Here is a 72089-nt window from a genome sequence, read left to right as displayed (position 1 = left end):
ATTTTTAAATTACAATATTTTAGGGCGTTTCTATAGAATACCTTTATGTAGAAAAATCGTGTTAGAAACCATGCGTTTATTTAGTAAAACTTGTAATTAAGTAGCTATGAAATATGAAATGTTTTTATAGTTCTAGAGAAGTTAGTGTCTCTGGTGAAAATGAGCCGGCAAAAGTCACTCATACGCCCCGTCGATACGGAATACCTCAGATGTTTTATTTCTTTTACTCCAGGAGCTAGGGGTCGATTTTGGACTGCGTTTTTATACCGTCAAATTCTTGACTATACTTGTGATTTAGCTTTCATGAATAACGAAAGTGAACGTCAGCTGGCGCACCCGCGGTGGGTGTGATTGTGGGAGGGTACGGAACGTGTCGTGTTAAAAAATTTCAATCGGCATAAAGTAGTTTTACTATTTAATTTATTTTACAAGTTCGCCTGTTCAGCTGACGTATTTTCCCCCCTCTACCGCGCAGCTGACTATTTTTTTTTATTCTACTAAATGTCAACAATACACAAAAAAAATTTCAGCCGGTATTAAATTGTTGTTAAAAGTTTTTTTCGACACGTTTCGCAGCACCCCACGCACGTACCCACCGCAACTGGACCAGCTGACGGTTGACTTTGTCATCCATTGGATGGCGTCTGCCTTCAGTATTAAAATCAGTCGGCATGAAATCATGAAGTCAAAATGACCTCTGGCTTCCGGACTATTTGCAATGTTCAAATAATAAATTAGCATCGGCATCGACATGACCTCCCTCTAATATGGGCATTGGCCTTTTAAAACCAATTACACTGGTTTACAAATTTTTAAATAATTTTGAGCACTCGCTAATTTTGAAAATCGAGTTAATGTTTCTTCAAGTTTTTGAGATATTAGCCATTTAAAGAAATATTCCGTGGCACTTAATTACCTTTCCATTTACGAACCAGTTGGAGAATTTTTTTATATTTTTTTTTTTCATAAAAAAAGTTAAGTCGAGAAAATATTTGAGCTACTTTTTCAGAAACTATTTCAGCTATCGAAAAGTTATGTACCATATACACGGTCTATGAGAAATTTTATTATCTTTCATTGGTTATAATTTGTGCCAGTGGCTTTGAAACTGTTTATCTATTTCTAATTTATTTTTTTTCTTAAAGTTTTTTATATGCCTGTAGCAAATTCGATTATTCTCAGGTTTTTTAAGAAAAATTAAATACGTACACAGAATGTCTCTTAGAATTACTTATTAAAACCTGAGGGGGTACGAGCCCCCCTAAAAATCTCATAACGATACATTTTGGGAACCTCAAAACTCTGAAATGATATTACGAGAGATTCAATTAAAAGAAAACATATCATAGTCTCATTCTAATCAGGCAATTTATTTCCGCTGATGGTAGCATTTTGGAATTTCGGCACTAGAGTTTGCGGTTATTAAAAAAATTTTTTAAAGTAACTTTCTGCCCCTGTCTCAAGCGTTGCAATTGAACTACTTTTGGGGGATGCTGCATTACGAAATATGTGCCTACTTACTTTAAGAAAGTTATTGGTCTGCAATGTGATACAAAATTATATGATTAGGAGTAGTAATTAAAAACAAACACAACTTTTAACTGTTTGCTCAAAAATATAATGTATATAAAAGTACATTTTCAATATCAAAAACCAAAATGAATGCCTTTCTAGTAATTAATTGTGAGTTAGGCAAATATGCTGGCTATGCCTCTAATTTTTTCTTTTCAGGTTCATTTGAAAAATATCCCAATAATTAATTTGAATGCTGCTGGCCTTAGCCAAAAATTGAAAATCGGTTAAGGAGAGTCTAAGATGTACTCTGTTTATGTGAAGCCAACGTTTTTCCGAACCGTATTTTATTTTAGTCACCTTCTAAGGAGTTCTCTTAGCATTTGTTTGGAAATTTCAGCACAATTAAATTAATCCACAACATAACGAGGAGTTACTTACATGGGCAAAGACATGCTTTACCAAAATAATACGACCTACTCATTTTCTTTAGGGACAAACGTACGAATGCCAGGCAATCAGTAAGTAAGTGAAATGTTGCTTCTACGCTTTTTTTCACACTGAGAAAAATGAGCACTACTTTTTATTTTGCAAACTCAGACGTGGCCAAAAAATCGCAAAAAATATCGTCAAAAATCAGAACTAACGATTTAATTTACAAGAGAAAACTCAGTAATTATTGAAGATGTGGATGAGTTCTGTTGCCTCGTTAGTTAAATAAGAAAAGATGGTGGCGCAGTGTTTGATGTGGCTGCACGCACTTATAAAGCAGGTACTGTGGTGCTCTCGTATCCTCTCGCTAAGAACAAAATATAGAATTTTCAATACCACCATAAAATCAGTCCTCCTATTCTCTCAGTTCCATGGCCTGGCTCTTCTTTCAGCTCACAAGCTGACGCCTTCAAATGTTTATTAATAAATGTCCTAGGACTATATGCCCCATTTCTTGGCCATGAACAGTCTGCAATGCTGATATTCTTTCGCTCGCTGCCAATCGATTCTGAAATTAAAAGTGGAAAATGGAACTGGATTGGATATACTCGCCATAGAGAAGACGACAGCATAACTTTTCAATAGAACCCACATGGAAGGCAGTGCAGAAGACGCCCCCGACAAAGTTGGATGCGCAAAAGCTCTTTCTCCGCCACCTGGGTCTAAATTATATATATAGGCTCTCAGAAATCGTTGGAGAGCGTTTGTTTCCGCCCTACGCTCCGACTAGGAATGATAATATGTGCTCTCTGCATGATGTTTTTTTATAGTAGTTCTTCTTCAAAATGCCATCTAACAGTATATATATTAGGTTGGGAAAAAATAAATCTATTATTTTCATGAAGAAAATATTTAACATATAATTTAGTTCTAGCGTTTTTGTAGTTCTTTTAAAAGCGTATTTGTTTTATGATCCATCTTACATATATGTGCATTTTTGGCGGCCGCCGTAGCCGAATGGATTGGTGCGTGACTACCAATCGGGAGTGCGCAGATTCAAATCTCGGTCCATGAACATCAAATAGAAAAAGTTGTTTCTAATAGCGAACTCCCTCGGCAGGCAATGGCAAACCTCCGAATGTATTTCTGCCATGAAAAAGCTCCTCATAAAAAATATTTGCCGTTAGGAGTCGGCTTAAAACTGTAGGTCCCTCCATTTGAGGTACAACATCAAGACGCACATCGCAAGAAGGAGACGGAGCTCGGCCAAACACCTAATACAAGTGTATGCGCCAATTATATTTTTTTTATGTATGTATATATGCATGGCTCTATTATTTTGAAACCTTGGCTCTATTATATTGAACCTTTCCAATTTCGTTCTGTGTTTCCTTTTGAGATTTTTGGGGATCTCAATTGTCAATAAAACTGAAAATGCATGCAAGTAATATCCTCATTGTGCTCTTATTGAGCCATAAATTGATTAGATATGTGTGATTGGAAAAGTATTTGTCTGTGTGCACATGTACATATGTATGTGCGTGTACAATCGCGATTGCTTTATGGTGTTAACAAAGTTACAATATGTTCGCATGCGTCTACTGCCAGCAATTGCATTGTTAATTTTATTATAGGGTGTCGGCAATAAATCCCAGCCAATCTTTACTGCTGTCACTATCGCGCCATAAAAATCTTCCCCCCAAGAAACCAAAATGCTCATCTTTAAGGGTCTCAAAAAAATCGGAGCCGCAAATGTTTATGTTTATATCTATGTGTTAAGTGTTTGTCATATCAAAAGTATTTAAGTCAGTAAAGACAGACGCGTTTATTTATATGTATGTATTTACGTGGGACGTAGGTGGTATATGTATGTGCGTACATGTATTATAATATGGCATGCCATATTCTATGAGCGCAAATAAGTACGTATGGAGCACATTAGTGTGGTACAAAATAATCGAAGTTTGTTTAAGTTTTCCATTTTGACGAGAATAAGTTTAGCGAGCAAAGAGCTTTTTTAAGAACATACATACATGCATATTTGAAATAAGTGTCCGGGAAATAATGGTTTTTTAGATCCTTTTATTTGGAATTAGGTTTGCCACTCTGACTTATAGCCTATACGGACGATGGTGTTAATCGAAATTACCGGCGCAGTTAAATCTGATGAAAATTGTAGTGTGATAGATAGTTGTTATGCGGGTTAGTGAACAGCTGATTTGCTCATTGAATATTTTTGTCAGTAAAAGATGAACCCAAGGCAACAAATACGGATGTTAGCTGTCCTGATACTAAAAAATATTTATTTTTTTTTAAATATTTTAAATTTCTATTTTTTTCTTTCCGATATCAAATATCAAAACAATTAATATCATCATCAATACGGATGTTAGCTGTCCTGATACTAAAAAATATTTATTTATTTAAAAAAAATTTTAAATTTCTATTTTTATCTTTCCGAAATATCAAAACAATTAATATCATTTCGAACGTGTTAGTGCAAACTGGCATTTTATCCAGGCTTTCTTTATAACTTCTTTAAAAATTTCATTACTTTTCATGTTGCCATTGAAAACTCCCCTAATCCGCTTTAATTACGAGAATTAAGTCCAGTTGTCAATTCGCATTAGTTGCACTTGATTCCTGAGATAATTTCGAATTAAGTGTCAATCTCGATGAACACCACCGTACCGTCTGTTTGGGCTATTATGCTATTTTCTTTTCTTGAAAAAAAAAAAATGTCGTCTCCTTATGCAGGAACATGCCCTGCGAAGATGTTGCATATTTCATATAAGAAATGAATGCCACAAATTCAACACTTTTACTAGTAACACAATAAATTGAATAAATTTTTTACTAAAAAAGAATAAATCATTTTGAGTAATAGTAATTTTTATATTGCCCTTTACGCGTTTCATTGCTTGTCTGTGTGCTTACTGCAGCTATTTAGTTCACAGCTGTCAAATATAATTGACGTATGACGCAAAGGGACGAGAAAAAGCTACACTAGTCATCACGCTTGTCACTACTTCATTAGGCCCATTTATTTGTTATTTGCAGCCACTGAAAAAAAATTTGAAAAATTTGTTTTAGCATAGCTAAGATAAAAAAAAATTTTTAGTTGAAATAAATTTTTTTTTTAATTTTTTTGATTCATGATTGGAATCTATCAGATAATTTATAGAGACTTTGATTGAATTGAACCTTACAAAAACCTGTAGCACCTACTGAAAACATTGAGTAAAAATGGCTAAGTTAGATCGGCTTCCGTGTTTTTATGGTGTTTTTTATATAATATCAAAGTATTGTATATAACGAAATTAACTTAAAAACTAGTTTTTATAGAAGGGCTAAGAGCCAGAAAAATAAAAAAAATATATGTTCCAAAAAGGTGATAAAAATTTAAAGCACTTGGGGAACCCTAAGAACTTCAAAAGAATCAGAATTAAAATAAAAGAATGGGACTGGGAAATGGAAATTTCAAAATTTTTTTCAATGCTTTCATCTTGCAACCAGATACTGCTAAAGTGGGCATGCAAAAGTACTTCGAAAAACTCTACTTATTTTTTATATCCGCTCAAAATCGGAATGCATTTTATTTGCATACAAAGAATACTCTGGGTAATGTCGAAAATGTCGATAAAATCACAGAAATAATCGAAGTTGACCGGCATGTGAGTAGTAGCCGCATCGCCTAAAAGCAAAAGATCAATCATAAGACAGTTTTAAACAATTAGCGCAAAAATTTTCGAAAAAAATGGATTTATTTTTCCGCCAACTCATATACGGTGGCTCAATAAAGAACTCGGACATACATAGCATGCAGCTTCAAATTCAAAATTTTTAGTAAAAAATGCAAGTTAAATATTTTTATTTTTATATTTTTTATTGAGTATTCAAATAGGATTATAAAAATGGTAATAATAATTTAGAACTCCATTACCTGCTTGTTATAAAAAATTTATCACGCAACATTCGTAAAAATTGGTGTCAAAAAAGAAGTCGGACATCTGGCATTATTGCGATTGTTTGGCTCTTTAAAACGAGGAATCCCACAATTAATTTGCTCTCAGTAGAACAGTGTACAGAAGGAACCAAACGTAATAAATTAAAATAAAAATTCAATCGTGTTTTATGGAATAAAAGTTCAAATTATAAACATGGGTAGACAGCGTAGACAAATCTTAATTAAAGGCAGAAATTTAATTATTTGTCATCAGGAAAGGGGTAAAACAGTTCGGGAAATCGCAGAAATAGTGAAAGACCCTATTCGGCTGCATACGACGTAACAAAACGTTTCAAAGCAACAAAATCCATGAAAAATAAAAAGAAATCGGGACGACCAAAACCTTTTCCGAATGAGCAGATGAAACAGATGAACGGTGGATAGTGCAACAAATTGAGAAAAATCCAAAATTGAGCGCTCTTAAGCTTGCAACAGAAGTCGCCCAACACATTAGTATTAACTGAAACCCCGAAAGTATACGTAAAGTGTTGCGAAAGAATAATTATAATAGAAGATTTGCACGAAAAAAATCTTTCATCAACGATATTAACCGACGCAAGAGAATGAAATTCGCATAGCGTCATGGGGATAAGGATTTCGAGTTCTGGAAGCACGTTTTATTTGCAGATGAAAGCAAGGTTAACATGCATATTTAGGTCAGATGGGCAATCATATGTGTGGGACGACCCAATGAAGAGTTGCTGGAAAAAACTTACGTCCGACAGTTAAACATGAGGGTGGGTTGGCAATGGCATGGGGTTGTATTTCCGCTGCTGGTACTAGAAATTTGTGATTCATTAACGGCAATATTGGCCACACACAATACCTAACAATTATGAAAGAAAATTAGGTCCACAAGCTGAAAAGTTGGGAATTAAGGATAATTTCCAGTACTATCAAGACAACAATCCCAAGCATAAGGCACTTGATGTCCGTCTTTGGCTTATGTATTGGTTTGCAACTAAGTAATTTCGGATTTTTTTTAGAAAATCAAATACAATTTTTTCATGGAACTAAATAACTTTATTCTGTAATGTATTACCCATTTTGATCAGTGACCTTTTGCCATCTTTCAGGCAGAATCATAATCCCACGTGTATAAAACTTCTGGTTCTTATTAGCAAAAAACTGAATCAGGTACGATTTGACATCATCATCATTCTTGAAATTTTACCAATCAAGGAGTTTTGTAAAGATCAGGACTATATGGTGGATGTGGCAAAACATCTCAACCAGGCTCCAATAATTTTTGCCGAGTGGCCAAAGACGCGTGTGGCCTTGCATTGTCGTGATGGAATACAATACGATTGTCAATTCGAGCCACTCAATGTAGACATCAAAATTGAGCGTTCGGTTGGGTGGTAAGAGTTCAATTCAGACAATTCCTTTGTCATCCCACCAAACTGATAACAAAACCTTCTTTTGATGAATATCAGCTTTTGATGTTGTTTGAGTTGGTTCACCTGGCCTGCCTCACGATCTTTTCCGCTTGATATTGTTGTAAACCCATTTTTCATTGCCAGTTATCAGTCGTTTTAAAAATGGAACATTTTCATTACGTTTCTTTAGTAAATCGCAGCTGTTAATGCGTTGCGTTAAATGCATTTATTTCAGTTCGTGAGGAACCCATCGTATCGAGTTTTCGAACATAGCCAAGTTGTTTTAAGTGATTTTCAATGCATGTATGTGATACATGAAGCTTCCCTGCAATCTCACATGTTGTACTGTGACGATCCGAATCGATTATAGCTTTGCTTAGGGCGTCATCAACTTCAACTGGACAATAAGAGCGTTTTCCATCTTTGAGTGAAAAATCACCAGAACGAAATTTGGCAAACCAATTTTGACACTGCCGTTCTTTTAAGGCTTCGTCACCATAAACAGCACATAACTTTTTATGAGCTTGCGATGCGATTTTCCCTTTGTGAAAATAAAAAGTTACTTACTTTCCCTGTTTCTAAACAAAAACATCTCATTCCTCAAACCCAAAAACTTATCCTTTCCATCCTTTACATCCTTACTCCCGGACATTATTTGCACTGTAGCTGCTAAAAACAAGCAAAAACAAAAAAAAGCCCACAGTTACACATTGCACCAAGTGGCGCCAGCCAGAGATAATAGCGCAGACACACCACTTTAGCGAAGTTCTCAACCATTTGTGCAATCCTCGTGCCAGAAAAATGTGATACACAGATGGCCCTCCAAGCAGTAAGAAGGCGTTGATACTAAGCAACAACAGGTAGGCATTCCTGGGACTACTTAGGACTGATAGCGGCAGAATAATCACTTACCCTGTCAGAAATCAAATAGATTAACGAAACCAATGCAAGACAAGTCTTGGCGAGACCCCATGCTCCCGAGAGGAGTGAACAGGGGGAAAAAAATTCTATGAACGAATGAGTTGAAGCTTGTTTATGTGGTTTTGAAAAATACGCTTGAAGAGCGAAAGTAATGTGGCACATAAACGCATTTGATTTACAGTTTAATATATTTTTTCGATTTAAAACCATATCACTGGCCGAGTTCTTTATTGAGCCGCTGTATACCGGTGACAACTTCAATAAATGACTTTAGATACAACTCAAGACAAAGTGGAACTATTTCGCTAATTAAAGGATACAAAACAGCTTGAATAGCAATAATCGTTCGAATTTCAATAGACATTATTGCTGTCCAATCATTAAAGTGGTTACTTAAAATCCAAATTAGAATGCTCATATGTCAGTGTTAAATGACCTAAGTATAACCAATAACTAACTTTATGAAAAAACTTTAGGCTTTATAGGAAACAATAACCCAACTGGATTTACTGTTGATGAACAAAAAGATTTGCATATTTAATGCATTGAAGTCAGCTTCTTAGTGGGATTTTCAGTGCACTTTAACCAACATATCTTTTTTCAATTTCTTAAAACTCTACGCACCCTAATGCAGGCGCTACTCTATAAATATGTATTCAGTAATCTTGATGCGGTTTTCAGCTTTGTTTATTTCAACTCCAGTGCCAATTAACGATTACTGGCCGAGATAGAGTATCCAAAAATCAGGATAATTACTATACATATAATTCATGGGGCAAAGAATAGGAAATAATAGTGATTAAGCGTTGCTAGACGCATGTAAATACTTGTGCATGTATATGTGTACATAGATATATGTGCGTATGAATAAGTCAGCGAAAGTGATACCCTCGATAGTTTTCAGGCTACTGTTGAGCCACATAAGCAGTAGATGTGTGCAGAATTTATTACTTTTCTGCTAATAGAGTCTTGAATAGGCAAAGCCAGCCCTCAAATATGTCTATCAGTAAACAGATTTAAAGCGACTTACATTCGGATATTTCTCCGCTTCGCCTCTTTCATATTGTTTGCGTACTCTTGGGTTCCTAATTGATGCATATGGACCATATGAAAGGCATCAGTGGTTTTATTTGTAACGAGAAGATTACTTAAGGTACAACTATTAGTTGAATGGAATAAAAAATAAAAATAAACAAATTTAAAAGTTAGTCTAAGTATTTCGGCGGAAACATGCCGACAGTGACACTAATTATTAAGGGCAATTTACTTATTCGATGAGTAAATATGAGTGAATTTTTTAAAAATTTGTATCACAATTTGCTTTTTTACTATAAAAATAGAGCAAAGCTGTAGACAAAAATAAGTTGCATATGTAATTATGTAAAAGGGATTGCATAAGACAAATAATGTGTGAAAAAGTTCGTGGGTGTTGATAGCTGAAAATAAGCAAATGGCCTGGTTGTAGTACAAAATGAGCAGCTACCGCTTAACGTTAATAAATAATGAGATTGAGATGAGCAAGAACTTCCCCGAAAGTCGCAGAATGGCAACGTAAGGCCGAACACATATTTGCTGCAAAATTCTCCTAATGGAATAAAATTAAATTCAATAGAGGCCTGCAAAATGCGCCAGAATCTTTTCTTCACTCAGTAAACTTAGAAGCGCCACAGTAGCCGAATAATGGTTCTGCAAAGCATCATCATCACAAATATTGCATTAATTTAAATTTTTCAGAAATTATAAATAAATTTCTTTGCGTGCGAAATTCATCTCCCAGAAAAATTTTAGCCCTTTGAATCTTAAGTCACAATTATATGCTAAGCATTTAAATATGGCGTTCAAACAACTTCTTTTCAGACGTCCGTTTCCACCGCCACCTACCGGTCAACAGAAACCAGAGCTTTCTCTAAGTGCCCCCACCAGTGTTCACCTTCTCACAATAACGAATGGGTGTAATTGGTGAAATTGCAAATTGTAGCGGTCTTTCCACTACAGGAAACATTTTTTAAACTCATCCGCCGGAATCACGTTCAATTCGGCTGTTCAGCTTTCTTTTCAGGCGCGGGAACAAAAAGAAGGGGCTGTAGGGTTAATGTTCAAAAATTTACGAGCCCGGTTCACATCTTCGTCCGTTTGCGTCGTCGAAGCCCTTCCAGATCGCTGATCGTCTTCGACGTCCTCCCGGCCTTCCTTGACGACTTGTGCCACCGTTTTACCTGTGCACTGGACAGAGATTGGTCCCCGTTAGCCTCCTTCAGTAACCCAATGGTTTCGGTACTCGTTTTGTTTAGCTTTACGCAAAATTTGATCGGGTAACGTTGCTCCAACGATCGCTGCATTTTCGCCATTGCAAAATCCTAACACACTTTAAAACAGCTTTCACGCGCGGAGCGATGTTGTCTGCACCGCTGTTACCAGCGAACTGGGACGGATTTCTAATGGAAAGGGAAGGTCCAACGATCATTTTCCCCCATCAGCCGATTCGGTTGATCGCTTGGCAGACGCTCCGCACGGGAAGGCTCATTATTTTTCAATCAAACCCTGTATAACCCCTGAAGGCCGCCAATACCTGGATTATATGGCCCCGAAATAAAGCGGTATATACAGTAGGTTCTGTTTTTATGCGGTAGATACGTTCCGCAAGAAACAGCATAAAAAAACAGCATAAAAAAAGCTACTAGTTCTATAGTAAAACTATAGATACGTTTCAAATGCTAAAACCGCATAAATCCGAAATAATGTAATAAAATCGCATAAAAAAGGGCACTAGTCCCATATTATAACTATAGATACGTTCCATAGACCGCATGAATCTGTGATGAGTTTTTGCTTAGCTGGTTTAGAATCTTGTTTATGTGTAAAATTCCCGATAGGGATAATTTAAAAAAAACCGCACTATTTCAAAACCGCATAAAAAAAGCCGCATAAAAACAGAACCTACTGTACTGATGGGTAATTTCCCAGTATTTTCCAGGCTTCATTGTATGTCATCTGTCTAAGTGCAGAGATCAACTTAGATAGAAACCTCCGGAATGAGCAAATTGCCATTCTGAGCGACAGACTCGTGGCACTTAAGGAATTGTCATCCTTTGAGGTGAAGTCTTCTTTAATTCTTGAGTGCATCGAGAAATTGAATTTGTTAGGAATACAATTTCGCATCCGGCTCATGTGAGTCCCAAGATGTGGCCTCTTAACTAATAATATCCCATCTCTTCCTTGCTTGTGCTGTCCCCAGAAGAAGCTTAGGAACGAATAGCTAAGGTTAGGAGAGGGCACAAATGATCTTTTAAGTCGAAGGCCATTGGTCACACTGCAGATATTAAAATTATTAAGGTTACGAGACGTAAGTTTTCACCTAAATATGGAGTATAGTCAAAAAAGACTGAGGTAATTCATACACTTCCCTAAGGGCAAACTGAGAATGCTCACGGGCATTAACACAGAGCACTGCAGCTTGTGCGACGAACTTCAAAGGCTTGGGATGTGGTCCACTGACTCCTGCCGTTTCTACGACCAATTTCCCGAAACTTCAACACATCCGCTTCTCGAATGTGGTTATATTGCGAGGAGAAGGTTTCGATATCTCGCCCGACAGGCCGTGGGGTTGAAGTGCATACCTCATTTTCGTTCATTTATTTATGTACTTATGTATAAATATAACTTATATAACTATTTCTGTATATAGATACATATAAACCAATTTGAACACTACTTTTCAGACACTTTGTTAATAAAAAAGAGCTTTCCAGATCCTTCACTATACTACGTACGCTTGGTGTTACCTCTTTGGATTCATAACCTAGTAATTAAGTGCTCGAAGGAATCAACTTAATTCGTTCATTACCATACATACGCCAACGTAATAAGATTAGCTGCTCATCAGACCAACGAACAATGGCCATTAATGTCACCATTTCTACTTCCCAATAATTCGTTATTCGGAAAAGTTGCATAGCACTCCGACAAACAGCGGGTGATATTCACAAGAACTTATATTTAAGCGCCCACATACAGCTAAATGCTTCCGGCCACAAGTTGGAATGCATTAGACGCACTTTGTGTGGTAATGTTGCGTGGTATTTAATTACCAAGGCGCCCTTGTAGCAACAGCAGCAGCAACGGCACCAACAAAGAGGCCACATCGCAACGGCACACGGACAGACACAGCAGATCACAGCAGCGCTGACGTAAATTTAACAACGCAAGCAGTGAAAGCAACGACCGCAGCAGTGGCAGTTGAGGGGACAACAATATTTAAGGAAGAACGAAAAACAAGCTCTATTGGGGTGGATAGGCGCGCTATCAGCATTTCGGTTGAGCCAAGAGACCGTTTCATAGGAGCGGCGACAGTGAAAGCAGCATCCCCAGCAGCAATACTACGTACACAAACAACAGCAAGCCATTACGTCAATTCGGTCAATTTACATGAAAATCGAGAGAATCATCGAAGCAGGGAGCGAAATCAATTCCAACGCTATAATCGTGAAACTTTCAGCTTCACCCTTACACTAGTCACTGCGCTGCTCCTCTACTGGTGGTGTACGTCAAACAATTTCGTCGTGGCAGGAGCATTGCCTGAGGTCTCAACTGCAAGTGGTAATGAAGTTCATGGCGATGGCGGTGCGGATAATGGCTTAGCTTTTCCCACTGTTGCCGTGAACGCCAGCAGGAGCCCCTGCACTCTCAATATACAACGAAATGTTAGCTGCCACTCAGCGCTTCCCCACAGTGACGTCTATGATACCAATGGCAACGTTTACAATGTACAACAACCCATTACCGAAACTACAGTTTCACTACAGTTTATACAACCCTCAGAAGTCTTCGACACCGCAACTACTATCAAATCTGTCGCTGCTGCCAACGAAAGCGTGGAGAGTGTCACCATTACTCCGCTTCTCATCGTCAGTGCCGCCAGTTTCACTGACAATGCGTCCACCGAGCCCGACATTGATCAAGTGCCGCAGATTCCTGGATACATATGCACCACTGCTATGTGCTTTTGCATAGCAATCATGACGCTGGGTGTTATTGGCAACATTATGGTAAGTGTACACTTACACACGTACATATGTAAGTAAAGGGTGATCAATCATGAGGTGCTTTTTTCAATGGTTAAAAAAAAAAAATGTAAATTATGTTCAAAACCTTTATTTATCATTTGAAAGGACATTCTTTGACATTTACTTTTTGAATATGACTTCATTCAAATGTTGGCCGCAACTACGCTTAAGGTGGTCCATTCTGAAGGTCCAATTTTCAATCACTCGTTCGAGCATTTCGACTGGTATGTCGTGAATAACACGCGTAATGTTGGCTTCCAGAGCTTCAATCGTAGCTGGTTTATCAGCATAGACCTTGGACTTCACGAATCCTCAAAGAAAAAAGTCCAAAGGTGTGATATCACAAGATCTTGGTGGCCAACTCACAGGTCCTAAACGTGAAATCAGCTTCTCTCCGAAATGACTTCTCAATAAAGTCATTGTTTCACGAGCTGTATGTGTCACAGAACGCTGATTTTCATAATACAGTTGAACAATTTGTAGACGTTGTTGCGGTGTGAGTCTTTCCATGATGAAATGCCAAACGCTGTTCAACAAATCCACGATGACAGTTTGCCACAACTCGCGCGCGATCTGTAAAAAAAACGCAAATGAAAAAAACTCCTCTTAATTGATCACCCTATATGATATATGTACTCTGTTGCATGCTGCTGTCGTACATTGCGTATGTGTAATCTAGTGTGGAATTTCGTTATTAGCTTTACGATTTACGTTTTATTTCTACTTCACATGAAAGGTGCCAATTGTTATTGTGAAAACCAAAGATATGCGCAACTCCACCAACATCTTCCTCACCAACCTCAGCATAGCCGATCTATTAGTGTTGCTTGTGTGCACACCTACTGTTTTGGTAGAGGTAAACACGCGACCTGAAACCTGGGTGCTGGGCCATGCAATGTGTATGTTCAAATTTGTTTGAATTAAAAAACTGTTTATATTTATCAGATGTACATTTGAATATAGTAAGGTACTTATAATTCAATTTCTCTACTGTTCTTTAGGCAAAGCAGTGCCCTTTGTTGAGCTGACAGTCGCGCATGCCAGTGTGTTGACCATTTTGGCCATCTCATTCGAGCGCTATTACGCTATCTGTGAGCCTCTGAAAGCTGGCTATGTGTGCACAAAGGCGCGCGCAATCCTTATTTGCATACTGGCGTGGGGCTTAGCTGCGATATTTACCAGGTAAGTAAGTTGAATAGGACTCACCGCCAAAGCATTGCCACAATAATTGAACTATACGGTCAAATTTAATAAAAATTAAAAATAATGACAGACTAGATCCGTCTGTATTCGGATATTTTGGCGATATTATGATATTTCACGTTGGCATCTACTTTTGTTGATGTTGTTGCTGTTGTTGTTGTAGCAGTTCATTAAGCCCTGCCAGTATGGTGTAGGCACCGGTGGTCATCGTCTAACTCATATAACAGTGGCCCCAGGAAACATGCTGTTTCGACGACGAGTTGGGTCCAAAGAGGGAGAGGAGTTAGCTGAGTGGGTCTAAAAGGGCTTATAAATAAATGGTTAGTATCGTGAAGAGTACCTTCACGGGCCGTCCAACTCTTCATACATGCGGCTCGATTTTTAAATGTATCTATTAAAAATATACCATCTTCCACAATTGCATTTAAATAGGTTTCCGATTAGATGGGGTGCTTTATAAATTTGTCACTTAGGGCAATGCAATGCCTATAAAAGAATAATTTCGCCATTTGGCAATGACTGTATCTCATTAATATTTTCTTTTTTTTCTCCACATTCCTGGCGCATCGACATCTTGATAGGACCACAGCTCAGATATATCGACATTGTGGAACTCTAGCGACAGAAAGTCGGCTAGCATTCACGTTAATAGTGTATCTTCCTCTATTTCGAAAAGAACAAAGTCCGATGATGCTATCATGGTATAAACCGCACCTAACGGTCAACTTTTGTAATCACATTCATGCTTAGTTGGACACTTGTGAATTGGGTGCACTCCAGCTACAGGAATTGAGCTTGTTGACATAGGCATTGAGCCTAAAATCTTCTAGAGCGAGAAGATACTTTTTTGACCAAAATCCTGATATCCGGCTTACATTTCTTTCCCGTTGTCTATGGTTGTCCGGCTTCAATTCTGGCGTCAGCACTCTCTACGATGTGTACATATTTTAGAGCTAAAATCAAATTTTTAATCTTTAAAATTTTAGTATCAAATCCACTTAAAAAAAAAACTCAAATTTAAATCCATTTAACTAACTTTATTGTAACAGTTGTAGGCCGAAATCCGAGTACAGCTGATTGGCTCCAAATTTTCAATTCTGGGCAGTTACATATGTTTCCTTCAATTCTGATTGGTGACTTAAAATCTAAAAGAATAAACTCTCGCTGAAATTTTTCTACAGCGCAACAAATTGTGTGCTCACGGAAACCATGTTGATGACCAACCTCATGACGAATTTCACGTAACGTATTTGCAATTAAGCCGAAATTTCTATAATACTTGGAGAATATTGGAGAACTTTGGCAGTTGCTGAGATATTGGAAAAACTACCATTGGTGGATAATAGATTACCAGGTTTACTATTTAGCTATGGTGAAAAAGAAAAATGAGGGGAACTTTGACTATCACGTCACTTGGGGATTCGGCAGCCGAATTCTACACGATCATTTCATTCACACACTCGTCCAATTAGCCGTTACTCAGCTAGCAACGAAGCAGCATGAGTGAAGGACATTTTCGTATAGCACTAACACAATCATACCGTTTACTCAAATATGAACGAGACGTTATCAATAAAACGGTCCGCGGATGACATATGGCAAAAATAAATTTTTCGTTTTTTGGTAGGACTGTTATAAGCTTACATGGCAAATTTCAAATTTCAAAATTTGCCAGCCGCAAATAGCACGATAATTTCAAACATATTCACATACTCGTCCAATCAGTCTTTGTTCAGACGGCAACAAAGTGTCATTGGTTGATTTTTTTCGTATGTCATCAACACAATTTCAGTTTCTTTGTAAACACGCCTCAAGTGACGTCAGCCCATCAGCTGATTATGTCAAATCAACTCAGAGCCGAATAACGTTTTGTTAAAGAGCTCACCTTTGAAATCTTCTCACCATGCTACAGGCGAATTATTTCAAAAAGTTATATTTACTGTTTGACTTGATTCATATTCTGCATATACATACAAAGTATAATGTTATAATAATTTACTCGCGGCACCGGTAGTATAGTCGACTTATTTCCAAAACTTTTCCATTTCTCAGCGTTGTAATGGCTTTGAACTTATGGTAAGAAACATATTCCATAATCCAGGCTCGAATTTCAAACTGGACCTTAGATCTGCCGATAAATTTCAAATGATTGTCTGTATTCAACTAAAAATGCTTGTTCTCACTACAAAATATTAAATGGTACAGTGAAGTTAGTAATTAATAGGGCTGCAAAGTGCATAAGTGTTTAGTTCCCATCGGTGATCCTAATATAGTAATGTGTCCAAGTATTTAAGCTTTCAGCATACATCTCTAATAGCGATTTGTTGTAAGAACCCGTGCATTCAGTACTCCTTGCTTTTGTGCGTGATTGCCGATCGTCCAATGACCGGTAAACACAGATACAAATTTGCAAATTGAATGGCGAGGAATCTAAACGACTTTCTGAGTCCACCGTATATTGTACTGGGCCAAAGGGTTTTCGAAATAGCACAGGAAGAAATGTAGCTCCATCTTTTCTGCGCTTTCCTGAGAAAAAAGTTGTGCAATTCCCCTTTAACAACAGTCAGGGGATGCCGATAACCAAGTAGGAGGTCTCTGAGACAAATTCAGTACCCTTCTTGGTAAGCTCATCAGCAATTTCATTTTCCTCTATGTTCCTATGTCGTGGGACGCAGATCAGGAATTGTTACCTACACACCCAAGAGAATTGATCTCCTCTTTACAGGAATTGACTAGTTTGGATCTGCACCATGCTGTCGTCGGAGCCTTGATCACAGCCTGACTATGGGAAAAAATGTTAATATCTCCCTCGCTCCTACGTTCCATAAGCATTTTTCATCTCTACAGAATCGGGAAGAACTCTGCTAGTTTTCGGCAGTTTAAAAGTAGATTGAAATGTTGATTGATCTCGACAAAACCCCCACTCAAACTCCACATTCCATATTGGATCCGTCGGGGAAAAGAGAGGTACCCATGTCCATACAGACTCTCTCCTCCGTCAAAGTCACCCTGCTTGAAAATATAGCCCTAGCACAACCCTCAAAACCCAGTTTGCGGATGGAGAGATATGTACGAAGTACAGAGATCGAAGGAGAAATCTGTCTCAAAATGCTACCATGTTCTACAGGAGATTGCTTTCAGAGGCCAACTTCCTTCAACCTTATGGCGCTCTGAGCAGCAATGGATTGAACTTCAAGATCAATGTGAAGTAAGTACAGAATGACGTTAAGGGCGGCTGTGGGCTATGTTCTACACTCTCTCTAATTTAGTGATGTTATAGCCCTTTCGAAGAGCTACTCACCAAACTAGGCAACCATATCTATGTCAAAATTGGAAGAATCACTAATTGGGCTGAAACCCCATTTTTTACCCATCATAGTTTTACAAGAGTAGAAAACTAAACTGGCCTTCTTAACTCGATTTTCGATGTGCAGCTTCCAATGGAGCTTGAAGTCAAGTATCACTCCAAGATACCTAACTTCCGATGAGAGCGTGAAAACGTGGTGAGAGTTTTGTCGATAAAAGAAAACACTACAATTCTCATCCTAGAAAATATGCGAGTAAGCATTATTTATCCTCCCTGTTACTAGTGATAATTTTGTGTTGGGTACAAAATTTTTATGGTACAATATTCTGGCTGTTAAAATGATGTATTGTAAAATTCTACTTGTAAAAATTATGCGCCGTAAAACTCTGCATTGAAAAGTAATGAAATGAAATAAAAATTTTCCCATTCTCAGAACTTTCAAAACAGAAGGTTAAATATATTAAAGTTAAGTATTATTAAATCAACTAATTGCAGAAAGAATTGATGTTGCGAAAAATTTAATTGTAACGAAAATTAATTTTTATTTAATAATTTTTAATTCCATAAGTTGAGCAGATGGTCCTCAGCATTGCCGACGGCAACAACTTACTTACTCTTTAACATATGTTATGTTATGTTCAATAAAATAGTTCAATTATTGTGGCAAATTCTTTATATAAACTCTAATTAATCGCTCATAAAACTTAGTATATGTGCAAGGTGGTACAAAATTAATCATCCAATTTTGTTTTCGAAAAACTTTTTTACTACAATTCTAATTTTGAGTGATGGATATCTTTATTTTGATCTTTGCGTGTTCCATTGTTTGTCTCTCTGTATACTACAGCTGTCGAATTCACAAATGTCAAATATGATTGACGTACGACACCATTTGCAAAAATTATAAATTTTCCGATAGGGTGATTAATTTTGCGCCACCCTGAATAAGTAGGTACATAATAAGTTTGTAATATTTTTGTACATTGGAATGTAGAAATAAGTTGTAGCAAAAATTCTAGCGCCTTAAATTCTGTACATACAACATTTTGGATTTCAGTCGTGCCAGAAAATGCCATGTACATATTTCTATGGTTGTAATTGTTAGTTTCGCATTCATAAATATTGTATGCAAATTTTTATTGTCAATTATTTTCTATTCGTTCTTGTTAATATTGCCTGTAATTTGAATATTAATTTTATGCCTTTTGTCAAGATTTGCAGTCATTGCTTATTATTTCGATTTTAGCATGCCGAACAAAAGCCATGAAATGTATGTAGAAACCCAAGCCAAGCAAATGAAATGTGTAAATTTAGTGAATGGCTATTAAAAGATATTTGAATGAGTTTTGTGCTTGCGCGCAAATGTCGGCTTTTAGCCCTTATTTTCACTATTTTCCTCGTCATCATCATCGCAATCACCGCCGGTTCTCATTGCGTGCCCATTACCAACACCACAAATACGAATATGTATGTATAAGTAGCAAATTTTTTCCTTTATCAGTTCGCTAGTGTTAATTTTATGGTTTTTTTTTTTTCTTTACTTACATATTTGACCGCGACCCTTTTTTATTTGCCCCTAAATTTTATTTGTATTATTCGCGCGACCGCTTGTCGCCTTTATGCAAAGCTTATAAGGTTACGCTCATAATAGAAATTAGGTAATCGCATACCGTTACGCGCAGTGACCTTTGTTACCACCCACAGCCACTGTCGCCACTGGCATTAGGGCAGTAGTAGGCGTTGTTGTCGTGTGGCCTTTAATTACACGCTTTCACATCTGGGTGTTCGTTCTTTGGCTTCAAAAAAATAGGCACAAATCTGTGCTCTGTTTAGTTGTGAGGAAAACTATTGTTCATAGCTTAAACATTTCAGGAAATCAATTACGAAAAGAAAAGATCTAACCCCTTGAACAGAATTGCAGGGGACAGCGAGTAACGGGTTGAAGGATAGAAGCTGTCGAAATTAGAATAAATTTTATCGCATAAAATTGCACAGATTTGCGCCGGGAACGGATTCCTTACCGTCGATAATTCTTACGGCGGCAAAATAATTAGATTCATTTATGAAAATTTGTTGCCTTACAAGCAACAGCAGGCAAATAATATATATTCGAAATATGTACAAGAAAACTCGCAAAATATCAATAATTTAGAAATAATTTTTTTTTTTCTAACAATGAGCTTCAACGAGTGGCTGCACAAATATAGCAAACGAAAAGATACGACCACAAAATTTATTTTATTCCAACCACAAAATATCAGCTGAAAACTGACATACTGACATGTCACAATAGTGTTTAACCGACCGAATTTTCAGCATATCCCCAGCTGTCAACCCGTTACCCGCTGCCCCGCTGCTAATCTGTTCTAGGTCTAAGATAGGAATGATATCCTTAAGGGGGGACCCTCATTTAGACGGTCGAAAAATGCATCATTTTTGGGAATTTTTTTCTCAGGTAAAATAACTTCAAACGTTTTGTAATTCATAAAGTACTTTAATAAATGTCTTGACTGTCTACAAAAATTTTCGGAGAAGAAAAAAAACATTTTAAGTATGGAAATATACACCTCGTCCATGGCACCTCATTCTATCTGTGTACATTCTAGCGCTCTGAATTTTTTTCTGAAATAAAAAAACCAAATTTTTTTTAAAACTTTAGGATAATACCTTCGATGTGACATTTTGATTTAAAAAAAAAATGTCGAAATTGATATTTTTTACCCAGTTTTATGTTAAAAGTGATTTTTCATGCATAAAAATTGACTTTAAAATTACAAAAAAATATGAAAATCTTTTTTTTTTAAAAAACACTTAATGTCACATTGAAAACAATTTAATTATCTTTAAAATGAGCTATTGTAAAGCCTGATTGGTTCAATACAGCGTTCTCAATTGTGTACACAAAATCGAAAAATGATGTTTCGAGAAAAACGCGTTTAAAGTTTTGGATACAGGCGATCAGGCCACCCGTCGCGTCCTGTTAAAAATTTTGTCACTCCTTCAAAAATACAGATATCGACTTGAAATTTTGAAAGTATATTCTTAAATAGTTGTAGAATAGATTAAAATTATTTCCAAAAAATCGATTTTTTTGACCCGATAAATGAGGGTCCCCCCTTAAGTCGCCTTCTGGTTGATAAGGCAAATATTGAGGAACCTTAAATGAATTCTAGACTTTTAGAACATTTTCCAAATAGAAACCCTTAATTCCTTAAACATAGCAATCATAAATACACTCTAACGTAGGATACATACATATCCGTATGAATCCCCTGCTTTTGCTTCACAATTACTAGTTTTTATGAGAATTCTTACAATTACAAAATGATCAAAAATAGAGCCTGTTAGCAAGAGTTGTTCTATGCTTTTTCAGGATGGTACAATATTATTGGTGATTATGAAGCTAGTTCCTGAGTATAGAAATCCTATCACAACAGTGGCGATAGTGTCATGTAATCCATAACCTGCGCCAATAGTTATACCCTATCCTCCTTTAATTCGACTTCACAACCATTTGTGGGTTAGACCAAGCCCAAGAAGCTTTGCAATTTGCCTCTCCCTACCTTACAAAGGTGGTTTAGTTATTCGAACTGTGGTCAGATAAGGTGCCCTGAGCTCGATTCTTTTATTGTTTTTGTCTAGGCAAACATTTACATTTCAACGTTCTAACTTTTTCAGTACATGTGCCCCTATAAAACGGTACAGATCTTAAGTGAAATAGTTTTCTCTCACACTATCTTTGCTTTTCTCATCTCTGTTGGTTATAAACCTTTCGAAGAGGTCCTTACTAGTATTAACATAACTGATCAAATTGTGTGATCTAAAGTCTCTTTAGTAAATCACCATCGGCTGTCACCAAAATCAAACTTCACCTTTTGCAATATTACGTAGTCTTAGCCTGCATAAAAACTTGATAGGTATACGCCCGGAAACACATTTGGCAGAATATTTATCGTCTTAATTCCTTTCGTAAACTTGATGCCGCACTTTGTTCTATTTTTTATTATTTTTATATTTATATTTAGTCCCATTATTTGGGTAGCCGAGTACAAATTCGTCGAGTACATTGATGGATCATCGGTGGCAGTGTGTTTAACGCAAGCAGTCAACAATTGGACGATCGGATACTTTCTGATGACAGTAATCGTTTTCTTTATTCTACCTCTGCTAATCCTAATCGTGCTTTATGCTATTATAGCAAAAAATCTAATATCCAGTAATGGCCCAATGCTACGTATTCGGCCATCAAAGCCAGAGCTAAGTCTGAAGGCACGGAAACAAGTAGTGCTCATGCTGGGCGCTGTCGTGCTATCCTTCTTTCTTTGCCTACTACCCTTTCGAATACTCACCATGTGGATTATACTTAGTTCGGAGCAGACGTTCTTTGATATCGGCATAGAACGTTACTATAGTCTTCTGTACTTTTGCCGCATCATGTTCTACCTAAACTCGGCCATCAATCCGATTCTTTACAATCTGATGTCCACAAAGTTTCGTAAAGGATTTCTACGCCTCATTTTGAATGCATGGAATGCCGCTGCCTTATCATTGACATGTGGACGCTATAGGCGCATACGCGCACGCACAGGCACAATAACTGGAGTGGCGACTAACACAAATACCAACACCTCGAACACAGCTACCAGCAATACAACATCATCCAGTATTCTTTCGCGTCAATCCAATCGCCGCTATAGCGATGACACTGCTCACATAAATACGAATACGCGCTCACTCACAAAGACTCAAATACAAATACAAATGCACATACCTTGTGGTCCCGAGAGTGAGATGTTAGCGATGTTGCATAGTAGTGCAATAGCAACGGCATCTACCGCGACGACTGAGGATGAAGTACTCCAAAAAAGAGAAATTATTGAAAGCGGAAAGCGAAAGTATTCAGTGCGGAAATGTAAAAGGCAGTCAACAATGCGCGAACTAGCAGCGTTCCAGCAGGGGCAACAAAAGCCTAAAGCAAAGTCCGGTCGGCACTCAGTGCATGTAAGTTTCGATGACGAGGGAAACTTGGAGGAGGCTGTTACTTTGACGTGATACGCGTACACTTGAAGCGAAGAGGCTAATCACGAGCGCATCTTAGATGAAGAGGTACAAGTACTTAGAATAGTAAAATAAATATATTAGCACATTTTCATAAGTAGATATCCAAGTACAAGTATTTATATATGTATTGTAGTATGTGTTAACCTATGTGCTTTTGGAAGTGTTTAAATATTTGTGTGTGTATATGAAAATATACTTACATACGTAGTTATGTCAAGCGAGGGAAGTTGGTACCTATTTCACATGTTTACTTCGATGGCTAGTTGAAAATGAAATTAAATGAAAAATAATCAAATTGTAATAAATAAACCAAATAAAGCTCAAAAACTATGTAGATTAAGTAAACGTGTAAAGTATGTATATATGTATGTATTTTCAGATTAAATGCAACTTTTTCAAAAAAAAAAAAAAAAAATAACGCCTTTATATAATCTGCAATAACCCACTTAAAATTCAATTAAATATATTTCATTTCCTATTCTTCTTCTTAATTGGCGCTATAACCGCTTACGCGATTTTGGCCGAGTTTAACAAAGCGCGCCAGTCGTTTCTTTCTCGTGCTAACCGGCGCCAATTGGACACACCAAGTGAAGCCAAGTCCTTCTCCACCTGATCTTTCCAACGCAGAGGAGGCCTTCCTCTTCCTCTACTACCACCAGCTGGTACCGCATCGAATACTTTCAGTGCCGGAGCGTTTGTATCCATTCGGACGACATGACCCAGCCAACGTAGCCGCTGGATCTTTATTCGCTGTGCTATGTCTATGTCGTCGTAAAGCTCATACAGCTCATCGTTCCATCGTCTGCGATATTCGCCGTTGCCAACGTGCAAAGGTCCAAAAATCTTGCGCAGAATCTTTCTCTCAAACACTCCAAGCGTCGCTTCATCGGATGTTGTCATCGTCCAAGCTTCTGCGCCATACGTAAGGACGGGCATGATGAGAGTCTTGTAGAGTGTTAGTTTTGTTCGACGAGAGAGGACTTTACTGCTCAGTTGCCTACTTAGTCCAAAGTAGCACTTGTTGGCAAGAGAGATTCTACGTTGGATTTCAAGGCTGACATTGTTATCGGTGTTAATGCTGGTTCCTAAATAGACGAAGTCTTTTACAACCTCGAAATTATAACTGTCTACAGTGACGTGGGTGCCGATACGCGAGTGCGCCGACTGTTTGTTTGAAGACAGGAGGTACTTCGTTTTGTCCTCGTTCACCACCAAACCCATTCGCTTTGCCTCTTTATCCAGTTTGGAGAAGGCAGAACTAACAGCGCGGTTGTTAAGGCCGATGATGTCAATATCATCGGCATACGCCAACAATTGTACGCTCTTATAAAAAATTGTGCCTGAGCGATTAAGTTCTGCGGCTCGTACGATGCTCTCCAACATCAGGTTAAAGAAGTCACACGACAGCGAGTCACCCTGTCTGAAACCTCGTTTGGTATCAAACGGCTCGGAGAGGTCCTTCCCAATTCTGACGGCGCTGCTGGTGTTGAGCAACGTCATCCTACATAGCCGTATTAGTTTTGCGGGGATACCAAATTCAGACATCGCGGCACACAGGTAACTCCTTTCCGTACTGTCGAATGCAGCTTTGAAGTCGACGAAAAGATGGTGCGTGTCGATTCTTCTTTCATGGGTCTTTTCCAAGATTTGGCGTATTGTGAATATTTGGTCGATGGTAGACTTTCCAGGTCTGAAGCCACACTGATAAGGTCCAATCAGTTGGTTGACGGTGGGCTTCAGCCTTTCACACAATACGCTCGCTAGAACCTTATAGGCGATATTTAGAAGACTAATCCCGCGGTAATTGGCACAAATTGCAGGATCGCCCTTCTTATGGATTGGGCAGAGCACACTTAAATTCCAATCGGCAGGCATGCTTTCATCCGACCATATTTTGCACAGGAGCTGATGCATGCACCTTACCAGCTCCTCGCCGCCATGTTTGAATAGCTCAGCCGGCAGTCCGTCGGCGCCCGCGGCTTTGTTGTTCTTTAGCCGCGTTATCGCTATTCTCACCTCGTCATGATCGGGTAGCGGAACGACAATTCCGTCGTCAACGATTGGGGTATCGGGATCTTCACTTTCTCGGTGACATGCGCAGCTGTCACTGTTTAATAGGTTCGAGAAGTGTTCCCTCCATAATCTAAGATTGCTCTGTACGTCAGTCACCAGTTCGCCGTCTTTGTTCTTACAGGAAAACGCCCCGGTCTTGAAACCTTCTGTAAGCCGCCGAACTTTCTGGTAGAATTTTCGGGCGTTGTTCCTGTTGGCCAGCATCTCAAGCTCTTCGCACTCACGTATTTCGGCCTCTCGTTTCTTCTTTCGGATAATACGTCTCTCTTCCTTTTTCAGCTCTCTGTAGCGATCCCACATGGCTCGCGTTACGCCCGATCGCAGCGTGGCTCTATAGGCGGCATCCTTTCTTTCTGCGGCAGCATGACATTCCTCGTCGTACCAATTGTTTTTTCGGGCTCGCCGGAATCCGATTTCTTCTTCGGCGGCGGTACGTAGGGAACGAGAAATGTTGCTCCATTGCTCGCGCATGCCGGGTTGTTGGGCAGTGCTCTCCGAGAGCAGGAGTGAGAGTCGAGTGGCGAATCTTCTGGCTGTCTGTTGTGATTGCAGCTTTTCGATGTTGAACATTCTTTGCGTAGGTAGATGTACGTTTTTTGCTGCACAGAGGCGGGTGCGCAGTTTGGCTGCAACAAGGTAATGATCCGAGTCGATGTTGGGTCCTCGGATCGTACGTACATCTAATACACTAGAAGCGTGTCTTCCATCTATCACAACATGATCGATCTGGTTTCGCGTTTTTCGATCAGGAGACAGCCAGGTGGCTTGGTGAATCTTCTTATGCTGGAATCTGGTGCTGCAGTCTACCATGTTTCGGGCCCCGGCGAAGTCGATCAGCCTCTGTCCGTTACCGGATGTTTCGTTGTGCAGGCTGAATTTTCCGACTGTGGGACCAAAATTCCCTCCTGGCCCACCCTGGCGTTGAAGTCGCCAAGCACGATTTTTATGTCGTGGCGGGGGCAGCGCTCATAGGAACGTTCCAGGCGCTCATAGAAGGAATCTTTGGTCGCATCGTCCTTCTCTTCCGTCGGGGCGTGGGCGCAAATTAGCGATATGTTGAAGAAACGGGCTTTGATGCGGATTGTTGCGAGACGCTCGTCCACCGGAGTGAACGACAGTACTTGGCGACGAAGTCTCTCTCCCACAACAAATCCGACACCGAATTTGCGCTCCTTTACATGGCAGCTGTAGTAGACGTCGCAAGGTCCCATGGTTTTCTTTCCTTGCCCCGTCCATCGCATCTCTTGGATGGCAGTGATGTCAGCCTTTACTCTCACGAGGACATCAACCAGCCGGGCAGAGGCACCTTCCCCATTAAGGGACCGGACATTCCAGGTGCATGCCCTCAAATCATAATCCTTAGTTCGTTTGCAGGGGTCGTCATCAGTATAGGGAGGTCTCATCCGAGGCTTTTTAAAACTTTTCATTGGGGGCGATTTTTAAGTGGCGGGTCCCAAACCCAACGCACAACCAGCTATCCTGGAATGTTTCGCCTTCTCACGTTAGCTCACTCCCGAACGGATGTTCGGAAGCTACCCAGAGGATACGTGGGCTAATCCCGGCCGTTGTGAGCTGCTTGAACCATATGCAGAAGAATCGTCCTGGCCATTCCCAAGTGAATGGCGATCAGTAACTTTCCCCACTTGCGTGGACTTCTACACATGGAACCATCCTCCATCCTCCTATTAGAAACTCTTTTTAATTGGGCTCGTTAGCTCCGAGTCTGACAATACTCTAGCTAACGCATGGCAATGGCTAACTTTGACTTTTCCACATTCTCGAAAATATACGGGATAGTATGTATATGCACTTATTACACTTGAATAACCTTCCAGCGCTCCTGAAGTATTCTCTCGTCCTTGGATGAATGACCTATTAATGAAATAAGAACGAAAACCTCTAACCAAGCAGCCTTTACAAATTGTAGGAATTTATATATTTCTATACTCAGTATTGAGTGAAAAATGCAATACTAAAATGCGGCCGGGATAGCCGAATGGTTTGGTATGTGATCAGTATTGGAAAGTGCGTAGATTCGAATCTCCGTACGTGAAACACTAAAATGATAGAAAACGTTTTTTTTACAGCGGTCGCTCCTCAGCTGGCAATGGCAAACCTCCCGTATATTTCTTCCATTAAAAAACTCCTCATAGAAAACCATCTGCCATTCGGAGTCAGCTTAAAACTGTAGGTCCCTCCATTTGTGGAACAACACCCAGACGCAGACCACAAATAGGAGGAGGAGCTTGGACAAGCACTCACCAAAGGGTAGGTAGGTAGGTGAAATGTTTGAAGTACCAGTCGGGCACTCCTCAAGTAGCACTAAAGCGCCATTTTGATACCATTATGAGACCTCCAACAGGCAGATACCTGCAGCTAGCCAGAGCTGTTGGTGTAATGGAAGAGATTGATTGAGATTTAGGTTGCCGCACTGCCCCAGGCTGTCGAAGAAAGAAGCACCCAGTGAATTTTTTCGTGTAGCTGCCAAACCCAGACATTTACAAAAAAAGTGCTCAACAGTCTTCCTCTTTGAAGGTCCCCGCAGCTTCTGCAATAGGGGTTAAATGGTAAACCTAGCTTTTCCGCGTGTAGCCGATCGGCTAATGACCGGTAAACACAGATACGAGTTTGGAAATTGAATGACGAGGAGTCCAAAAGACTTTCTAAGTCCACTGTGTAGCGTACTTGAGCCAAATATTTTTCGAAATAGCACATGAAGAAATGCGTTTTTCCGAGAAAAAAAGTTGTACAATTTCCTTTTAACAACAGTCCGGGGAAAGCCGATAACCATGTAGGAGATCTCTGAGACAAATTCAGTACCCTTCTTGGTAAGCTCATCAGCAATTTCATTTTCCTCTATGTTCCTATGTCGAGGAACGCAGATCAGGGAAATGTTACCTACACACCCAAGAGAATTGATCTCCTCCTTACAGTAGTTGACTAGTTTGGATCTGCACCTTGCCGTCATCGGAGCCTTGATCGTAGCTTGACTATCGGAAAAAATGTTAATATCTCACTCGCCCCCACGTTCCCTAAGCATTTCGTATCCCTGCAGAATAGCGAAGACCGCTGTTTGAAAAATACTACTAGTTTTCGGCAGTTTAAAGTAGATTGAAATGTTGGTTGATCTCGACAAAACCCTTGCTCCAACTTCAGATTCCATCTTGGATCCGTCGGTGAAAACAGAGGTACCCATGTCCGTGCAGACTCTCTCCTCCTTCAAATTCAGCCCGCTTGAAAATATAGCCGTAGTACAGCGCTTAAAACCCAGTTTGCGGATAGAGAGATCTGAGCGAAGTACAGAGATGGAAGGAGAAATCTGCCTCAAAATGCTACCAAGTTCTACAGCAGATTGCTTCCAGAGGCCAACTTCCTTCAACCTTATTGCGCTCTGATCGCCAATAGATTGAACTTGAAGATCAATGGGAAGTAAGTGCAGAATGACGTTAAGGGCGGCTGTGGGCTATGTTCTACACTCTCTCTAATTTAGTGATGTTATAGCCCTTTCGAAGAGCTACTCACCAAACTAGGCAACCATATCTATGTCAAAATTGGAAGAATCACTAATTGGCTTGAAACCCCATTTTTTACCCAACATAGTTTTACAGGAGTAGAAAGCTAAACTGGCCTTCTTAACTCGATTTTCGATGTGCAGCTTCCAAGTATTACACCAAGATACTTGACTTCCGTCGAGAGCGCAAGAGACTGCTTGTTTAATCTAAAAATTCTAAAAGGTGGAGGTTTGTATTTTCTGCTGAATAGCATCAACTCCGTTTTGTCAGAATTGACTCTAAGACCGCACGCCTGGTAGAAGCTGTCTAGTTTCACAAGTGTTAAATATGATTGACTTACGACGCCATTTACAAAAATTATCTATACATCTTCCAATAGGGTGATCAATTTCGCGCCACCTTGTATATACATATGTAGTAAAAAAAGTTGCATTTAATCACCAAATAGTTTGTAAAGCAAATATTTATTTTATATAACATGTAAATATGTACAGTAAAGGCTTCCATAAGCGAATAGCTCCCTTAGGTGGATATCCTCTGTAAACGGATTAGTACAAAACTGATTGGTTGCACTTTTCGTACAAATAACTGTACCGCAAAAGTACATCTCTTACTCTCTCAGCTGGAAAAAGGACTGAAAGCTGTTGGTTTAGCTGTGGAAGTTTTTGCTGTATGTACATATATACATATGTATGTATAACTGCGAGTACTACAAAGAGTAAATAAATGTATAAAACAGTGATAATTTAGAAAATACTTAATATAAGTAAAAAAAAGAATAATAATAATAATAATATATAATAATAATGATAAATAATAAATAATAACTAAACAGGCTTTAAACCAAAAAATTGAGGTTATGTATTCATACAACATTATGACTCATGCATTTAACTGTACACATTTGCAGATGTAAATCAGTTGTTTTTTTTTTGTTTAATACATATAAGTATGTAATTAAGTCTTTAACCTATTTTTTATATTGAAGTTCTGTACATACGAGCTTACACTTACCAAACACGAAAACCGATTTTATTACAGTAATAAGTAAGGTTAAATGAAAAGGACAACTTAATTGCTTATACACAAATTTTTAATATACAAACCGAAATTTATATTTTTTATTTTATTTAATCGCATAAAATGTGTATGTATGTAAGTAAATAAGTATAGTGGCTTGAAAAATGAGCCAATTCCTTAGAAAAGCGAAAATATTTTATGCAAAAATCAGCGATACCGATTCAGAATTCCATATTACAGCTAATGTTAAGTGTAAAATAGTATAAGTTTTTAAATAAATTTACATAAAGTATTCCGTTGAAAGTCTTCTATAAGCACGATACATAACATGTATGTATGTGTGTGAGTATAAGTGCTTAACAAACATGTAATCAACAAATAATTTAAATAAAAAAAATAAAAAAAACGGAAACACTGGCACCTACCTGTATTCAAATTTAACGCCCACTTTCTGGAAAAGTGCTATAATCCAAAAAGTTTAGGCTATTGCGATAAGTATGCAAAAATGATGACCTTCTAGTTTTTTTTTGTTTTTGTGCTGGATATAAAAGTCTCGTGGTATTGGTAGAAAAACATGTGTTTTTTTTTTCTTGAGAAGCAGCAGTAAATTGAAAACTTTATAATCAGTTCTTAGTTTTTAGATTTTTTTTTTTGAAACATGACACTTTTCCAGCATATACTCGTACTTATATGCAAACGAATAAAATTTCAGTGCAAAAAAGAAACATTGGAAAAACAAAGGAAATCGTAAGGAAATGTGTATGTCAATGAATTGGTAAAATATTGAGCGGAAATTCTTTTCTATGCTTGCGTTTTTTTTCTTCCTCTTCCGCAACATTAATTCATTCCATCTTCTTCTATACCCATCTAATTCTTCTATTTCCTTTCATTTATTACTGCTTTGATATCCTCTTCCCCTTTCTCGCTATCAATATTTGCACCCGGTAAATGATCGATCCTTTATTAATAAATAATTGTGGTTTCCCTCTGTTAATCTTTCTTCATCCTCTATTTTTTTAGTTATGTCTTGAAGGATAAACGATTTCAGAAACTTATGTATGTACATATGTATGTATTCGAAAAAAAAATTCCATCAATTGCATTGCATTTATATCCCTTCAACTTTAATCCATTGCCATTCCTTTCATAAAGTAAGTATTGTATATATATGTATGTATGTATTCCACATATGCTTGTAGCTGTATTATTATTTCCTTTTTGCTTAGCTACTTTTCTTACGCATAGTTTTATAAAAAAATATCATTACATTCCCATTATTAACGCATTAGATGTAGAAAGCCGACAAAGTTGCGCATTTTGCATGTTTCCTAACCCGTTTAGGTACAATTCTTCTGCTTGGCTGCGTCAAATTTCGTTCATTCACCAACAGTGGCACAACACACAGAAAACAATAAAATCAAATAAAAGAAATCGCATATAGCCAATTGACATGGTCTACTACATACCTATCTGCATAAGTAGGTATAACCCACAGGATATCCTATGAAAGAGCAAACATTCGTAGTTCTCTTTAGAGCGCCTAAAAGTATTTACTTGTATACTGGCGGGCAAAATATAGCAACAAAAAAAGACAAGTCATTTAGTAGTTAGTCGGTAATTAGTTAGTTCGTTAGTTACTAGTAGTTAGTAGTTAGTATGTTCAGGTTCAGTATATGAGGTGGCGCAAAATTAATCATCCAATTTTGTTTTTGAATAACTTTTTTACTAAATAAAAAAATCCTGATAGGATTGCAGTAGGAATGGCAATAGTTGCGTATTTCTGCCATAAAAAAGCTTCTCATAAAATATGTATATATCTGCTGTTCGGAGTCGACTCATGCCACAAATACAGGGTGGCTGATGAATTTTGCTACATTAAGAAACTCAAATAACTTTTTTTTTAGTGTATGGAATTCATTTATTTTTTTTTCAAGTTGAAGGTCATTAAATTTTATTAAATGTAGCTTAACTAGTTTTAAAAATAATTGAATTTAAATGCCCCCCATGCTCGTTGACACAAGTGCGGCATCTTAGTAAAAAGTTGTTCATTGCTGCTTTGAGAGTTGCGACAGGAATAGCCGCAATTGTTGCCCGAATGGATTGTTTTAGTTCATCCAAATTTGTTGGCTTTGTTTTATAAACTTCTTGTTTACATAAGCCCCACAAGAAAAAGTCAAGTGCAGTAAGGTCAGGCGACCTGGGAGGCCAACGAAATTCGGAGTTTCTTGAAATCAGTTTATTGAGAAATTTTCGTCGCAACTCTGTCATACCAGTCTGGGCTATGTGAGGCGTTGCCCCATCTTGTTGAAACCACACAGAGTTGAAAGGAATTCTCTTTCGGCGTAGTTCTGGATAGAAAAATTATTTCAGCATTTTCAAATAACGGTCTCCAGTAACCGTAACGGTGTGACCATTTTCTTCAAAAAAATAAGGCCCGACAATACAGCGTGAAGAAACCGCACACCACACTGTCACGCGAAGAGGATGCAATTCCGTCTCGTGGAGTATCTGTGGGTTAGAAGTACTCCATATTCGACAATTTTGTTTGTTCACATTGCCGTTTAAATCGAAGTGGGCCTCATCAGACATGAAAAGGCAGTTTAACGTGTTTTGGTCTTCTTCCACCATTTGCAGGATCTTCTGGCAAAATTCCAAGCGAATCGGCAAGTCTGCTGCATTCAGTTTGTTAACCATTTGAATTTTGTACGGAAATAAGTCTAAATCTTTGTGCATTATTGTTTGCAAAGACTGTCGGCTGACACCAAGTTGAGCAGATAAGCTTCTTGTTGAAACCCTTGGATTGCTTTGTATAGCTGCAGCTACAGCAGCGATCGTTTCCTCCGTCCGAACTGGTGGGTTTCGATGATAAGGCCTTCTTGCGACTGTTCCTTGCTCAGCAAAATTATTCACCAGTCTCATTATGGTCCATCTGCTCGGGGGATCGCCGCCAAACATCCGCCTGTACTCTCTCTGTACCAAAACTACGGACTCCAGTGCGTGATAGCGGCGGACTATCCAAATTCTTGTTTGTGTGTCCCAGTTATCCATTTTAATAAATTTTAAAGATCAATCTGCAAATTAAAACAAAAATGGAACAGATAACTTAAAAAGAAAAAAAGTTATTCAATTTTTTTTTTTGGTAGCGGCTTTCATCAGCCACCCTGTATAAGGAGGAGCTCGGTTAAACGGTGAATAATTTTGCGCCACCTTGTATTATAAGAATCATACTATATAGATACCGAAAATCAGTCCACATGCTTGCACCATTTGACCGAAGTCTTATTAAATGCAACCTTGGCATTTAACTGTAATAAAGGGTGGTTAAATTTCAAGGGCCGATGTTGAATGTGAACCACACCTAAACGTCAACGACACCGTCGGACTTCTTTCTTTGAGGTTATTTGAAAAAAAAGGTGTACGTCGATAAGCCCGCAATAATTCAAGAGCTAAAGGGGAAATAATTCGGCACATTAACCGCATAGAACCTCAATTATGCCTCAGCGTCATCGAAAATTTGGACCATCGGATGGAAGTGTGCCGCCGAAGCTGTGGCGGCCATTTGACCGATATTTTTTTCTATAGGTAATTGAGTCATATTAATATTATCATAATAAAGAGAAATGACAATAATTTCTTAAAAAAAATGTTATTGAAACTTAACCACCCTTTATATCACCGCCTTTTTTCTTTGGCTGATTTATACTGGTGCTTTCCATTTCAATTCAACCGGCCTATCAGGTCAGGTTCCTCGATTTCGATGTTACTCAAATATGTTGCTCTCTGGTCAAAATAATGAGACACCTTTTTATTTTGTTCCCCCGAAAAAATTTGTTTTGATGATTTATCGGCAATTTTTTTTTTTTGGCTCAAAATCGATTTTTTTTAATTATATAAGAAACAATTGTTTTTAAAGGCTGATAACTTAGTCAAAAATTAACCGATTTTAATAATTTTGGGTTCAAAATGATCGTCATTACTTGCGCGAGCGACTTCATGTAGAAACAATTGCACAAAAGTAGTTGAAAAATTTTTATTTTGCAAAAAAACAAAATTCGAGATTTTTTCGAAATTCAATATTTCAAAAAGTGCATTTTTTTTTACTTTTTCCAAATCAAGAGGACATCTCAAACTTCAATTGAGCTGAATGTCCAATAGCTAAAATGAGTTGTTTTTGAGTAATGAATTTTTGAGTGAAAAAACTGTTTCGCACTTTTTGTATTTTGCAAAATAAAAAATTTTCAACTACTTTCTTTGCAATTGTTTCTATATGAAATCGCTTGTGTAAGTAATGACGATCATTTTGAATGCAAAATTATTAAAATCGGTTCATTTTTGACTAAGTTATGAGCCTCTCATTATTTTGACCAGAGAGCAACATATTTGAGTTACATCGAAATAAGAGAACATGACCTGAATAGCCCGGCTGAATTGAAATGGAAAACATCTACTCAGGTTTGATGAATATTATTGCCTCGGTCTCGGTAGTCTAGCATAAGTGCACTAGCCTGCCATCCCAGAAGTTGGGGGGTTCGAATCCCACGTAAAGCACGATCCTCGCACTTTTCCATATTTACCTACTTTCCCTGTTTGTAAAAAAACAAAATTCCTCCAATTCCATTTCTCAACCCCAAAAATGTATCCTTTCTATCCTTACTCCCGCACCATAGGCTGCGCATTATTTGCATTGTGGTTGATAAAGCAAGCAAAAAACAGCGCCAGCAAGAGGAAGCGGGCGGCCGCGGTAAAAGCGCAGACACACGAAATTTAGCGAAGTCCTCAACCATCTGTACGATCCTTCTGCCACAAAAATGTGAGACACAGGCGTTGTTCCTAAGCAACAGCTGGGCATTCCCACTATTTACGACTGATAGCGGCAGGCTAATCACCTACCCTGTCAGAAATCAAAACAGATTAACGAAACGCAAGACTGAGTGTTATCGAAGCCCTATGCTCCCGAGAGGAGTGAACAAGGAAAAAAAATGTTATTTATAGAAGAAGAAACGCATTGCTTCACAACGTGTAAAAAGTTATTGCAGAAATATGCAAGCGAAATGCATTTTTACATGTTTTAGTAACCAGAAACATGCCAAAGCATTTATAGACACTCGTAAGCAACTACTCACCTACTTACTTACTGCTGTCCTGATCTCCGCGTGGATCCTTGAGCCTGGCACTACAGGCGGGATGTCAATAAGTTTGCATAATAATTTTTAAGGAGTCAAACTATATGAAAAGACAAACAAAGCCTCGGATGAGAACTTCCTCTACTGATGACGACCGCTACAAATGAACTATAGATTACGATTTGAGGGCATGCACCTGAAATATCCGGTCCTTTAATGAGGTAGGTGCCTCTGCCTTGATGTACTCGTGAGAGTAAAGGCTGGTATCACTGCCATTCAGGAGATGCGATGGACGGGGCATCAGACAGAGTGACTCGCTGTCGTGTGACTTCTTTAACCTGATATGCAGAGGTGTGGCTAACATCAGGCCGTTCACCGGCTTTCAGCAATTTCGAAAGAATCAAACTTGCTGACGTATGCAGCGTTAGCTCAGATCTTTGTTTACTAAAAAACTGAGATTGTGTTAATGACATACGAAAAAAATCAACGCAACCTTCGCTCATATTATTGTACTTCATTGCCACCTGAACAACTGATTGAACGAGTTTGTGAATACGTGTGAAATGTGTGGGAGAAATTCTGTTGCCGAATTAACGAGAACGTGGCAGCCGAAGTTACTCTCACAATTATGCTTCGGATGACTAAACCCATGGTGAAAAGATTTTTGTAGGAGTGGCCAATTTCTGACCGTTAACCGGCTCTCAGCGAATTTGACGGAATTAGCTGATAGGCTGACGAAACAGAACAACGACTGATTGGACGAGTGTGTGAATGCGTGTGCAACGAGCGAATATAAATCGGTTGCCTAGGGCCTTGTGACGTGGCAGCCGAAGTTCGTGTACAATTTCGTTTTTCACCATAGCTAATGGTCAAACTTGTTAAATCTATCATCCTTGGATTGGACGAGTGTGTGAATGCGTGTAAAATGAATGGGCAAAATTTTCTCGCGAATCTCCAATAGCATGGCAGCCGAAGCTACTCTTACAATTTTGATCCTGATAGGATAACCTTGATAGATTACTATCTTCCTCGATTTTGACTTACGTGGGAATTTCTCTTACAGCCTCGAAGATATATCATTTTCTCCTTACACAAATTACCGCTTTTTCTTTGAAAAATAATCAAATTCATAATCAATAATAATAGCTTTGCTAGTGTGCTGATTATACGAGTATATTCCCTGGAACAGTATCGTTAGTATTTTCTTCCTTAGAGATCCGATTGGAGCATGGAATTTATCATGTCAGCCTGTACCCCCATTTACGAGTATACACCGAGATTGTGGATTTAGAGCTTATGTTTTCTTTAACTAACTCGAAGTAAGAAAACTTTTCAACCAGTCTGATTTTGTTTGTATTTTGCACGAAAACGTGTTTGGTATCGCATTCGGCAACTTCAAGACGAGATATTTCTTCAGATACTCTGCTTAATACTTGGCTCTTTCATCTTTCACAACCAAATCAAAACTTATTAAGCAATGCTTTGATTGATTTTGATTAAGCAATGATTGATAAACATTAATTTCCACCTCTGCCATCTTCACCGATCGGGTCACAGATGGTGCATGGCCTGCGACTGCAGAATAATCAAACTAATATTGATAAGAGAAGGCTTAGCAGAGCCTAAACTTGACGTTACAAGACTCGTCATCGTTCTTACTGGCCATCGGCCTATTAATACCCACCCCAAAAGGCAGGATATAGATTACAATAATTACTGCAGAAACTGTAGCAATGAAAATAAAGAGAAAAACTGCTATGGAAGCATTTAAGCAAAATTATCTGCAAGGTTTATCCAACCATTATTTTCACCAACCCAGACATTTCACCTAAAGGTAACATGGATTCCTAGCCATTATGTCATTGAGGGTAACTGCAGAGCCGATGAACTTGAGAGACTCGGCACTAAATTGACCGATGAATACACAGACAATGATTTAGGCATACCCTTACAGATATGTAAGCTACTTACCTCTGAAGAAATTTTAAGAGCAGCGTATAATAAAAACGCATAATAAAACCAACTCTCAATGCTAAACGCACGGAATATCTGCTAAGCGGAAATAAGCAGTCTTAGCACACTGGTTTGTTATAACGGGCCACTGCCTAATAGGCACCCAGAGGATGGGTGTGCAAACACTTGACTTCGGCAGAAGTTGTCTAGGTGAGGAATTATAAGAGCTGATCTCGCATCTTCTGTGCCATTGTCCTGTTCTATCCAGATGTAGATTTACCATTTTAGGTTGACAATTCTTTAATGAATTGAAAGATCTCAGCACTGTGGAAAGCAGGGATCTTCTAAAATTTAAAAAAAAAGTACACTCTGGTTTTAGAAGAGATAAGGGCAAGTTCCCCACCAGCATCACAGACAACCACTCCAACCTCAGTATCCACAACATTCTCAAAATGAACAACGGCACTTAGTTGTTACTTGAGCCTTGAGTCTTTTCACCGCTATCTGATGTTTTCCTTTGAATATAAGGCTCAGCAGTTTTTTGACGCCTCAAAGAACTCCATGTGAAATTGAAATGAAATTTGAACAGTCGAGCCAAGAAGCACCAAGTGATTTGGTAACTCCTACTCAGGGTAAGAAACCCATTGTATTTAAAGCTCTAGAAAGTGAAAGGGTAGGTTGTCAAAGAGGAAAGGAGAGAAGTAACAGAAGGAAAAAGATAGTATAGAAATAGAGAAACAGAGGTAGCTAGACCTGTGAGAATTTTTCAGATTCTTTGGTAAATGTGAAAATATCCTCCAGTTGGGGATAAAGAATTTTACTCATTCTCATAACTGCGGAGCTCAAAATTCGCAGCTTTGCTTTAGCAAATGCAAGACACTCACAGAGAAAAAGCTTAGTGCCATCCGCCTCCTTTAAGTAAGACGGGCATATCGAGTCCTCAATGATTCCAATGGTGGTCATATACTGTCCCCATAAGTTGTGTCCTGTAAGAATACCGACCATCAACCGAACTTCTTTTCTTCCAAGTTTTAGAAGAAAGTTCGACAGTTTTCTGCTCGGGCTTGCCACAAAACCCTTTGCTGTTCCGCACCGTTCTAGACCAGCCCATAGCTCTTTATGTAAATTGTAGACATAATTGTTGAGCCACCTTAGGATTGTTGCAAAACTGATTCCGATTATTGGCTTTGGTCCCTGTGGTGTAAACGCTGATCCACAGTCGGCCAATTCATCGGCAATTTCATTCACGTGAGCACCGCAGTGTCCTGGAACCCATATAGTCCCATCTGTTTCCCTGTGCAATGTACATATGTATGTTTTCATCTTTGCTGATATTTTCCTATCGCAACTGTAGCTATTTATACATATGTATGTATGTATAGGCCCTTAAGGAGTATAATAACGCGTAATCAGAAAGTGATAAGGCGTACATATTTGCCGAAAATCATCCTCTAATATCTACACACACACATACATGCAAGTGCAAGCTATAAATTCGTTTACACATGAGCAACAACAACGACATCTAAACACCCTTTTACAATTTCCTTAAGAAAACAATCAATTTTTCAGGCTATTAAACTGAAATGTGTGCATGAGTGTTGTGCCGATAGACAAGCAACAACAAATACAAGAATATTTATTTGGCGATACCAAACAAACACCAGAAAGCTTACAGCACACACGGGCATGTACTTACATATACATATACTGTGCAGTGTAAATAACTGCAATAACAGAAACAACAGCAAACAGTAATCTTAGCATTCCTACATCAAATACACCGAAGTTGTAGAAGAAATTGAAACCGAAATATCGCAGTTAAGAAATCGGAAATTTACATGCAAAAATTTTAAGCTGATTGGGGCGTCGAATCTCAATGTCAGTGCTTTGGCAGGATTGGCCATAATGGTGCCATCAGCTAAACATGATTTAGGTGGCTGATCCAGTGGGCCTACGAATATATTTACGTATACATATCTATGTACATATGTATGCATGTATGTATGCTTGCTGCTCGTGCTACTTGCTGATTGTTTTATTATTGTTTTTTTTTTTTTTGGTTTTGTTGTAGTAGTTGTAGTTGCCGTTGCCGTGGCTGCTACTATAGTCATCAAACATTCGAAATGGAATTTTATGATACGAATATCGTTGCTGTTAATTTCGCCGCACGGAGCAATAGTTGTTGCCAGCGACAACATGCTTTCGCCTTATGGTTGTTGTGTTTATTATAAAGCTGGGCACAGACGGAAAAGAAATCCCAGCAATCGGTTGAAATTTGAACAGATTGATGCGTGTGTGGCGCAGTTGGCAAACCGATCGAAAATTGACAAAAATTTTTATCAACTTGCAATCGGTTGCGTGGATGTGGCGAAGTTGAGAATTTTCCCCTTCGGCGTTTGCATTCGGTTGCGTGTGTGTGACCCGAAGTTGAGGATTTTTCTCATTTCATTTGAAATTTTGCAGTGTGCACATGAGCGGACAAATGACAACATTAACCCTTTAACTACATTCGTCGTATCAGAACGTAATGCAATAATTAGACCAAAGTCGCACATGACGTTCTGATACGTCGCTGAAAATGAGACAATATTTAACATTTTCATTCTTCTATATTTCAAAGTAATTTGTATCAGTAGCAAGGAGAGAAATAATTTCATTATCAAAGTGTACCTTGTGCTATACTGACCCATACGGGCACAGATTAGCAACATATTTTTTTAAAGTGAAGGGGAAAGTTCAATTGAAAAAAAGGGATTTAGCTCAAAGTGGAGATGTTGAAACCTATAGCAATCTTAATAATGATAGTGAGATATGTCCAAGATGCAAAGACGTACAAGATACTTCTCATGCAGTGATAGTGAATCTTCTCCTGACGAATTAGATCAATGGGACAATCTACCTAATGTAAAAAGGTTTCGTGAAGATATTTTGGATATTTTGTAGCATAGTGGAAGAGACAAATGATATGCCAGGCAAGTGATCGAAAAGGAAGCTTTTGGAAAAAATAGAAACAAAAGGTGGATGCCCATAAATTCTAAAGAACTAAAAGCATACTTATACTGCATTATGCATTTTGATGGCTCAAGTGAAGAAACCGAAGTTGGTCAAAAATGTATTGGTCAAAAAGGCAAATTATAAGTACAATACATACTCCAATTTTTTCAAACACTATGCCACGTAATAGATTTTTCGATATTTCATCTTTCTTGCATTTCACAGATAATGAAAAATTAAATACAAAAGATAAAATAAGAATGATAAGACATATTGTGGATTATCTAAATAATATATCTTCTTACCTTTATACTCCAAATAATGAAGTATCTCTTGATGAGTCTCTAATGAAATTCAGAGATCGAAAAAGTTATATTCAATTTATTGCCACCAAAAGAGCACGTTTCGGTATAAATTTCTACAAACTCTGTGAATCTTCATCTGGTTATTGTTCTCGTTTCAAAATCCATGTCGGCAAAGCTAAATTAACGGGAATTGATATACCTGCTTCTGTGTGTGTAATCATGGAGATGGTGCAATCAAAAAAAGGAAGAATATGCCAAAAGAGCTCGCTGTACTCAAGTTGAAAAAAGAAGATATAAGTGTGTACTTAGCACGAAACATTCAAATGCTAATTAAGTAGATACTGGGAAAAGGTAAAAACAAAAGATGGTAATGTCAGGAATATTATAAAACCATCATGTGTTATTGAATATAATAAAGGTATGAGAGGGGTTGATAACCATGATCAACAACTAGCGTGCTTCCCCGTTATGAGGAAATGTTTAAAGGGTTACAAGAAAAGTTTCTTTTATCTATTAGATGTGGCCTTTTACAATGCATATATTTTGCATTCTAAAATTACTAGTACGTCTAAAACAGGCATTGTTTCTTTTCGTTTAAATATTGCTGAAGCAATATAAATATAAATATTTAAATCAAATATTTGTTCAAAAGCCAGCCATAATTGCGCAATATACAGACGGAAATATAAAATTAAAATCGTGGCAAATTTTATTAGAAAAATATAAAGAAGTAGACAAGAACGCTAATGTAGAAAGTGTGAAAAAAATTTTCCACTCCCTCTTCTTTTCAAGCCGAAATAAATACCATACATGACAATTATTTTTTTCCGCATTCGATGTTCACTCAGCACTCAACAAATCCACCAGTGTGTGGCAAAATGAGTCTCAACCGATTGTTGGGATTTGCTCTCCGTCTGTGTCCAGCTTAAGCTGGTATTCGTAAAAGTAATCAAAGTATCAAACATATGTACACACGATTATGCATGTTTACGCGCTTGTGACTGCATAGCGACAGTAAATATAACTTTTTTTATCTATTGGAATTCGTTGTTTGCTTTTATGTTGTGTATTAGCTCCTGCTGTCGTTGGCTCTTTACTTTAAGTATGTTGACCATAACTGAGACGCAGATGCTCCAGCGTTTGTTAGCTTGTGCGAAATAGCGGCCAAGCATAAAAGTTGGTTTAAGCGTTAAAAAGGAATCTGTTTCATTTATTGGCTGCATAAATGAAATTCGTACATACAAGGTGGCGCAAAATTAATCACCCTATCGGGGTGCAATATAATTTTTGCAAATAGCGTCGTAACAGACAATCAATGAAGCGCCTAAAGGTCAAAATAAAGATTTCCATAGCTCAAAATGATGATTAATTTTACGTCACCTTTACATTTGACTTCAAAATGTTCTAGAGCATGTTCAATCTAATTGGTTTTGAGGCATGTGATTAACCAAGCTTGGTTTGATTGAAAAGTAATGAGCCTTATTTTTTTTAAACAGTTTTATTAAACCTTTTGGCTTATACAACTAATATTCTTCAAAATAGGACCCTTGAGCGTCAGTCCTGGTAGCAGTCCTTCCACTACAGGAAACATTTTTTAAACTCATCCGCCGGAATCACGTTCAATTCGCCTGTCACAGTTTTTTGGATCGCCTCGATGGAGTCGAAACGCCTCCCCTTCAGCTTTCTTTTCAGGCGCGGGAACAAGAAGAAGTCCGGAGGGGACAGGTGTGGGCTGTAGGGAGGGTGGGAAGCACCGGAACCCCCATCTTGGCCAATGCAGAGGTGTGCGCCGGGGTATTGTCGTGATGAAGGGTCCAATTGTTGACGAGGTCGGGCCGAACCCGGGCGACGCGGTTTTTCAGCCGAAGGGGCACTTCTTTGTAAAATGCCGCGTTTACAGTGCTTCCTGGAGGTACAAACTCCTTGTGGACGATGCCTCGAGAGTCGAAAAAGACAACGATCGCTGCATTTTTGCCACTGCAAAATCATAACACACTTTTAAAACAGCTTTCACGCGCGGAGCGATGTTGACTGCATCGCTGTTGCCAGCGAACTGGGACCGGTTTCTAATGGAAGGGGAAGGTCCAACGATCATTTCCCCCCCCCCCCCCCCCCCCCCCCCCCGCCGATTCGGTTGATCGCTTGTCAGACGCGGGAAGGCTCATTACTTTTCAATCAAACCCTTTATTCACATACCACCTTGATCAAAAAGTTCCCGGAATAGATTCAGAAAATTCTAAATACAAGTTTATTCCTCAAATGGGATATTATCGCATTACTATCTTCAAAGTGCTCCCCACCAACTGCAACGCACTTATTCCAGCGCGGTCTCGTAACATTTCTGGAACTTTATTTTCGGAATAACCATCAGAGCCGTCTTCGATTTTTCCATTACCTCCTTTGGGATAGTAAAACACATTCGCCGTTGCGGTTTTTTACTCATTCAAATAACAAAAGTCGCAGTTGAATTTGTTGGCTACTGGACGGAATTCCTTTCGTTCTTGGTCAAAAATTCACGTGTAATGATGGCATTGTGCGACGGTGCGTTATCTTGGTGCAAAATCCACAAGTTGATTTCCCACAAATCCTTTCTTTTTTGAGGAATTGCTTCACGTAAACGTCTCATGACGCCCAAAGCCGGGTATTGTTTTGCATGAAAGGCAGATCCTTTGGGACCAAACGCCGCGCAAGCCCAAATCATTAACAAAAATGTCGTGAACGGAACCATAAGCAAGGTTCAAGTCCTCTGCCAGCTGATCATTAATTTGCGGTTATTGATACATTTTTTTTCACTTTATTGACTTTTTTCATCCATTTTCGATCTCGACGGTCTATCGCTACATTCACCATGCTCGTCCTGAAAAGCTCAAGGTAGTACATACCTATATAAGTATACATATATAATATGCACTTATACCCTTTTTGGGTGTTTGGCCGAGCTCCTCCTCCTATTTGTGGTGCGCGTCGTGAGGGACCTACCGTTTTAAGCCGACTCCGAATGGCAGATATTTTTTATGATAAGCTTTTTCATGTCAGAAATACACTCGCAGGCTCATCATTGCCTGCCAAGGGGCGACTGCTATTAGAAAAAGCTTTCACAATATTATTTGATAGTCATGCACGGAGCTTCGAACCTACATCTTCCAAATGGTAGTCACGCACCACCCAATTCGGCTACGGCTGTCATATATATGTAAGTATAGTGCAATGTAATTGAGTAAGCATTTCGCAAACATTTTGAATATATTAGGGAAATACTTCCTTTTTTTCGCAAAAACCGCTTTATTATCCTATTAAATTGCATTATTTATTATGCCATTCGAGAAGCTTAGGCACTTACCTAACGATATATAAGAAAGTCAAAATATATGTATATGTACACATGTAAAAAAATCAGTGCGGTTTTCTTTTTGTGCAATTGTATTTAAATGCACATTCTGTCAAAAAAATATCGGGAAAAAAGCGGCGTTGCACATGTGTATGTGTAAATTTTTTTTACTGGAATGTTGGTACCACTGTCCTCTATAGTGTCGCAGGGTTTGAGCGTGATTTGTCAATTAGCTTTTTTTTGACATTTAATTATATCAGTCAACCGCAGGTGTGCTTTGCGATTTTCCTTATGGATAAAAATGTCGAACAAAGAATTTGTCTCATATTTTGTTTTGAACGAGATATCGTTGAAAATGTTGCAGAAAGTCTATGGGGAGTGTGCTTTATCAAAAATACGAAAAACACGGGTCTGCGAGTGGTATAAGGCTTTTGCAGAGGGCCGAGAAGTAGTGGAAGATTTGCCCATCGACGCCCATCAACGTCTTCAACGGATGAAAACGTCGACAAAGTCAAGGAAATGATACTGGAAAACTATAATTGATAGATTTGAGGGAGGTAGCTCGTGACTTTAGCGTGTCTAACGAATCAATTCGCAACATTTTACACCATCAATTGGGCATGAGACGCATGGCTACTCGACTCGTTCCAAGGGAGTTGAATTTCTTTCAAAAAATTCATCAGGAGAAGGTGGCTGAAGACATGCCTGAGCATGTAAATTCCGACGCATCGTTTGTCGAGCGCATCATAACAGGTGATGAGTTATATATGAGTGTGACAAGCAAAACAGTCAACAGGCGACTGGTGTGGCTGAATGGAGCTATCCACATGAGCCGAAAATAAAAAACCACGTCAAAGTCGGTCAAAAGTGAAAGTTATGCTGCTCGTTTTCTTTGATTATTATAGTGATGTGAACTCGGAATTCCTTCCAAATGGTTCTACTGTAAATAAAGAATATTATTGGGAAGTTATGCGACGTTTGGGAGAGAATGTGCGTAGGAAACGGCCCAATTTGTGGAATAAAAACTCATGAATCTTCCACCACGATAACGCACCGTTTCACAAGGCTCATATTGTGAACACTTTTTTGACCAAAAAGTCGACAAATATCATCGAGCAACCACACTATTCATCGGATTTATCCCCCTGCGACTTTTTCCTTTTTCCAAAACTTAAACTGCCACTCCGCGGACGCCGCGCACTGGGGATTTAGCGGAAGAAAGTCAAATTTGCAACATACCACCTACGCAATGTTTAATGGTATTTCTAAATTCCAGAATAGAACCAACAATAAAATCAAAACGAATTACTAAACTCCGACTTACAGTTTTTTTTTTTATAGATATGTCAAAAGTATAATTTTTTTATAGTATTGAACTGACTAAGAAAAAACTTCAAAGCCCAAGGTGGTTTTTTTTTCCTTTTGCTTGAGCCGACTTCCAATTTTTTATTTTTCATTTAGGGTACGATATTTTTATATATTTTAGCCGAAAGAACAAAGGCTGTGAAGCATTTGATTATCTATTTATAATTAATTTTACGAAAAAAAAAAAATCATATTCCTTCATATTCTTGGATCTGCAAGTTGAGCTACAATTACCTACGGTCAGAAACTACAACGTGTTGCTTAATAGCGTCTCTTTCAGTTTTAATCAATTGCAGGTGCCACCAGGCGCCACTGATTATTTTTTGGCAATGGTAATAACTAAACGCTTTCTAGTGTGTGCATAATGATAACGAAACACTTTTAATTTTGTTTTGACATTTTGAGGGTAATTCAGAATTATGAACTTACATGTATCCTGTGCGTAAATATTTGCTGGCTTATATTAATAAAAAAAAAATTAAATTTTATGAATTTTAAAAAACATTGTTTTTTTAAATTTTTTTAAAAAATCGTTTTTAAACATATTCTTTTCATACACAAATATATACAACTTCGTTAGTAGTAAAAATGTAAATATTTTTTGGGATGTGTACTTTTTTCCGCATCTCTGTACAAAAATCCCCAGTGTGCGCCGCTTTGAGTCGATAGAGACCATTAAGGAGAATTCGCTGAAGGAACTGAAGAAAATCTCTTCAAACGCGTTTAAACGGTGCTTTGATGGCTAGACTGACTAGTCGTTGGCATATGTGTATTGCTTCGAATGGAGCCTATTTTGAAGGCGACTAAATTAATTTTGATGATTAAACAATTATGTTGCGTTTTATTAAACAATTCCCGATATTTTTTTTGACAGAATGTGTGGATGTTTGCATGTTTACCATATATGTTCCTATTTGTGCAATCTTTATAATAAAAAAAATATATTTACTTACAACAATACGATGTACTCTGTCCTTATATATATGTATGTAAATATTTTATTTTAACAAAAATTCATAAAAATATAGCTGCTGCTTGGCGCTTTAAGGAAGTGTAATTTCCGTTGAAATGATGGAAAGCCTTAATTGATGATTAAATGCAAATGCCCATGGATTACTGAAACGAAAATCATATTAAGAACTTTATCGAAACGGCACCCAGATAATTTACGCCCCGTGTAAAAAATTCGCATGTGTGTGTGTGTGTGCGACTCTGCGTTGCTAACAACTCATTTTTAAAAGTGTCAATCAAGTTTTACCGCTTTACTTTCAGCCATTCACCGCTTCACTTCCATTAGAAGCTCGAACATACATCCATCCACATAAACATGAACATAGTGTGAATAACATACCCACACGTGCACATAAAAATAACAACAAAAAATACAACCCAACCATTGCCAAAAATCTAACCGGAATATTTACAAAACCGCGGTTTGGTGGCTACTATTAGGAATTTCGTCTAAATCCACATAATATGGATGACTTGAATTAGATTAGTTTTTCTCATACTCCACTTTCGTAATCGCTGTTTACTGACCGACATATCAAACCTGGCAATGTGACGTCGATAAAATATGCGCAAGCAAATATGTGCAAGAGAAAAAAGCTGTAATAACGATTAATGAGAATGTTAGCTGGTACTTCAAATCAGATACATTCATAAGCGCCTTCTATGCGAAAAGAAACCGAAATTTGTATAAATATGTTAGGCATAACAAATTATAGCGCCATCTTTGTAAAACTTTTGAATTTATAACCTAGTCTAGCCATTATATGAGACAAATATACATATACTTGTACTCGTATATGCCATTTGGATATACATACCTGTAAACAAAGTCCGGTTTACTTGATTGAGGCAAAATTTGTATGGAATAAAATGGTTACTAAGGCACCCGTATTTGATCTAGTAATTCAAAGTTTTCTGATAATTCAAGTCATGATTGTATAGGGTTATTCAATAGGTGCGCTTCAACTTTTTTCCGATAGGGAGAGCGAACGACGCAATATTTTTTATTTTTCGCTTGTCATTTGTAAACTTCATTAGTATACATTTCATCATGGAACGCTACACACTTGAGCAACGATTGCAAATCGTGCAAATTTTTTATGAAAATAATCGTTCTGTTGCTGCTACTAAGGAGTTATGTGAAGTCATTGGTCTACAGTAACAAGCCGGCGACGATTTGTGAGCTCAGAGCCAATATTGAACGCGAAATTTCTGGAATTTCGGCCGATTTATGCAAAAGAGTGGTCGAAAATTGGGTTCAACGATTGGACTTCGTAAAACGTGCACGCGGTGGTCATGCAAAAGAAATCGAATTTCATACTTAAATGTAAATATATGTTCAAACTCGATAATAAAAAAAAAATTAGTTAAAAAAGTCAAACCGTTTGTGTTTTATTCAAAAAAGTTCAAAAGTTGAAGCGCTCTTACTGAAAAACCCTGTACTTTGCTCGAAAATAATCATGCATCAAAATATTATTCCATCTAACGGTATTTTGCAGCAGAACACGCTTAAACAACGCATTGAAATTATTAAAATTCACTATAAAAATAGTGAAAATTTGGCAGAGACGGTTCGAAAAATTCGAACATTTTTGGGTTATCGTGAAGCACCTTGTCGGATCGCAATACAGAAATTGGTGAAAAAATTCGAGCTGTTGGGACAAGTTAGTAATGTGAAGAATAAAACCCGTGCACGTCGCTCATGAACGGCCTAAAATATTGCTTTTGTAGCCGTAAGTGTTGAAGAAAACCCAGGTTGGTTCATTCCTAGTCGTTCTTTGGAATTAGGCATTCCACAAACGTCATTACACCGTATTTTGTATAAATATTTGGGTCTTAAGGCTTATATAGTAAAGTCCATTTAACACAAGATCTCAAGCCGGCCGAACATCAACAACGTCGTGTCTTTGCTGATTGGGTCGTTGCAATGCATGAAAATGATCCGGAATTCCATCGAAAAATCATCTTGAGTGATGAGGCCCATTTCCACCTCGGTGGCTTCATCAACAAGCAAAATTGTCAGATCTGGGGCTCAGAAAATCCAAGAGTTATTGTTGAAAAGCCTCTCTATCCTCGTCGTTTGACTGCTTGGCGCGGTTCATGGTCCGGCGAAGTCATTGGACCTTACTTTTTCGAAAATGAGGCTGGAGCAACAGTTACGGTGAATGACTTGCGCTATCGAGAGTTGATTAACGATTTTTTATGCCCAGAATTGGATGGTATTGATTTGAACAACGTTTATTTTCAACAAGACGGCGCTACGTGCCACACAAGCAACGAAACCTTTCTTTGAATATCAAAATGACACCTCTTATTGGAAAACCCTTTACTACCATACTTTGCTATACCTTGCTCGTCCTCTATCGTATGGCGCAAAAGCTTGAACGATGACAACATCCGATGAGGCGTTCCTTCGAGTGTTTAAAAGAAAGTTTCTGCGCAAGTTTTTTGAACCTTTGCACGTTGGCGACGGCGAATATCGTAGGCGATGGAACAATGAACTATATGAGCTTTTCCACAACATAGACATAGCGCAGCGAATAAAGATCCAGCGGCTTCGTTGACTGTGTCATGTCGTCCGAATGGATACAAACTCCCCGACTCTGATGAAAGAATTATCGCGCTAATTAAGGAGAAGAAGACTTTAAGTATTGATTGATAAAAAAATATAGTATTTGTCACAAAATATGCACTAGTTATTTCTAATTAAAGTAAAAAAAAGTTCGGTTTTTTTGGAATAGAGGGTGCATGCACACACATAAATACGAGTTTGTAAGTAGTGAATGGATTGTGGAGTTGATTGAACCAAATAAATTAATCTGTACATAATCTGCGTTGTGGGTAAAAGTAACTTTAATGCTACATTTTTGACGGCTTTTACTATGGAAAAATAGTAAATTTTCTTTATTCTATATACTTATATAAGTATGTAAATGAATTCAAATAATTATCTACATATTTATGTAGTTAAATGTGGAGAGAAAGTGCGAAAAACTCCTACGAGGGATTTGACTATGCCCCTTTGGTATAAATTAGTGAATCAAACCAATCGTGAAGACAATAATTTTTGTTTAATTTCCTAAACTTTTCCTTTACATACTAACATATGTAAATAAAACCGACAGACATCAGTGCGAAAGACCTCAAGCATGATTCGAGCGAAGGCGATGGAGAAGCACAGAAACTGGAGGGCACTGTCTGATATGCCCACCTTTTCCATGTGCTTTGTCCATAGAAAGTGGCCCGTGATCAGTCCAACCAGCCTCCTACAGTCCCCTCTGCTTAGTGACAGAAGGAACTGCGACAGTCGATCGGACATGTCCATCTCAGCCTGCCAAGCTTGCTTGTGGGTTAGAGTAACCCGTTTGCTAAACTCGACTTTGATGGCTGCAGAAGGAAGTGGCAGAACGGGCTCCGGACCAAAAAAGTTGGCCTCAGAGCCCATCCTGGCTAAAGAGTCAGAGAACTCGTTACCCCCGATACCCACGTGTTCCGGGATCCATGTTAGCATCAGGCTATTATATCTACCGACATAGTTCAGCCTGGATTTACTGGACTCGACTCCACATGGTCAGTTAAAGGTAATGCTTGCACGCTGAATCTCGCTGAATCTGAATTTGAAACATGTGCTGCTACTTAATAATAATACTACCATTGTATTACATCAGGTACCATCCAGAGTCTACTTCCTATCTCATTCCCAATGTGAATTTTTGAGAGAAGGTAATTTAAGTAATAGTGATCTAATCGTACGATCTTTTCCAGTACCAGGTTGAAGAAGTCACACGACAGCGAGTCACCCTGCCTGAAAACACGCTCGGTATCAAACGGCTTGAAGAGGTTCTTCCCTATTCTGACGGCGTTGCTGGTATGGAGCAACGACATTTTGCATAGCCATATTAGTTTTGCGGATATACCAAATTCAGACATCGGGGCATATACCAGGTGTATAAGCTGAAATCCGCTGTTTTTTAGTAAAAAAAAAACCCTTTTTTTTATAGAAAGCAAAAAAATAATTTATTCAAAGTATTTGCCCTCGCTAGCTATACATTTTTCCCATCTCTCGGGCAATTTGTGTATACCACATTTTGTGTATAACCACAAAAGAATTCTTCATCTTTCGAGGCGAACCACTCGTCAAGCCATTTCCGGACGTCTTCGTACGAATCGAAGTGCTGTTCGGCGAGCGCGTGACCCATCGATGAAAACAGATGATAGTCCGAAGGGGCCAAGTCTGGTGAATAAGCGGGATGAGGTAGCACCTCCCAATTGATTGTCTCCAAGTAGTTTTGGACCATTCTTGACGTGTGCAATGGGGCGTTGTCGTGGAGGAAAATCAGCTTCTCATGTCTTTGTTCATAACGAGGCCTTTTTTCACGCAAAGCACGGCGCAATTTGATGAGTTGTTGGTGGTAGCGATGAGAATTAACAGTTTCACCAGGTTTCAACAACTCATAGTAAACGACACCCTGCTGATCCCACCAAACAGCATCGTCTTGCGTCCAAAGCGATTAGGTCTTGATGAAGAAGTTGATGGTTGGCCGGGATCGACCCATGATTTTTTTCGTTTAGGATTCTCAAAGTATATCCACTTTTCATCGCTAGTCACCACAAGATGCAGGAACGACTTTCTTTTATGCCTAGCCAGCAAGATTTCGCATGTGTTTTGGCGTCGCTCCATCTGTCTATCGTTCAATTCATGGGGTACCCATTTTCCGACTTTTTGGACCTTTCCCATGGCACGTAAACGCATGGAAATGGCTGGTTGAGTGACACCTAACTGCTCGGCAAGCATTTTTTGCGATTGGGTATCGTCCTCATCCAAAAGAGCCTGCAATTCATGGTCCTCAACTTTTCTGGGCCGATTTTCACGCTTCTTGTCACTCAAGTCAAAATGGCCGTCTTTGAACCGACGAAACCAGTCTCTGCAAGTTGTTTCCGATAATGCACTGTCACCATAGGCCTCCACAAGCATTCGATGCGATTCGGCAGCCGATTTCTTCAAATTAAAGCAAAAAAGTAGAGCTTCCCGCATAAGCTCTTTTTTTGGCACAAAATTAGACATGATTACGCAAGGAAAAAAGTGTGTTGCTGTATGAAATCACTGATGATGTGCAGTGATTGATGTAAACAGGTGTCTAACCCATGCAAAAAAAAATATGGCATTTCTATGGTAACTTGATATGCTCACTAACGCCGTCTACGAGCAATCAGCGGATTTAAGCTTATACACCTGGTAGACAACTCCCTTTCGTACTGTCGAATGCCATCCCAGAGGTTGTGGACTCGAATACCACGTAAAGCACGGTCCTCGCACTTTTCCAAACTTACCTACTTTCCTAGTTTCTAAAAACAAAAAAAAATAAAACAAAATTTGATTTGAACAAAAATTTGATTCCGCAACCCCAAAGGATAAGGTACAATCCATACTTCTGCACAAAAGTCAGCACATCATTTGCATTGTGGCTGATAAAACAAACAAAAAACAACGAAAACGGCACAGTTACACATTGCATCAGTGGCGCTAGCAAGAGGAAGCGGGTAATCGCGGTAATAACGCCGACACACCAAAATTTAGCGAAGTCCTCAACCATCTGTGTGATCCTTCTGACAGAAAAATGTGAAACACAGATGGCGCTCTTAACAGTTAGAAGGCGTTGACAGGTGGGCATTCTCACTATTTAGGACTGGTAGCGGCAGGCTAATCACCTACCCTGCCAGCAAGCTAAATACAGGGTTGGCCATATTAAACTGACCCATTGAGTAACCCTATAACTTTTTACTGTAATTTGAAATCTAAGGTTTACGTCAACAAGCCAAAGACACTAGGCGCACTTAAGGCCAATATCCGACGGGAAATAGCCGCCATATCGGCCGAGACGCTGGCCAAAACTATGGAAAACGCCGAAAAACGGGCACATTACGCTATACGAGCTAAGGGCGACCACTTGCGCGATATCATATTCAAAAAGTGATGTAAACGAATCTCCTTGAACTAAATTAAATGTTTTTCACAATGAAACACAAAAAAATGTTTCTTTTTCCATATTTTTTTAATAATCACATGGGTCAGTTTAATATGGCCAACCCTGTAGATTAACGAAACCAACGCAAAACTGAGTTTTGTCGGGGCCCTATGCTCCCGAGTGGACTGAACAAGGAAAAAAAAGCTCAAGGTAAGTGGACTGTACCGCAAAATATGGGATAACATTTTTATTTAGAAACCACCGGGACCCAACGCACCCAACGCATTTACCACCCATATTCATGTGTCATTTAATAGAAAAAATTGTAAATGGTTGTGTGAGATGTTTAATGTTTAGTTACGAAGTATTTATAATTAAGCTGATTTTGGGGATGCGACAGCATGAGGCGCTTAAAATATTATAGAACTCTGCTGAACTGCATGTGCGCTGCATGAATAGCCTTGTATAATAATTTCAATTGTTTAACATATCGATGCACATACATATGTACCTACATTTTAATATACCTACACACATATCTCTGTAAATAATATCACTTTTCTCTTCTATCCACTAATCTCCTCATTTACTTTACCTTTACTTTCCGCCTTTCGGTAGTCCCATCGTTCTAATCGCCACCTTTCGCACGGAACGTTACTACGATGACACTGAGGTGGCTGTGTGCTTCACATCAGCGGACACTTTTTGGTCAGCCTTCTACTTTATTACTAGCATTACAATATTCTTTGTTTTGCCCTTCATTGTGCTGGTTTTGCTCTACACCGCAATTGCATACAAACTTCTGCGTCGCAACATCGACTTTCATCGACCCACCACCGCCGCTCACGTACCATCGACCACCTGCTTAAGCTCTGTTATACTGCGGCAGCAGTCGCTGAATAAGCTACCATTCCAAATGCCACAGCAAAATAGCGCAGGCGCTCAACAACTAAGCACCGGCATGCGCAAACATCGCAAACAAGTGATTTTCATGTTAGTCGCCGTAGTTGCCAGTTTCTTTCTTTGTCTTTTGCCCTTCCGTGCTTTCACATTGTGGGTTATCGCTGCGCCTACGGAGGATATCGCCGATCTGGGCATTGATGGTTATTATGGTGTCCTATACTTCTGTCGCATAATGTTCTATCTGAATTCTGCCCTCAATCCAATACTCTACAATCTGATGTCATCGAAGTTTCGCACTGGATTCTGGCGTTTAATTATCTCCTGCAGCGGCCGAAACACAGAACGTACTATCGGGCGCCGTAATAGAGGAGCCGCAACCACAACCACGACTGCAAATAGCCAGCGTCAAATGAGAGCCAAGCAATCAGCAATGTTTGACCAACGGCGTCTCAAATTCAAGCGTGAATCAACATTTGTGGTAAGCTCGTCCATTTCCACATCGTCAGGCACGGAGCGGAGCAGTAGCGTGTCGGCAAATGCCGTTCGACCACTTATGGTTCAACGATCGGTCGTAGGTTCGGCAATTATCGATATAACCCGAAGTACGGTGACAAGTGCGTGCCCATTGGAAAGTGATGAATTTGTAATGCTTGAGAAAAATTAAAGTTTACCACACTTATTTATGTATATGTATGTATATGTATGTTTGTACAATGCGAAATGAAATGCATTTTTAGTAAGACTGATAAACCTCAAAGTCAATAATATTTTTCGTAAAAAGGAGCTGCCTGCGGTCCAAGGATAAAATGTTATATGAATGTTATTATTATGTAATGGCTTCCTAAACAAATGTTTGTAAAATATAATCATAGAAATTAAGGTCATAAATCAATATAATAAATCGCCCATTATTACAATTAATCTTCCTATTATTACTGAACTACTATTAATGAAGAACTTCAAGCCAAGAGGGTATAATACTCTTGTATCAAGGTTCGACTACGAGTTATGGTACATAAAATTTAGCTGGGAATCGTCAGCACCGAAAACTTTGCTTTACAAATTAGTGCTTTAAGGGGGGGGTAAGGGATAAAAATCGATTTTTTTTTTTTTTTGCATGTTATTGTAGTAAAACATTTCAAAAATACCGTGTTAAAATTTTAAGTCAATCCGAGCAAAACTTTTTAAGTTATAGAGCATAAAGCCGAGCCGCCTCAAACATCTGCCGAGACGCAGCAGTTGCGCGCGTAGTCCGTTACAAACTTTAAGGGGGTCTTCTGGTCTCCAGCGAAAAAAAAATCGATTTTTTTTTTTGCATAATTTTGTTGTATGTGTATGCGAGAATACGCCACAGAAAGAATTTTTTGAAAATCGCATTTTTTCACATTTTTCTGGGCACCGAAGTGTACCCTCCTCCGGCCGTTTTATCATAAACTTTATCTTTAAACGCGTTTCCCCGAAAATCGTGTTTTTTAAGCATTTTGATCACACTTTTCATAGTAGTTATACTCCGATTTCAATGGTTTTGGTCTTAAAAGGTTCGGAAAACTTACCGCTAAGTTTCCCCGTGTACGATTTTTGAATTTTTTTTTCATTCCATTTTTATAACCTTTTAAAGTTCAAAAAATGAGCAAAAAAAAATTTTTTTGCAAATTGTTGCATAACTTTTGAAAAAAATTTAAAAAAAAAAATCTGTCACGGGAAAACTTAACCAGGGCAACTCTGAAGACAACGCATATCTAATTTTTGCTTTCTGATTACCCAGGTGGAAAAACCGTGACCAAAATGGAGACCTGTTTCGTTTGGAGGTGGACGTCTTCAGCGCCATTTCAAGGTCGCGGGTGTTAATTTTTTTCAAAGTCAAAACCATTTTTTAAAAGCCAAGACATGTACCTTTAAAATAAAAAAAAAAAATTTTTTAAATATTCACAGGATTTGTCACAATCAATCCCCAAAAAAACCCTTCATTTCAGGGCCTCGAGACCAGAAGACCCCCTTAAACGTGGTTTTCTCGAACCTTTTTTTTTTAAAGTGCGTAGTCATTGGCATTTGAAAACTACTCAACCGATACTTTTGAAATTTTGCACACATATTTAACATATAAAAAACCTCCCCCCAACGTTTTTTTTTTCGCCATTTTTTTTTATATTAAGGTGGTTTTACACCTACAAAATGGCGGCATTTTTTCGTCAAAAATCACTTTTTACTTCAAACGACTACCAAATGGCTGAAAATGAAAATAAATCGTCAAAATAAACGTTGGGGGGAAGTTTAACTCATACTTTAACTAAATTATTCGATTTTTTTGATTTCAGATGATTCTACGCTGAGATATGCTGACTACTGCAAAATGTATTTTTGAAAAGACGTCTACGTAAATGTGCTCTCATTCGCTCATTTTGCAATATTTTTACATGAAAATTTTATCAAATATTCTTGAAATGTTACTTTATAATATGCAACAACTTTTAATAAACTGACTTGAACCGTTTCGCTACAATAAAATCATGAAAAAAGTGTTTTTTTAGCGTTTATCCCTTACCCACCCCCCCTTAACGAAATAATTAAAGTGGAGTACGCCGTAAAGCTTATTCCTGGCCGTTTTACGCTAATTATAGAGTTCCAGGCTTTCTTTTTTAAATTTCTTCTAGGTTTCTTTTTCAATTTCTTAAGGGGGGACCCTCATTTATCGGGTCAAAAAAATCGATTTTTTGGAAATAATTTTAATCTATTCTACAACTATTTAAGAATATACTTTCAAAATTTCAAGTCGATATCTGTATTTTTGAAGGAGTGACAAAATTTTTAACAGGACGCGACGGGTGGCCTGATCGCCTGTATCCAAAACTTTAAACGCGTTTTTCTCGAAACATCATTTTTCGATTTTGTGTACACAATTGAGAACGCTGTATTGAACCAATCAGGCTTTACAATAGCTCATTTTAAAGATAATTAAATTGTTTTCAATGTGACATTAAGTGTTTTTTTAAAAAAAAAGATTTTCATATTTTTTTGTAATTTTAAAGACAATTTTTATGCATGAAAAATCACTTTTAACATAAAACTGGGTAAAAAATATCAATTTCGACATTTTTTTTTAAATCAAAATGTCACATCGAAGGTATTATCCTAAAGTTTTAAAAAAAAATTGTTTTTTTTTATTTCAGAAAAAAATTCAGAGCGCTAGAATGTACACAGATAGAATGAGGTGCCATGGACGAGGTGTATATTTCCATACTTAAAATGTTTTTTTTCTTCTCCGAAAATTTTTGTAGACAGTCAAGACATTTATTAAAGTACTTTATGAATTACAAAACGTTTGAAGTTATTTTACCTGAGAAAAAAATTCCCAAAAATGATGCATTTTTCGACCGTCTAAATGAGGGTCCCCCCTTAAACTGTGTATGCACCCACTTCTTGTACTACTTGCGCAACTTCGCTGGAGCATAAAAAAAAACAACATTAATTTAACTATTTTCAATTAAATTGCGTATGTCGTATGTACTTTTTATTTATTAAGTTAATAAACTAATATTTGCAGCAATTCAGTTGCCCAGACAACCAATAGTGGTCAGCTGGACTATCGAATTGGCTTATAAACACAAAATTTTATATACTATGGATTTTTAATAATTATAAAATGGTAGGGGAAATTTCAGACGCCCGAAAAGACACTACATCATAACTTCATTAATATGATACGCTCACACTTTCGCCCCCACATCTCTTTGCATTTTCATTCCCTCCGTATTTACGCTTTTGTTTACATTTAGGTTTCATTTAAACATTAGTTATAAGTATCTTACTTAAAGTTTTTCGCGCTGTTTGTTGTGGTTTGTTTTATAGGTTCGCCGTCATAACATTACTTCATGTTGCTATGTACTTAAAAAAATGTGATCTTTTTTTATTTCTTATGCTTCTTTGTTGTTATCATCGTAAATTGTGTTCCCATTTTCATCTGTGTCATTATCGTTACCATCGCATTACAAATGTATTAGCTCAGCAGCATAATCATTTGTTTCTTTATCATCACCATCTTTGTTGTGATATCTTTTTTATTTTCAATTTTTTTTTTTATTTTAGTATAATAAAATAATGTGTGTATATGTTTTCACATTCGGAGTTATTCAGCAGCAACCGGACTTGGTGTTTTCCACTGGACGTCCTTGATCAATTTTAACTTTACTGGCATTCTCAGTGGCACTTGAAGGCGGCCCAACACGATTCTTTATCTCAGCAGCCATCGTCAGAAAAGCCTGCTCAACGTTCGTTGCGTTTTTTGCTGATGTTTCGAGAAATGGAATGCCTAATTGATTTGCATATTCCTAAAGAGGGAATACAAATTGAAATGAAAAATTAATTATATAGTATAGAGTGGCCTAAATGCGAACAAATTACCGCAGCTGTTGTTGTATCGACGACTTTCTTTGTGGTCAAATCACATTTGTTGCCCACCAACAACTTGTTCACATTTTCGCAAGCATATCGCTCGATTTCCTCTAGCCATTGCTTTACATTGTTAAAAGACTCCTGGTCTGTGCAATCGTACACAACAATAATACCGTGAGCGCCACGATAGTATGACGAAGTGATTGTACGGAAACGCTCCTGTCCAGCAGTATCCCACTGTTCAAAGTATAAAAGAAATGTTTACATATTATTTTTTTTTTCACGTTTAAACAATACGACACTACAGTTTGGCTACATACAATTTGCAACTTTATAGTTTTGCCGTCTAATTCAATGGTTCTGATTTTCTGTAAATTAATAAAATTCGCATTAGCACTCGCAGGATTTTATTGTATATATTTCTCATGCAAAATGTACTTACAAAATCAACTCCAATTGTGCTGATGTAACTCTCTGTATATGTGTCGTCGGCAAATCGCAACAAAAGACAAGATTTTCCTACGCCCGAGTCACCGATCAGTAGAAGTTTGAACAAGTAGTCGCTGTGAACAATAAAATTGGATTAGCATAAAATAGGTTACTTATAAAATAAATATAGTAAATATTTTTCACTTGAAAAGTTATAGAATAAGATCAGAGCTTTGTCGCTTCTACTATTGCTTTGTACTATTTGCTTGTTTTGAAAATGTGATCAGACCCTTGCGTGAAATGCCACGAACAATCTGCGATCACACGTCGCTAATTCAATAAACAAAATATTAAACACCTGTACCCATACAGGTATAGATCTGCTAATTAACGATACCCAGGTAGTCGCTATTGTAAGAGCAGTTTAAGTTTTACAAATATTTGGCTCTTTTCAACGTAAGAATACATTTAGTGCGAGTAAAGGGTCTTTTTGGAATAACTTCAAGACGCACACCACAAATAGGAGCAGGAGTTCGGCCAAGCACCCAATAAAGGGAGTAAGCACCAATTATATAATATGTACATAGAACTTTTGATAAATCCGAACAAAACATGTGTGGTACCCTTCACCCGAAGAAAGAAGCTAGGTTTAGGTACCTTAAAACTAGCGGGTGAACTTACCCGACGATATGAAATATCTGGAAGTAATCCTGGATAAAACCTTGGCCTGGAAAAATCATTTATCATACATCACAAATAAAGCTTTGAGAGCAACATACACGTGCCCAAGACTTAACGATAAAACATGGCGTCTGCGGCCTCTAATGGCATGGTCTTATAAGCCAATAATAGTACGTCTCTTTGGTATGATGACCAAAAGTAGGCCAAATTACAACTCAGATGACACTTAGCAAGGTATACAGAATAGCCTGGTTTTACGAATGGTCACTGGACAATTTCCACTCCAACTTGTAGCCAAACGGTCGGCAACTAGTGTAGCTCTAAGGCTTCTTAATCTATTTCATCTTAAAGAAGGCAATCTTTCAGGGCATGTAAGAGTTCTTGGTTCAATCCTGAACTCTCCGTGCCAGACTGTCTATGACAAGATGAAAAGAACACTAGAGCTCAGCAAGAATTTCGGTCTGGTCATCAGTTATTGATCTGGACAACGTTTATTTTCAACAAGACGGCGCTACGTGCCACACAAGCAACGAAACCATTGATCTTTTACAGGAAAAAATTTCCCGACCGTGTTACCTCTCGAAGAGGTGATCACAATTGGCCACCGAGATCTTATGATTTAACACCTTGTGACTTTTTTCCTTGGGGCCACGTGAAAGAGAAGCTCTTCGCCAACAGCCCAGGGTCGATTCAAGACCTCAAGATGGAATTCGTGAGGCTATCGAGTACATAGGGCAACCATTTTGCAATTTCATGAAAAGGATATTGTCCTGTAAGCGTGGTCGTGGTGGTCATTTGCCTGATGTTATTTTCCACTATTAACGGCATACCTTCCTCTTTATAATGAAATAAACATCCGATCATTTATACAGGGTGGGCCATGTAAAATTTGCTTTTTGAATCGGATATAAAAAAAACGAATCAATATTTTTTCAAACTTTTTTTTTATTTTGAAGATTGAACATTGTCATTTATGAATGAAAAATAATATCGTTCAAATGACTGCCACGACTGGCTTTACAGTAGGCCATTCGATCAACCCAATTTGTAAGCACATTTTCGATTGTTTGGGCTCCAATTTCATGAATGGCAACTTCGATTTCGTGTTTTAAAGCATCAATCGTCTCTGGATGGTTCGCATAGCATTTGTCCTTAACGGCTCCCCACAAAAAATAGTCGAACGGGCTTAAATCACAGCTCCGAGGCGGCCAATTGATATCGGAATTTCGGCTGATTATTCGGTTTTCAAAACCGGTAGCCAAAAGTTCGAGTGTAACTTTGGCAGTGTGACAAGTTGCACCGTCCTCTTGAGACCAAATGTCGTCCATGTCATCCTCTTAAATTTTTGGAAACAAAAACTCGTTGAGCATGTCGCGGTAACGCTCGCCATTTACTGTAACCGCGGAAGAAGAAGACTCACAGCAAACGCTATATGGCCCACCCTGTATTAAAAAATAGCATTTTTCTTTGAATATCAAAATAACCGCTTATTAAATAACCCTATATATTTAAAAAAATTTTACATGAAAGTATGTACAAAACTACGAGTCGCAATTACTCAATAAGCCGTGTAGGCTTCATCGTTGTCGAGTATAGCCTGGTATCTTCTTCATGGTTTGAACCAGCTTTTCTGCGTAGCTCGTCGACAAATAGGACTAGATTTTGCGAACTTGACGCACGAGTTGCTTTAAATCATGGACTAGCCTTCCGGCAAGATGTGCTTTCATAGTTCCCCACACATTTTCAATGGGATTGGCATCTGGGGAGTGGGAAGGCCAGTCCAATACTGTGACGCCATTTTCTTGTTTTGTTGTTTCTCAATGTGTTTTTCTGAGAGCAGTGGTTTTGATGATGTGGGACGGTAGAATATGTTCGCCTCCTTCAGTTGACGTTCGATGGTGTTGATAATACTCACATCTATTCCCTTTTTAGCATGAACTGATCGTGCTTGGGGTAGTCACAAATGAGAAACACGCTTAAAAAGTTGGTCGATCAATTTATCCTGCTTTTTTGTCGTCACTCGCTTCAAGTCATCAAGATTTTTGTACACCTTATACCGCTGATTCCACATAACAACAAACTTTTTTGGTTTTTTAATCACTTTTGCAGCCGCGGCGTAAGATAATTTCGGCCCTTTTGAATGCGTGCATAAAAATACCGCCTCAAAACGCTTCGCGTACTTCTCACTCATTTTTATTTGGTTGCGTTTACGGGAAAGTTACGAACGACACTAATCTGAGTTAGCACTGGCGTCGTAGCCCTTCAGTGGGACTCTTACGCAGCAAAAAATAGAACGAAATATATCTTGTAGTTACAAGAAAAAAAACGGCTCTTTTCTTCTGACACAGACTGTATTTTGAATTGAAATTATAATATAACTTACGCTAAATGGGAATAAGGACGTGTTTTGATGCGTTTTTATAGATACGTAATATTTATTGGAGTATATATGTATACATAAGAGTACACTGTACTGCATACAACAGAACTGGTTAGGACTTACGAAAATATCTGACATATTATAGCACTTTTTTTCAATAGAAATATGGGAAAGCTCCCAAGTGTACCAAAGTTCACACTGTACATTGATTAACAAAAGAAGTTTGTTATTATAATTTAACCTTATTAAAACGTCAAAGTTTTATTGTTTGTTTCATTGAAATTCAAGAGATATAAATCAAAACGTTGCCAGAAAAGTCGAATTTCTCAATATTCTCCGATGATGTGGCATCATCAGCCTTATCATAAACCAGATGATTGTTATTTTTATAAAACGGATGTAAACGGTCATCATTATAAAACTCGAAAGCACATAAAGTATGCTGATGTTGCAACTGTTAAGAACCCCGTAGTCTTGGACGATATGATTGACTCAACTGCAGGAACTGAAGGAAGTTCAACTCATTGCTGATGATGATCAAACTGATAACAATAAACCTGATGATGAAGAGTACTTTCCGTCTGGTTCTAAGTCTTCAGAACGACACATTGTATCAAATTCAGATTTTCAGGATCTTTCTCGTGATTTACTTCTATCGGGAAGACAATCTGAAACGCTCGCTTCTCGATTTAAACAATGGAATTTAGTTGATGACGACTTCAGATGAATGATGATGATCGAATTTCTTACAGAGAAGTATTCAAAACTGATGAAGAGAATAACAAATGTACCGTACCATACTAAACTCCAAAGGGCCGTTTCCAATGCATTTTTAAGTTTGGAACCAGTTCCGTTGTGTACTACACCGTACCGCACCGTACCATACCGTACAGTGCTGCACTGCACAATACTCCAATAAATATTATGTGTTTATAATGACACTTGTTATCATTTTCATGCTTCGATGCCTACATACCAAATTAGTAAAAAAAAAAATAAAATCTTAAAACTCACACAACTCTATTAATTTTAATTCAATTACAGTCAAATATAACTCATTCGACGCAAAATTAAATTTACTAATTATATTATAACAGTAGTGTACTAAAAAAAATCCTCAATATCGGATAATATCGTAGAAATGATGTCAAAGTTGAAAAAATAGAGAAAAAATTAAAAAAATCCAAATACTTCCGCCTACAGTCTCGTCAGTTGTCATTTCAGAAAAATTGTCAACACACTGTCAAAATGGCTTGTTTTTGTTCTTTCGAACTAAAAAAACAAATTCGAAATCGGATGGAAATTGGCGAAGTTAGGAGTGATTCTTCACATCAACCTACTGAAAAACGGTTTTATGGCCATACACCCCTATTGGAAATTTCTTCTATACCATTTTTCGTAGTTTTACTATACCTACAAGTTGTACTAGGTCTCCATAAAAGTATAAAATCACTGTCGCACAGTGTTATCAATTAAAAATAGAAAATTAATAATAACAATAATACATTCCATACATTCCATAGGCAAGCAAATTCGAGTTTCCAAATACGCAGAAGATTCGTTTCATTCCTTTTGCCATTTTCAAAGCCTGGTGATAACTACAAAAAAATTAATTGAATCAAAGGGCCGCCACACATCCTGCATCAGATTCATGGTTCCCGCATTCATATATTTTGCACCGAAAAAATGTTGCAGTCCTATTAAATGTGGAGCTGCCACAAATGCATTTTCAGCACTTAGAAACTTGCGCCAGTCATTTTGACTGGTACTGGTATAAATGCCAATAACAAAAAATATATTTGTTTTATATACAGGGCCGTCGAGGTAATTCCGGAAAACATTTCGAAAGCTCTGGAGCAGTAGCGTTAAGTCTAAAACCGCTGATAAAGGGACATATTTTTAGTGTATTGTTTCCTGATTGACATTGGAGTGCCGGAGTAAGTGCTAGTGAAACGATGAGTCGAGAGCAGGACAGAAAAGTTGCAATACTAGATTCACTTCGCGCGGGAAAAAGCCCTAAAGAGATAATTGAGTGGTTTGGTTACAAAAAAAACGCAAGTTGTTAAACCCTGGATGGCCCGCTTGGCTGCTGGAAGAGAATATGTGTTTCAGCAGGACTCCGCACCTGCTCACAAGACAAAGAAGACTCAGGCTTGGCTCCAGAATAACCTACCCTACCACTGGTCACCAGATTTTTGGCCACCTTCAAGCCCAGACTGCAATCCTCTTGATTATTACGGGCACATTTGAAGCAAAAGTTAACGCGAAGCCTTATAACACTAAGGACGCTCTGAAGACAACCATCGAGGAAGTGATGACCACAATGGACAAAGAGGAGGTACCTCGTGCATGTGGGCGCTTCAGGTCCCGGCTGGAGCAGGTAATTGCACGAGATGGAGTTTACATTGAATAATTTTCAACTATGATATGTGTACTCACATTATACAATGTTAAGTGCAAATAAAATTATTTTTGAGTAAATAGCCAATAGTTTTGTTTTTAAGTTCAACATTCCGGATTTACCTCGACGGCCCTGTAAAATAATATAAAGTTCATAAAACTGATTGTTTAGTTTCAACTACAAAAGTCATGATATCATTACGGAGAGAAAATGTTTCATGCAGCAAAAATTTTGAATTTAAATTGCAATATCAGCCAATTTGACTGGTCTGGTAAGTCCAGTGCTAGTAGTGCGATAATTCAAATTCGCACATGACGGTCTGATAAGCCATTAAAATGGAGGCAATGTTTAACACGTTCATTCGTGTTTATTTAGGCGTAATTTGTATCAACTGCAACAGAACAAATAATTCCAGTATTGTGGTGTTCCTTATTTGGGATACATAGCCCCATAAGTGCAGAAATAGAGAATATATATTTGGCCTATCACTTTGGCGACAGTTTTGAAGAAAATAGTAATCTTGATCAATGATGAGAAAAACTTTTTAGCAACTCTTAAATCCTTTAAAAAATACCACACGCAATTCAACTGTAGTTATAGCGATTCTAGTCGAAATTATGTAAATTTTTATCTAAATCTACACAAGTGCTTTTATTTTAAATTAAAATGCAAAATATTGACAAGCGTATTTAGGAGTTTGTAAGAAATCGGGGGTTAAACATAACGACTTAAAAATTGAGCGCTAAGCCTAAGCAACTAATTCGTGATCAAAAATCGATTATTTTTACTTTAGGAAAAGAATGAGTTCCTATTTGCGTGAAAGCAAGAAACAGTAATAAATTTTCTCAAAAAAAGAGAGCCAGGATAATCATTTGAAAGGATCAGGGTAGAGTTGGAACTAGGAGGAAAACATATCCCCAAAAGAGAAGGTGTTAATCGTGGGATTTGTTTAAATGATTGCTTCAAAAAAACTTCATAAAAATTAGGACACCTGAAGGAACAACGCAATGTAGTCATTAGTTTAAGAACTGTACGCAAGAAGCTGCAGGAGTACAGCTTGAATACAAGGAAACCCGCGCAAAAACCACTTTTGCCTAAAAAAAGTGAGACTGGCTCGATGGGAATGGGCAAAAACCCACCGTAACTGGACCTTGGAGCAATGGAAAATGGTAATATGATCGGATGAAAGCAGATTTAATTTGCACTGCAACGACTATTTACCGTATGATCGCCGATTTCCAGGAGAACGCTGTGTGGCGAGAACGGTTAAGCATCCTGCCAAATGGTCTGGGCATGCTTTTCTTTCCGTATACGGTACTTTACTCTTTGTTGATGAAATGATGAACACTTTATACTTATGGTTAAGAAAAGTGTCATCTGTCTCTATTTTGTTTCATACAGGGACAGAAAATATTTGCAGATTTCAGAATATCGCATATGGCGTGACCAGAAAATTATTTCCGATTGCGCATGATGAAAAATAAAGTGACTCAACACTGACCAAAATCTAAGGCAGAAGTGAGAAAATTGTTCAACAAGGTATGGGAGCAGAAAATTCGAAATGAAATTTTTGAAAACCCGGTTTCTTCAATGTCCGCCCGGGTTTAAGCATTTATTGCCAGCAAAATTGGTTCAACTGCATATTAGAGCATTTACGGTAATATTTATCAATTTTTTATATCGAAAACAAACGCAAAAGTTACTCGGATGTTGCAAAAATTTTAATGCATAATAAAAATTCGCATGTGCCTACACAGAAAAATTACCTTCATAGCTAAAAACCAATAATTTTTTTCTCAAAAAATGTTCATTTATGAAGTATTATTTTCTATTTTGTAGATGTTTTAATTTTCAGAAAGATTTGGTAAGTTAAACTGCAGTAATTGGGGAAAAAGTGCAGGTGGTTTAATTTCTTTCTTTTCAGGATATATGGCAAATGGTATGTTCAAGGCATTTTTTTCTGACGAAATGAAAATGTTGTTTTTTGTTGTAGAAATTTAAAATATTTCCGACTTAGCCAAAATTAGTTCTATTTCGCCGACTTTTTTAAGATTCAACCGTAAATCTGCAAAGCAATAAAAAAAAAAACTATAGCCATTAATTTCAGCAGCGAAAAATTTATGGATTATTTAATGCTGATGCAACAACAACAAAGGGATTGTTCGTAGAAGCCGTATTATAGCTACACACCACGATTAATGATAGAAAAAGTAGTGTGGAAGTGCCTATTTGATTCAAAAGTGCTTGTATTAAAACAGAGGCGGTCCAGCTTATATGTTGCTGTTGCAAGAAACCGAAGCCAAAATGTAAGTCAATAATCATGCAGTACAACAATACTGCAACAAGTCCAACCTTAACAACGAAAATCGATTATTTAAATTTCGAAATCCTTACCGTGACGGTACAACCAAAAGAATCTCATAACCCTCCCTCCCCAAGGATAATCTGAGAATGCTCACCGACATCCTCACAGGCCACTGCAGACTGCGAAGTCATCTGCACATGATCGAGATTTGGTTTACGGCCTCTTGCCGTTTCTGCGACCAATCCCAGGAGAGCGCTATAGCGCGGGCAAGGTTGAGACATATTGGCTAACTGCAGCCAGAGGAAAGACACATACACGCAATCCAACCCAGCTCTATCCTGATCTTAATAAGGGAACTAGGCTTGGATGGGGTATTGTATGAGTAGAGGGCACAAAAGACCATGAGGTCGAAGTGCAAACCTCATTCATACTTCTAATCTAAATTTCGAAATCTCGGGAACAGCAAGTTACTGCAAGATTTTCCATCGCGAAGAAGAAAAAAGGCGTCCTCTTCAAGGAAAGGGATCCCAACACATTTACCTGTCTCTGTGTTTCCTCCTATGTTTGAATAAATAATACAATAACCAACAACAATTTGGCAATTCTAAAATTCATATTTAACTATTTGTTGTAGTTGTTTTGTAAAAGTGTATATAATCATTAATAACGCCTTGTAAAGTAATAAGTTCGACATAAGTATTTTCGGTTAGGTGCACTAGACAGGGCAAGTTTATTGGGGCGGGAGCTCTTGGTCGGCTACCAAGGGAAGGGTAGAACAACAACAACATAAGTTTTTCGTAAGATTATCATTGAAGTTGTATTTTCCCCGCTGCGGAAAGATGAGGTGATATTGCGAACTCTTTAAAAATTTCAGAAAGGACGGATTCTAACAGCAACAGATCAACGAAGGAAAAGAGAAACATCTACGTGTTCCCACGTAACCGGAACGACCCGGATTTATATCCAGCCAAGGATTGTCACTTTAGCAGCATTCCCCGTGCATGTATGGGGAATATATGTGTGTATGTATGCTGCTAGAACACCGTCGTATAAAACTGGTACAATGAAATTTCGCGGCTTCGCCCTCCAAAGAATTCCGTGGAGGCTGTTGTTGTTGTAACAGCACAAACATTTCCCGTAAATGTTTGGGGATGTTGCCAAAATAACAGTTCTTGGCCGGATATAAATCCTGGTCGTCCCGGTAACGTAACAACGACTGTCGCGGGATGGTCCGGGAAGGTCATCCAAAATTAGATAAAAATGTTGCAGAAAACATTGAAAACACTCACTGAAAATGCGACTGGACAATGAGATTCGAAAATTAGTTCAAACGAACAATCAAGTGATCATCGATCATCATGGAGAATATTTTGAAAAACAATACAACGTTTTCAACCAACAAAGTTCATTGCTCCATTGTTAAGTTAGAAATATTAATGGCAACACTCGCACATTTAGAGAAAATAGCAACAATAGTCATCCAAGCAGGCGTAGAATGTCGATAGATGAACATGGCAGTTAAAGAAATTAAAACAGCGGGGTTTCTAGATTTACCCACATGGAGCTTGAATTGGCGAGTTGCAGTCGGATTGGAACAACACAAGCAAGTTCTTTGTCTTCCATCTTTGAACTTGGAGCGGTTTTTTTTCCAATGATGACATATTCGTCTTTTGTAGGAAACGTTTCCAAAATAAACCGGTCGTCGTTGCAGAGTTTCTAACTACCTAACCCAACCTCCTCCATTTTTCTTGTTGTACTCGTATACTATGAAGGGCACATACTTTTCCTTTTACTTCTTCTTCTTCTTCTTAATTGACGCTCCTTTTACTATGACCAAAAAAATTACTGCTGACACATGTAGAGAAAGCATTTATTATTTTTTCTTATTCTACATATTCTAATTTTCCTCTTAAAGTCAAAAACTTGCGCTGTTTTGTGTGTGCAGAGGCATTTTAAAAGCAAATAACTAGAACATTTCCCAAGTTACCAACCGCTTGAAAATTTTCCAAAAATATTATATGTTCATGTTTTAGAGCTTTTGCAATAAATTCATATGTTTAATGTTAATATTAATACGAATTGACTGTATTTATACTATATTCAGTGCCATGACTTAGAAATAATTGTAGCAACCTCTCGAAAGTGTTAATAACGTTTGGAAATTCTTTTCAACTGTTAAACCTTGGGAATACTTTGCCCAGAAAGTTTTCGCTATCAAAATGCAGTTGATGTAAATGCATACAAAATGCCTTTTCACTCATCATATATGTATGTATGTATGTGTTTAGTTTAAATTGTTCCTCCTCTAATGCATAACACAACAATTCGACAGGGTAGGTATGGAGTTATAGAGATCAAAACGAAAAGTTCAATACACAAAACAGAGAATAAAGCGAAGCGAGGTGGCAGGTTGTAATCAGTTGTTAATGCTCCCAATCAAGGCGAGGGCAGAGTCTATGATTGAGTGAATAGCTCAGAGAGAACCGTGTATAGTAGATCTCTTTTTAACTAGTGACTCATCCGCCCCATAATTCCACAGCATAAAACTTCACTATTTGCAATTAGGCAATATTGTTAATAACAATTATTACCAAACCATTTAAACATTGTACAACTGCAGTTCCAGCTATGATTTGATATCGACTTTAAATGCTATTTCCGTTTTAAATTCCTGCACAAAATGTAAACACTCCCCACATATGAGCGCTGACTGCCACGAAGAGTTATTCGATGCTCATAGTATGTGGTACGACGTTGACGGTGAATGTGACGGCGTGGATAGACGAAATCGAGCGTCATCATCATATCAAATAAAATGAAAAATGACGTCGCAAAAATATTTAAAACGTATATATAATATTATTATGCAAAATTATTATAGAATTAAATATCTGCACTTACTATTCTGGATTCATAGCCATTTTTTGCTATGACTTTCGCTACGTTAGACTGCTTTCTGGGAAAACTAAAACTCTTGTTAAATTTTCTGCTCGTAGACGAATTTGAGCTGTTGTTTTTAGTCTGCTACTGCGCTAATCAAATGATTTTTTCTTTCTTCAGCTGAGCCACACTTTCCACTGCTGTATTTCACCCCAGCGAAGTGTTATATTTATATTTCCTTCGATTCACACGGCTGTGAATATCTTTTATTGGCCTTATCTTGAAACTTATTTTTTGACTTTAAATAAATTCTTTTCTACTAGATATATTGCAAATGAATGCTGTAACTTTTTATTTTTCGCTGGATAATTTTCAACGACGGCAACGACGACGAAAGAACAATGGCGACGAACAAATGACGATGAAGAAAATTTACTACTACATCTCGCTTTCACACAATCAATTACATTCTGTTGTCTTAGTCGCACACACACAAAGTAGCACAATTTTCTGACACATCAGTTGAACGAGTCATATAATCGAATTGCTTATCGATAAATGATTGCTTTATGGCTGCCATGGTTTTAGAAATATTTTAAGTATCATCATCTTAACAATAGAAGGACTCTAATCAAGATGTGGAGAATACAGAGTGCGCACCATTCGCAGATCGCTACATTTGTTGTGAATCATACCTCAATATTCTGAATTTTATATTAATCAAAATAACAAAATTGATAATAAAGCACCCAAATGCAGGGTTTCTACATGTTTTCCAGCATGATGTTTTCTATCATTCTTGGCTATCCACTAGCTTTCCTCTCCTTTTCACTTGTTAATTTTTTAGCCGATTTTAATGACGTCACAGCCTGGGCTGGCAACGGTTTTCGAAATTCGCCATTTTTTGTATTTTGTACACCGCGACTTATATTCTCATTGAAATTGTAACATTCAAACCACCAAATTCCAAAGTTAAAATATATTTAAATATTCAAGGCGAATAGAATATAGCAGGTGGCCCCTCCGAAAACCGTTACTTTATTTTTCGTGATTTCGAGCACCAGCTACGTCATGTACCATAATAATATGCAACAAACAAACAAAACAAACAAAATGAAGGGAAATTACTTGTTTGCAAATATTCAGTGACTGAATTGTTTATATTGTAATTAGAAAATTTAAATTAAACAAATCAAAAACGAAAATAAAGTACCGTGTGATAAATTGTGTGTGTATGTATATAATTGGCAGTTTCTATTGCTTTAACTTACTCTTCTTCTTCACAAGCAACTAAGTTCCCTTCCTTTTGCTTGTATATTCCCGGGGCATGACGTGGCAGCGAATTCGAACGGCGCAATCTTGTATTCTATGATTCTTGGTAAACGATGTTGTTATCCTTACCATGCTTCGCCTTAACAAATAACAATCAGCTGCCATAGTGAACAAAAATTAAAAAAAAATCTTTCATCCTTGATCAGCTGCTATAGCAAATTCGCCTTGTGTAGATTTATCTTAGCATGGATCAATATAAAAAACATTCTTCACCAATTATTGTCATTTGGTTCATATTTCAAAACAGTTTCCAATTGGATCAGAAACCCACTTGATTGCAGAACTTAGTGGAGCCACGCAAAGGCAGGTCTGTCCTATGTAACAACAAAGGGAGAGAACAAAACGAAAGTACTGATAGATGAGATTTTGCCCACAATAGATCGTTAGTTATTTAAGTTCCCTTCTCGTACCAGCACAAGAATCTAAATCGCGCTCCGTTAGGGTGGATACAACGGACGTTATTAACAAAAAAAAAATAATAATTGCAAAGTATATACATAATTTATATCTACACATATTTGTTTATTTAAATATCATTGTGATTTTGAGTGCGAGCATATACGTAATGCACATTCATTTATATTATGTCTATAATAACTTTATTTAACCAATACTTGTACCATGACCTAAATGGGCCAACAAGTAGCTTGAGAAATATACATATACTAACATAATAGTAGGGAACAGAAATTAAAAATTCGAGAACAGAGGTTCGACTATCAAAAACTCCGCCATCTGTTAGGTTAACATTACGCTTGTAGCGTAACTAAATTTTGGAATTAACATACATAAATGGAATGCGTAGATGGCAGCAGCTTCTTATTCCAGCGAATTGAGGGTCAATAACTGTTTAAGCACCTTTGTCTGCGACGTTTCTCGTATCTCTCCAGCTAAGAACATTTCATCTACTACTGTGTAAACTTTATAAAAGTTGAACACTAGATCCAGTTCACAGACATTATGGAAATACTCATTGAGTACTTCCACAAAATTGTGTATCGCTTCAAGGTAGCACAAATTATTGTCGTTAACATCAACGCAGATGCAGAAATAGAGGCCGGCATAACGACGGTACACAATCTTGAAGTTTCGAAACTGTCAATATAAAAATACAAACTTTGTTCAAGATAAGAAAATTATTTTATGTTTAAAGGTGCATGAAACATTCCTTAAAAGTTGTGTTGCCCAGATCTTATTCCAGGTCAATCTGGTAAGAATTAAGAATGCTACATGCCCAAATTAAAATAAAAAATGTGTACATTTTCCACTCACCTCGACAAAATTTGTGTGCTTTGCATCACGCACTGTCACCACTGCATGTACTTCTTCGATCAGTTTTTGTTTCTCGTCATCATCGAAGTTCATATACCACTTTGCTAAACGGGTCTTGCCAGCGCGATTTTGTATCAAAATAAATCGTATCTGCCAAAGAAATTATTGCATACATAATTATTTAACTTGGAGGGGCGTTGCCCTGCTTACTTACCATGATTTTCGACGACTTTTGCGTTATTGGCTACTCCAGCAAACAAATCAGTCAAAATTCTGATAATGAATTTCACTGATTTTTTTATAATATGCATGAGCAGGGTTGCAGCACAACTCGTATTCAGTGTTGTTCACAGTGTACAGATACTAACGGTGGCGACTTCTGAAAATGGCACTTAATATTTTGCGATTTTAACAACCGGGGAACGTCATAAGTTATAGTAATGAAAGCAAATAAACAAAGAAGACAAATGAAAGCGAAATTAATTGTTTGTATTCGTTTTTTTTCTAACTTCAAACGCAAGTCGACTGTTCGAACTGCATTATTTTCTGCATTCTTTTTATCGTGATATTGACGTGAAAACGTCTTATAATTCGATTTAACAGGCTGCACGCACGAAAAAATGTGTCGTTACCTTGCTCATTAGTGTTACCTTGGTCATTAGTGTTACCTTGCTCATTTGTCGTTACCTTGCTCATTGCCGTTACCTTGAATGAACTGCAAGCGAAAGCGCGGAACGAACAAAGCAAACGAACGGCAACGTTCGACATCTTGCTCTCTCCTGCTTAAGTGAGCGTATATGTGTATTATGTACATGCGCATATGTACATACATATATAAATTCACGTATTTGTATTTGCATATGCCTTCTTATTGATTATTATTAATTTGATTTACTTGAAGAATTTAAAATAAAACCAAGTTTGTTAATAATACCTGTTGTTTTAATGTTATTATTTTTTTTTGACGTGATAACGTCTTATAATTCTATGTAGCCAACTGCACGCACGAAAAAATGCGTCGTTACCTTGCTTGAACAGCATGTTATGTTATGTTATGTTATTTTATGTTATGTTATGCTATGTTATGCTATGTTATGTTATGTTATGTTATGTTATGTTATGTTATGTTATGTTATGTTATGTTATGTTATGTTATGTTATGTTATGTTATGTTATGTTATGTTATGTTATGTTATGTTATGTTATGTTATGTTATGTTATTTTATGTTATGTTATGTTATGTTATGTTATGTTATGCTATGTTATGTTATGTTATGTTATGTTATGTTATGTTATGTTATGTTATGTTATGTTATGTTATGTTATGTTATGTTATGTTATGTTATGTTATGTTATGTTATGTTATGTTATGTTATGTTATGTTATGTTATGTTATGTTATGTTATGTTATGTTATGTTATGTTATGTTATGTTATGTTATGTTATGTTATGTTATGTTATGTTATGTTATGTTATGTTATGTTATGTTATGTTATGTTATGTTATGTTATGTTATGTTATGTTATGTTATGTTATGTTATGTTATGTTATGTTATGTTATGTTATGTTATGTTATGTTA

At 37.7% G+C, this 72089-nt stretch overlaps 3 protein-coding genes across 3 annotated transcripts; 1 reads left to right on the top strand and 2 right to left on the bottom strand.

Moving 5' to 3' along the window:
• Positions 1 to 12317: 12317 nt before the first annotated feature.
• LOC129237657 (uncharacterized) lies at positions 12318 to 53226 on the top strand (the record flags this gene model as incomplete). The annotated part of the gene is made up of 4 exons (XM_054872534.1): positions 12318 to 13295; positions 14050 to 14212; positions 14315 to 14495; positions 52156 to 53226. Coding segments are annotated over 4 exons (2271 nt in total), but the record flags the coding sequence as incomplete, so codon positions are not given.
• A 2680-nt stretch (positions 53227 to 55906) lies between these two features.
• Positions 55907 to 68341, bottom strand: LOC129236413 (ras-related protein Rab-1A). Its single transcript, XM_054870787.1, has 5 exons — positions 67927 to 68341; positions 57272 to 57392; positions 57150 to 57197; positions 56839 to 57066; positions 55907 to 56765 (listed from the first exon to the last, which is right to left on the bottom strand). Exons 1-5 carry the CDS (start codon positions 67944 to 67946, stop codon positions 56568 to 56570), a joined length of 615 nt encoding a protein of 204 aa, XP_054726762.1. The 5' UTR covers positions 67947 to 68341; the 3' UTR covers positions 55907 to 56567.
• A 1390-nt stretch (positions 68342 to 69731) lies between these two features.
• On the bottom strand, positions 69732 to 70835 carry LOC129253002 (AP-2 complex subunit sigma). Its single transcript, XM_054891215.1, has 3 exons — positions 70724 to 70835; positions 70510 to 70659; positions 69732 to 70332 (listed from the first exon to the last, which is right to left on the bottom strand). Exons 1-3 carry the CDS (start codon positions 70724 to 70726, stop codon positions 70057 to 70059), a joined length of 429 nt encoding a protein of 142 aa, XP_054747190.1. The 5' UTR covers positions 70727 to 70835; the 3' UTR covers positions 69732 to 70056.
• Between the last annotated feature and the right edge of the window lie 1254 nt (positions 70836 to 72089).

The sequence above is a fragment of the Anastrepha obliqua genome, chromosome 1 (assembly GCF_027943255.1).
Source record: "Anastrepha obliqua isolate idAnaObli1 chromosome 1, idAnaObli1_1.0, whole genome shotgun sequence".
In the NCBI taxonomy this organism is placed as follows: Eukaryota; Metazoa; Arthropoda; class Insecta; order Diptera; family Tephritidae; genus Anastrepha; species Anastrepha obliqua.
Note: the sequence above shows the minus strand (reverse complement) of the source record. Positions and strands in the feature narration are given on the sequence as shown.

Excerpts from the sequence above, each read along its gene's own strand:
- LOC129236413 (XM_054870787.1), bottom strand. The coding sequence starts at position 67,946 with ATGGCTATGAATCCAGAATA. Across the intron at positions 57,393-67,926 it reads ATGGCTATGAATCCAGAATA|CGACTACTTGTTCAAACTTC; the intron begins GTAAGTGCAGAT and ends TATTGTTCACAG. Across the intron at positions 57,198-57,271 it reads GCACAATTGGAGTTGATTTT|AAAATCAGAACCATTGAATT; the intron begins GTAAGTACATTT and ends ATTAATTTACAG.
- LOC129253002 (XM_054891215.1), bottom strand. Across the intron at positions 70,333-70,509 it reads AGCACACAAATTTTGTCGAG|TTTCGAAACTTCAAGATTGT; the intron begins GTGAGTGGAAAA and ends TTATATTGACAG.